This window comes from Ruditapes philippinarum, unplaced genomic scaffold (genome assembly GCF_026571515.1).
Source record: "Ruditapes philippinarum isolate M1 unplaced genomic scaffold, ASM2657151v2 ctg6215_1_1_1_1, whole genome shotgun sequence".
NCBI classification, from domain to species: Eukaryota; Metazoa; Mollusca; class Bivalvia; order Venerida; family Veneridae; genus Ruditapes; species Ruditapes philippinarum.
In genome coordinates, this window is record NW_026861951.1 from 1 (window position 1) to 56,450 (window position 56,450).

At 33.9% G+C, this 56,450-nt stretch overlaps 1 protein-coding gene across 2 annotated transcripts; it reads right to left on the reverse strand.

The window, feature by feature from the left end:
• Positions 1–19,916: 19,916 nt before the first annotated feature.
• LOC132717447 (alpha-N-acetylgalactosaminidase-like) lies at positions 19,917–54,979 on the reverse strand. Of its 2 annotated transcripts, none has more exons than XM_060700917.1 (9): positions 54,761–54,979; positions 51,418–51,566; positions 47,286–47,460; positions 46,569–46,743; positions 44,157–44,239; positions 42,624–42,785; positions 40,819–41,016; positions 37,938–38,039; positions 19,917–20,715 (listed from the first exon to the last, which is right to left on the reverse strand). In XM_060700917.1, the coding sequence occupies exons 1-9, from the start codon at positions 54,779–54,781 to the stop codon at positions 20,551–20,553; spliced, it is 1,230 nt and encodes a 409-aa protein (XP_060556900.1). In that variant the 5' UTR covers positions 54,782–54,979; the 3' UTR covers positions 19,917–20,550. The 2 variants fall into 2 exon arrangements, with proteins under 2 accessions (XP_060556900.1, XP_060556899.1); XM_060700916.1 differs by lacking the exon at positions 19,917–20,715 and adding an exon at positions 32,139–32,590 and having other exon boundaries at positions 54,761–54,975.
• Positions 54,980–56,450: the final 1,471 nt, after the last annotated feature.

Sequence of the window (56,450 nt, forward strand, 5' to 3'; positions counted from 1 at the left end):
AAAAAAACTCTGGTTGCCATGGCAACCAAAAGAAAAATCTTTAAATATCTTCTTTTAAACAACCCTAAGAGCTAGAGCTTAGATATTTGGCATGAAACATCTTCTAGTGAGTGTCTACCAAGTTTGTTCAAATAAAAGCCCTGGGGTCAAAATTGGCCCCGCCCCAGGGGGTCATTGATTTTCCCTATATGCATATAGTAAAAACTTAAAAAATCTTCTTTTAAAGTACCCAAAGAGCTAGAGCTAAGATATTTGGCATGAAACATCTTCTAGTGAGTGTCTACCAAGTTTGTTCAAATAAAAGCCTTGGGGTCAAAATTGGCCCCACCCCGGGGGTCATTGATTTTCCCTATATGCATATAGTAAAAACTTAAAAAATCTTCTTTTAAAGAAGCGTAAGAGCTAGAGCTTAGATATTTGGCATGAAACATCTTCTAGTGAATGTTTACCAAGTTTGTTCAAATAAAAGCCCTGGGGTCAAAATTGGCCCTGCCCCAGGGGGTCATTGATTTTCCCTATATGCATATAGTAAAAACTTAAAAAATCTTTTTTTAAAGAACCCAAAGAGCTAGAGCTAAGATATTAAGCATGAAACATCTTCTAGTGAGTTTCTACCAAGTTTGTTCAAATTAAAGCCCTTGGGTCAAAATTGGCCCCGCCCCGGGGGGTCATTGATTTTCCCTATATGCATATAGTAAAAACTTAAAAAATCTTCTTTTAAAGAACCATAACAGCTAGAGCTTAGATATTTGGCATGAAACGTCTTCTAGTGAATGTCTACCAAGTTTGTTCAAATAAAAGCCCTAGGGTCAAAATTGACCCCGCCCCAGGGGGTCATAGATTTTCTCTATATGCATATAGTAAAAACTTAAAAAATCTTCTTTTAAAGAACCCAAAGAGCTAGAGCTAAGATATTTAGCTTGAAACATCTTCTAATGAGTGTCTACCAAGTTCAAATAAAAGCCCTGGGGTCAAAATTGGCCCCGCCCCAAAAACTTAAAAAATCTTCTTTTAAAGAACTCAAAGAGCTAGAGCTAAGATATTTAGCATGAAACATGTTCTAATGGATGTCTACCAAGTATGTTCAAATATAAGCCCTGGGGTCAAAACTGGCCCCGCCCGGGGGGGGTCATTGATTTTCCTTATATGTGTATAGCAAAAACTTAAAAATCTTCTTTGAAAAAACCCAAATAGCTAGAGTTTAGATATTAAGCATGAAACATCTTTAAGTAAATATCTACAAAGTTTGTTCAAATAAAAGCCCGGGGGTCAAAACTGGCCCTGCCCCAGGGGTGTCATTGTTTTTAACTATATGTGTGAAACATCTTATGGGTGTCTACCAAGTCTGTTCAAATAAACAAATAAAAGCCCTTGGGTAAAAATTGGCCTGGGGGTGGGGGGGGCCTATATACAGGTGAGCGACCTCAGGGCCATCATGGCCCTCTTGTTTATATTACATATAATTTTACTTTTATGCAAGTTTTGACAATAAAAGTTTATTTTAAATCATTGTTCTTTGTTTTGCTATGACTTTAACAGCATGTACATCAATTTCATACTAAAACACAAGTAGTTATGTTTGAACTTACAAATGTAAGCACATGATGAGCTTTTCTTGTCCTTGAGTTTAAAATAAAAAGTCTCTTCATTAACTATGATTAAATAATGCTTATGGCATGGTCTTGAATTCCTATGAAGTAGTCAATAAAGTCATGGCCGATTTAGGTCAAACTGAGTGGTTCTTTGTGTGCATAATGCAGTAGTATTATCTATAAATTCACTTATTACTATATGTAGTAACAGAATTGCTATGATTTCAACTGATTATGAGTGTCACAACTTATGGGTTTGGGCCCTGGGCCAAGAACTAGTTATCAGCCCACTGAACATGAGTAGTGCAAAAACGGAAACAATGACGTCACATTTTACGTCATCAAATCAGCTAGCTGTAGATTGAAGCTTGCACATATTCCTTTGTTTTTAATTCACACGCATTAGGTATTTCTATGAAAATTTCCTTCCAACAGTACTTTCAGTGCTTTGATTTGTTACAAGTGTCCAACAAATTACTACACCTTCAAACTTTTAATGTAGCGTTGGCTTATAGAGTTGTCAATAAATGCACACTCACAAATTACGGGGATGAATATGATTTTAATCAATGAAAATGCTATTTTTAGCGATATCGATTACCGAATACTACACAAATAAATCTGACTGCCGAGTAGTTGAATATATAGTTTCTACATGTTGGACTGTTTGGGCGAGAAGATTTTTGCTAAATTATTTACTTCAATTTTAAACAACAGGTTTACCCTGAACAAAATACCTCGAAATTACCCTAACTCGAAATGCAATAGAAATTCTAAATTTAAAATGACTTGATTTTATTCAGCTTTTGATTTTAAAACTTCTCCGTGGTGCAGGGGTAACGCGCTTGTTTGGTGTGTCAGAGGTCCGGAGTTCATATCCCAGTCGAGTCAACATTTTTTTAATTCTTTTTTTTAGTGTCTTTGTTAAGCAAATAGCCACGATATGCAAGGATTAAAGTGTGGCTATCATAAAAATGAACATAAATTAGTTTTTTTTGATGCAACTCTAGTTATGCAAAATTCCGTATGTATCAAACTCTGGTGCCCTGCAAGATGACTTATAGTACATAAAATAAACTTATACAGGAAAACACATACAGATATACAGTAACGTTATTTTCTAAATAATTTTGATTATAGTATAGCGAACGGAGGATAATTATTTGTAGAATATGATATAATATCATTCTAATACCAAAACCAGTTGTAACATCAAAGGATTATGTAAAAGGAAAACCATTGGGATACCAGTTAGGTTTTTGAATAACATCTCTTTCATGTGCATTTAAATACTTTTTAAGTACAAATGAATGGGAATGACGGTTGAAAATATATTTTTGAAAAGGATTCTACAACAGAATAACTTCCAGCCGTTTAAAACGACCAGTTTAAACGATATTTGCTCATTTTCTGCACAGACGCTTGGGGTTTGGAGCTCAAAACGCCTTTAAAATCCAAATAAAATGCATATTTGTCAATCCCATGACATGTACTGATCATATATATCAAAAAATCTTAATATATGCCGTTTTGAAAAAAAATCATATTTCAACATCTATAATAATACATATTATGTATTATTATAGATGTTGAAATATGATTTTTTTTCAAAACGGCTTATATTAAGTTTTTTTGATATATATGATCAGTACATGTGCTGGGATTGACAAATATGCATTTTATTTGGATTTTAAAGGCGTTTTGAGCTCCAAACCCCAAGTGTCTGTGATTTTCTGTAACATTTCAACGCCGGGTGTACGCGCACTATCCAGATTCAACGCGAAATACTGACAAAACAGGAAAGAGGTACTTCAAGACTTTTTGTATATAAAAACTAGAAGTTGGGACATCTTCTTTGCAAAACAAAGTAAATCCATACCTTTTCTGATTTCTTCACACCACTCGTTTTTCTTCGAAATACCGGTCGATGAAGTGTTCGCGGTATCAGAACTTTAAGGATGCGCGCGCATGGATTAACCCCCTTGCTTTAGCAACCGAAGACAATATTTTGTTTTTGTATGTATCAATCTCTGGTGCCCTGCAAGATGACTTATAGTACATAAAATAAACTTATACAGGAAAACACATACAGATATACAGTACGATTTAGATTGCAGGGATCAGAAAATACCACAGAGCTTGCAGCCCTTTGATTTTAATCTGTCATTGGTGCATCATAAACTTATGGGTTCTCCAACACTATTTTGGTGAGCTTTTAAGTATTTTCTTTCGGAATCGATAAAGTATTTAATTTCGTTCGAGGCATTTTGTTGTGGTGACTGTCCGCGTCCGTTAAAAATCGCTTATGCAGAGGGCGACAATGCGATAGTGCAATGACGGCAATGCGACAGTGCGATGACGGCAATGCGACAGTGCAATGACGGCAATGCGACAGTGCAATGACGGCAATGCGACAGTGCAATGACGGCAATGCGACAGTGCGATGACGGCAATGCGACAGTGCGATGACGGCAATGCGACAGTGCAATGACGGCAATGCGACAGTGCGATGACGGCAATGCGACAGTGCGATGACGGCAATGCGACAGTGCGATGACGGCAATGCGACAGTGCAATGACGGCAATGCGACAGTGCGATGACGGCAATGCGACAGTGCGATGACGGCAATGCGACAGTGCGATGACGGCAATGCGACAGTGCAATGACGGCAATGCGACAGTGCGATGACGGCAATGCGACAGTGCAATGACGGCAATGCGACAGTGCAATGACGGCAATGCGACAGTGCGATGACGGCAATGCGACAGTGCGATGACGCAATGCGACAGTGCAATGACGGCAATGCGACAGTGCGATGACGGCAATGCGACAGTGCAATGACGGCAATGCGACAGTGCGATGACGGCAATGCGACAGTGCGATGACGGCAATGCGACAGTGCGATGACGGCAATGCGACAGTGCAATGACGGCAATGCGACAGTGCGATGACGGCAATGCGACAGTGCAATGACGGGCAATGCGACAGTGCAATGACGGCAATGCGACAGTGCGATGACGGCAATGCGACAGTGCGATGACGGCAATGCGACAGTGCGATGACGGCAATGCGACAGTGCAATGACGGCAATGCGACAGTGCGATGGCGACAATGCACTATCGCACTGTCGCATTGTCGCCCTCTGCATTACATAGTGTTTTACATGATTGAATATGGAGAAATAATTTTACTTTTGTCAATAGATTTCTTTCTTTCTTCTTTTTTGTTTTGTTCTGTTTGTTTGTTTGTTTGTTTGTATTTCTTTTTTATACTGTAAAAACGTCTAAATAAAATTATGAATTAATAAAAATTTCAGATGAAAATGACGGTATGTTAAAATTTAAAAGAAGCAAAAAGGTAAAAATATTTGTTTATTACTTATATTAAAAGACAACAATTTATATATATATATACTGTCTGTTGATTTGGTATTATTCCACATACAACCTTTGTATTACCAAGTACTCGATCAAAGTTAATGTTTTCAGCATAGGCAGACGTATCACTTTTGGATACTTAAAACCTAAGCAAAAACATTTGCTCACTACAAACGAGAAACCATCAAGCAGATGCAGAATCTTGATAGTGAACACCCAGTTGGTGAACTTTTCCAGTTCTTAAAACAAGAACACCCAATTTGTGCATTTCCCGGCCTTGAAGACGAGCACGCGACAACCTAATGCCAGCAGGTCCTTTTGGAATAATGTCTGTTTTACTATAACAGCGAGATGTTCTTTGTTTTTTTTTTATTTGTTTTTGTTTTTTTGTTTTGTTTTTTTTAATTTCTAAAACATACTATGTAAATTATTCACGGAGCTAGACTATTTTTAAACACAGATATAATATACATGTAGTATTTAATACTTACTAATTTTTATATGCTGTATACAGCCACTAAGTGTTACATAACTCATTTTATAGACAATTTATGTGTTTTTTTATTACGTCGACATTGTATTTCCTCACCGACATGTACATGTAATATTCCATTTTTTACAGATATGACATCTCTCTAGCAGAGGACACGTAAAATTGGAAACAATATGGCATTTTTCATAACTTATTGTAATAGTTCTTTTTAAATGACATTTGAAGATTCTAAAAATATTATTTAAATAGATAATGAGAAAACCTAAGCTATAAATTGTGTCTTGTTTTACATTTTCCTTGGCCTTCAGGCTGCAACCACGTGACCAGTATACACACCAGTATGTCTGCGACAAAAAACTAGTCTACGACGTGTCGTAGAGCGTTGATAAAACGGAATCAAATGAAAATTCATAGCAATGCGACAGTGCAATGACGGCAATGCGACAGTGCGATGGCGACAATGCACTATCGCACTGTCGCATTGTCGCCCTCTGCATTACATAGTGTTTTACATGATTGAATATGGAGAAATAATTTTACTTTTGTCAATAGATTTCTTTGTTTCTTCTTTTTTGTTTTGTTCTGTTTGTTTGTTTGTTTGTTTGTATTTCTTTTTTTATACTGAAAACGTCTAAATAAAATTATGAATTAATAAAAATTTCAGATGAAAATGACGGTATGTTAAAATTTAAAAGAAGCAAAAAGGTAAAAATATTTGTTTATTACTTATATTAAAAGACAACAATTTATATATATATACTGTCTGTTGATTTGGTATTATTCCACATACAACCTTTGTATACCAAGTACTCGATCAAGTTAATGTTTTCAGCATAGGCAGACGTATCACTTTTGGATACTTAAAACCTAAGCAAAAACATTTGCTCACTACAAACGAGAAACCATCAAGCAGATGCAGAATCTTGATAGTGAACACCCAGTTGGTGAACTTTTCCAGTTCTTAAAACAAGAACACCCAATTTGTGCATTTCCCGGCCTTGAAGACGAGCACGCGACAACCTAATGCCAGCAGGTCCTTTTGGAATAATGTCTGTTTACTATAACAGCGAGATGTTCTTTGTTTGTTTTTTATTTGTTTGTTTTTTTGTTTTGTTTTTTTTAATTTCTAAAACATACTATGTAAATTATTCACGGAGCTAGACTATTTTTAAACACAGATATAATATACATGTAGTATTTAATACTTACTAATTTTTATATGCTGTATACAGCCACTAAGTGTTACATAACTCATTTTATAGACAATTTATGTGTTTTTTTATTACGTCGACATTGTATTTCCTCACCGACATGTACATGTAATATTCCATTTTTTACAGATATGACATCTCTCTAGCAGAGGACACGTAAAATTGGAAACAATATGGCATTTTTCATAACTTATTGTAATAGTTCTTTTTAAATGACATTTGAAGATTCTAAAAATATTATTTAAATAGATAATGAGAAAACCTAAGCTATAAATTGTGTCTTGTTTTACATTTTCCTTGGCCTTCAGGCTGCAACCACGTGACCAGTATACACACCAGTATGTCTGCGACAAAAAACTAGTCTACGACGTGTCGTAGAGCGTTGATAAAACGGAATCAAATGAAAATTCATAGAAATGTTCACCACTATAATCAAAGCACTGAATGTACTGATGGGGAGGCTATGAGAGAATGTTTCAGACTTATAGTTTCTTTTCTTTTTGCTTAAAATATGCTACCAAAATAAAAAGATATGCACATTGCGCTATTTATCCTTACTGTTGTGTTCAACCATTCATATATATGGTTAATGAGGTTGACTATTCATTTTGTTAATATTCCAGAACATTTAATTAAGGTCTACATTCGGACTGTTAATCATGCAAATTTTGAAAAATCTAAACTGTCAATAATAAATGACATACCAGCAAGTATGACGACTGTTCATTATCAGATAACAATAACATTTTACAACTGACGGTTCCTTATCAAAATATTCTAGGACTGTTCATCATTAATATTTTATGTCATTTTAATATTATTGAATGATAATAACAACTGCAGTGATGCAACATTTTTATTGAACATAAAAATTATACACGTTTAGATGTACCATAATTGAGATCAATAAGATACTGTCTTGTGATGAGTATTAACATTCATGCTCTACGGACAGAAGGTTGTCTTCCTCAGAAGCAAATCTCGAATAAAATCACGTTTCAGAAAATTAATCCCATTTCATTACTGACGGCGTCGGATAATATTAAAGCTAAATATTTCTTGAAAAAATACATCTCTGCAAAGCTTATTCAAAACTGAATCAACCTAAGTGAAAATTGATCAGGAAGTTATATCTTCTTTTTTTACCGCCAACACTCAACACTCAACCAACTTATGGTAGTTAATCGATAGATTCTACGTGTATTTTTAAACCTCACTAGCTTGAAATATATACTGCGGAAAATCTGTTGTTAACAGGGTGTGCGGTTATTACGTAGGGTTTTTCCCTGTCGACCATTTCCCGCAAATAGATGAGAACATCGAAGCCGTCAGTGCTATGAATGGTGTTATAAATGGCGTGTTTTGGAAGTTTTTGTTGAAACTTCTCCAAATACTCCAAATACCTCCAGAGGCGTGCACGTCGCGGAGAAGGCACACGGAAGGTCATAGTCAAGTCATCATAAGTACCAGAGGTGATTGGTTGACCTGTCGTGACTTACTCTGGAGGTTTGGCGCTAATAGATGCCGTTTTTGTTGTCGTCAGTCAGAAAGTTGATGCCTTGACGGTATTGTCGTCTCCTTTACCACCAAAGAACGAAGAATGGGCTTCCAGGAAGAATCTGCTTGAAAAAGACGTCCCAGATGCTATAATCTCGGACATATGGTTATTCCGGCGCCGAGTATAAATAAACTTAAAACACACACACTTTTGTTGAAAACAAAACAACATCACATTTTCTGTAGTAATTTTTCAAGTGTTGTAAAATGAATAAGAAATTCCTCTTATGCCGCCCATTATTTTTAGAACACAACCATAAAAGTTCTTTTTTTTATTTTTCAAATAAACATTTATCACTTCAGCGCGAGCAAATATCGGTTTCAAATTAAAGTTTCGTAAGATATGTTAATGACTTCCCGATGCTCGACTGTAAGTAATTTGTATATGTATGCGGTTTTTTTTTTGTTTTTTTTTTTGTTTTTGTTTTTTTAATTAAAGCTTCTTATTCTTTAATATTTTTTTATGTATCTCATAATCTGTATTGAAAATTTGAATTTTATTACAAATGGACTATCAAATTATGATGTATGCCCTAGAATTGAATAAACTTTCTAATTACACAATACGGGGTCATACTGATCTTTGCGTCTTTCTCTGAAATACTTATTTCCTTGTTAAAACATATTTGACCACATATTTCTGTCAATTAACTGTTCACTTTACTTCCGATTTTGTTGTACGGAAACACATGTTTCTATTTGTGTTTTCTAATCAATTCGAATCTATAATCAGTTTAATGGGATCACCACCGGGTAAACGACTACTAGGTACTTTGGTCATGTTTTTTTACCACAAATATTTGAATGTTTCTATTGGGATTAAAATGAGCATAGTTAACTAAACAACTGTTTGTATAAATTCCTGACCTGTCTAATTCTAATTATGAGATTAGTGAATATATAAGACTTTCACTACAAAATATTCCTAAACAAAAGAGCACATGTTTAAATTTATTCCTATACAAATAAAAGATCAGAGTAGGGATCTGTCAATTACCAAAGATACTTTTATGTTAAAAGTTTGATTAATGAATTATGTAAGATGAAAATATAAGTATTGCTTTTTTTATTTTGCTAATGTAAAATGTAATATTGTGCTGGGATTTTGTCGGAGGTCCTTAGGGGTTTTGTAGTTAAATAGTTTTTTTTCGGCGATAATGGTTAAAGAATAAAATGTTTTTTTAAACTATATGTTCATCACCATCAGTGAATTTTTAGTTAAATGTATGCAAAATATTTACTAAACAGCTATATGATTTAGCGGTTTATGAGCGTTTTCCGCGTACAGCCTCCTGGGGTGTACAAATAAGTTAGTTTTCCTTAGTTATCACGCAAGCATGATCCATGTCTCTGATGTAAGCGACAGTTTACAATTATTTGTCTTTAAAAAATATTAAGGACTTTTAATAGTTTATAACAACAAAAGCACATGCATGATATTGAGAATACGTAGTTGCAACGTTCTAGTTAATGACCCGTCATAAACAGTTGGTCGCTGCGTAGTAATTGGAAAATTGTTATCAAAAATAATAAAGAATATTTGCCACTGAATTAAAGCATTTACTTATAAATTTTCATTTATGCTTTTTGTTAAAAAAATATGGATAAAGTTATTATTTTGAAGGGTTTTCATACCAGAACTATTTAATACAGACGTACGTATGCCTAAACCTGATTACCGCGGCAGTATGACGTCACGGAGTAGTGATTTAAACAAAAATCAAGAATTTTTCAGAGAATTATTATCTTTACAAATTGCAGATATGAAATTAAAGAATGAAAATATTTTCATATTGTAAATGTCTGTGATGAGTGATGAGTCAGCTTAGAAAAAATCAAAGTACTATTTTTTGACCTGATTACCGTGGCAGTATGTCGTCACGGAGTAGTGATTTAAACAAAAATCAAGAATTTTTCAGAGAATTATTATCTTTACAAATTGCAGATATGAAATTAAAGAATGAAAATATTTTCATATTGTAAATGTCTGTGATGAGTGATGAGTCAGCTTAGAAAAAATCAAGGTACTATTTTTTGACCTGATTACCGCGGCAGTAAGATTTGACAGACAGTTATTAACATTGGGTCGGCATAGCCTCCCCAAAAAGCACTGTCATGCATATAAACCAGGGGGCCGTTTTATCAACGCTCTCCAACATATGAAGAAACCCATATGGTATAAAATAAAGGACACAGGAAAGTTACCGTGGTAAAAAAACAATTTTAAAAAGAGAAAAAAAAAGTCAATAGAATATAAAAAAGATCAACAAGACAAGGCGACATTAACTAAAAGTTACCGTGGATGAAAAGCACTAATATTTAAATTATCAAATTTTATGGTAAACTGCAATATACAGTGTACATATAATAATTCAGTCTGCACAGTCTGCACAATTTGCATGGTGTATTAATTATGCATTTTAAATTTTTAAAAAAATCTAGAATCCGAACTGTAACTACGTAAATTGCAATTCCGGGTGGGGAGTTATTTAGTATACTACAACTACATGAGATATACGTATATATATGTATAAGTAGCCTGTGATTCATGCGTTGATATATTTTTTGCTTATTCATAACTTACGCGCTATTTAATACTCGATCGTCAACACAACATCTTTGGTTTTGATAGTATCAATATATGAGCCGCGTCATGACAAAACCAACATAATGGGTTTTGCAACCAGCATGGATCCAAACCAGCCTGCGCATCCGCGTAGTCTGATCAGGATCCATGCTGTTCGCTCTCAGTTTCTCTACTTGTTATATGGTTTGTAAGCGAACAGCATGGATTCTGATCAGACTGCGCGGAGGTGCAGGCTGGTCAGGAGCAATGCTGGTCGCAAACCCACTATGTTGGTTTTGTCATGACGCGGCTCAATTATGTCAATTTGCCGACAAGAAGCAAGTAAAAAATCGACAGATTTGAACCCAGGTTAATCTATGAGAAAAATTAATCCGCTTTCCGTAAAAAAACGCAACAACAACTAAAACAACAACAAAAAAAGCTACATTTTAAAGTGAATTATTTCATATAAATTACAACAAAAACAGCGTGGGGCGTTTCAATTTAAAAGCAGTGCGCTTAATATAACTTTACGAAAATATGTCAAAACATCAATTCATTATTTCAATACTTTAGCAATAGTAAATCTATAAGATTAATTATATATATTTAATTCAAACAACGAGAAGGAACAAAACTATATCTATAGTTTGAAATTTTGTGTGTACTGAATTCCTTGGAAAATGGGTAAAAATGTGCGCCACACTTCATACTACATTGGGTGCCATTTAAGTAAATCATATGTACAAATCATTGGTTTTATCATGATAGCTAGTACTTTAAACACAATTTTGGCGTTTCTAAAAAAAGCAGCTACAATTGTTTCTAACGCGCAAAAATCCTTTCATAAAGGCCCATAAAGCCCTAGAAATGCTTTTATTTTGTAAAGCTATTTATTTACGAGTATATCTTTTTATTTTTTATTTTTTTATTATTTTTATTTCCATTATCATTGTTTGCTTCTGTTAATTTTTGCCAATCAATAACGGTGTTAATGATTTAGTAATTTGTATGAAAGTCAAAATTTTGCTACAGTAACAATTTTAATACTTTCACATTCACAACTACTTTCTTTAAAAATACAGGCAAAACAAAAATGTAAGTCTGCACAAACTGCATGATATATTAACAAGTTTGCTTCTTTAAAAAGAAGCATGCGAGAGGTCTTTTTTGCTGCTGTGAGAGATTTGTGTAATTCGAAAATATTTGGGGATATTTTTTGCATAAAAGACACAATGAATGGTTATTAATTACAATTATTTAACAAAATAGAATTTATTATTATATAGTATCATAATGAAAGTTTGTTTTACACTTCATTTTTTAAAAAAATGTTTTGAAAGATTATATGCCGGAGATACTTAAAGCGATACTTTTTCTACAAAGGAAATAATTTGTGTTATTCCATCAAACTAAATTTGAAATAAATGATAAACACATGTATATATTTATATTAAAAGTAGTATCAAAAATAAAAGTGTCTTGTAAAATTCAATAAGCACATTTTTGGTTAATGTTTTGGTAAGTATACGGAAACATTTCCTCTACATTTTCTAAAACGGGCATAAAGTATGTTAATCAATTTTAAGTCCCATAATTTACATAAAAATGTTTACGCTATAAAATAGATTCATTCTCTACAATCAGATACGCAAAAATGGATGCCGCCAGCAATCGGTCTGAACACTGTGAAGAGGTCTGATGACCTCTCAAGTTATGTATTTCAATTCTTTTTAAGACTTGAAAAAATATAATACCCGAACTGTATTTACAATGCCGGGAGTAGGGGATTATTCAGAATACTACATGAAATATATATATAAATACCTTTAAACAATTAATATAATTCTGGAAAAACACTAACAAATAAATATACATGACACTTAAATAGAAATATTTCATTAAGATTACAAATTGGAACAGAATACAAAACAGCGTGTTTCGTTTCAATTAAAAACGAAATAAACAAAAAAAATCAAAACAGCAATTTATTATTTCGATGCATTGGCAATGGTATATCTATACTAAACATGTATATTATATTTTGTTTTTGTTTCAAACAACTAGAAAAACAAGGGACTAGTTATTCGCTTGTTCATATATTCGAGTCCGTACCGTATTTCTCGGAAAATACTATGAAAAATGGCTATACTCGAATGCTTTCAGGTAATAATTTTTTAGGTTTTATATACTGTGGGTAGCTTATATAGTCACGGGTACTCTGCACCTTATCTCGTTAAAATCAGTTGAATAACAGCAAAGTTTGAAAAAAGTGCGTATTCCTTACGTGGTGTAACTACTTTCAATCCGTATTAACTCCGATGTTATTATAGATAATAGCCGTGACATTCCGATTGACTGCCACACGATATACTTGAAAAGCCCGGTGCTATTTAAATTTTAATTTACTATTTAAGTGCTATTAACATAATTTTTGGCGTTTCTTAAAAATGCTTTTGATTTTTAGTTTTCTGTTTTAATTTCCAAAAGTGGCTGATCGGTCGTTTCCATCTTTTGCGTCTGTTAATTTTTGGCAATTTAGTTGTGATAGTTATTTAGTATTTTGTATAAAAGTTACATTCACCGCTTCAAGTCATAAGCGGCTGCATGCTTTGAAATAGTTTTAAAGGTTATAAAACCCGTGTTCAGAAACTTGATTAGACTGAGACATAATGTGCCTTTAGCATTCAGTACAGACCCGGCATTAATGGTGGAACCGTAGCGTGATTTAGTATTTAAAGGGTTGAATCGAGTGCAGAAAATATATGCTGTATTTATCACTAAATTTGTTCTTTTAATGACATTAAAAAATATTTATCCATTTTCTAATAATCATGTAAATTTATCCGTTTGATAATAGTCATGTAAATTCCATCAGTACTTTAAGTACTTTGATTTCATATGTGACGTCAAAACGCGCACTGGCTAGACTGTGTCTCGCAAGATTTATTGTCTACGACAAAGGCTGCGACGTCGCAGAAACACAAGATCTGCGACACGTTTCATAAAACGCTCGTACGACGTTGTCGCAGACGAACGACACCGACAAAAAATTGTCGTAGACTACGACACGTTGATAAAACGGCCCCCAGGTGCCGTCTGTTCGTGGTCTGCCTTTTTTCGCTATTAAAATGGATTGGTTTACAATGGATAAGTATTTTAAATATTGATGAAAAACACCATCATTTGGATTTTCTTTTAAAATATTTCTTGAGTGATTTAGTATGAACATTTATATGATGATTTTTTTTTTCTAGAGCAACATGTATCTCACGCTTGCCAACAACGTTCATATATAATGCTTTAGTGATTTATTGTTATGTACCATACTAAATACATTCATAGGGAGTGAACCACATATGGATCTCAAAATTGAGCATCAGTGAAAAAAAATATGTGCATTTCCGCTACTCTAAACGTACTAAAACAGAGTTTTTACGCAGTCTTACCACCGAACAATGCTAAACATTCAAACAAACCATTATTGAAACCTTTATTGAGATTTGGCTCAAAATAAAGGAATTGCTGGTCACAATCCAGTTGAGCTTCATATGTGCTAAAGATATCCATAGGTGATATAGAAAACCATCTAAAAAGAACTAGGATTACTTTCACTTAAACATTAAATAGCCAATCTAAAGGAACAATTTGGGTTTCGTAGCTTTAAAAGTGTTGGTAAATAAATATCACTACATCAATAGGCTAACTACCTGATGCTTGCTATAGAAATACTTAAATATCGAGTATATGAAAAATTGGACAAAGAGTAAATACTACTCGTATAATAAACAGTTTTCCTCCGATGAAACAGAGAACTTGGATAAGCCAATTTTCATTAAACAGGTGACAGATGAAAGTGACCAAACCTTTGTAAAGCTATCACATCATATAAATCCATAAATTATTTAAATTCATATTGATAAACATCACTACAAGATTCCAATAGATTTAATCGCTTTTTGCATTTTATTTTCCGCAACATTATTGCCACGTAAATTAAATATACACAGTTGTATACATGTATTTTAAATACATACTTTCAGCACTATATTTTATTACAACAGTAAAATTATTGTATAGGCTTTATATAGTTATACGTTTTTTGACAATTAAGTATTTTCTTTCGAAATATTTTGTGCTTATGTGATATATATCACAGACTTTGCCTCGAGTATGATTGAAATATTTAAGCAAAATTTTAGATAATTTGCTCACTCCATTTTTCCAGAATACTTTATAATTTAGTTATAATTGTTAAAAAGAGCCAAAATTGTCATGTTTTAGCCAAATTGGGCTAAGCACAAAAATACAATTTTCAATTTATTTCTAAATGTATTTCTTAAAGACCTTTGCGTATCTTTCTGCTTAAGTGCTCCAGCTCATTTATGTAAATAATTTAAATTGAATGTTTTTTAGGCTTTTAGACCTTGGTGGAGTCCTTAAAACACCCAGTTCTGTTGAAACAGTCACAAAATAAATATAGAATTATTACATTATCTTTGTCTACAAAATATCTTAAATGGACTTGTCCATCTATCAAAATGGACAAAACCATTTATCATATTTAAGAAAAAGTATGCGCCGACTAGTTAGCAGTGTTCTAGGTCTGCAATGGTCACATCGTAGGAATCTATTGCCATAAGCAGACATTGAATTAAAGATTTTGAATTTACTGGCCCGAATTCCAGTTTTGAATTTACAGTAGTATGACAAAATTGTATGACAAATCTTCCAATTCATGGAGTTTTATATGCTTCACAACACTTTATATTTAAACTAGATTATCACTTTAAAACAGTAGAATGACAATGTAATGCCTACAGTGAAGAATCTTTAACTCCATATCAGAACTCAAAATATAAAACAAAGAAAATGAACAACAAAAGATTGTGTACTTACATATATAATATTTTAATCATAATTATTCAATTTTATAAAAAAAACACACACAATATACATGTACAATATCATCTTTAAACAGATCCTCATAAAACTCATTTAAAATTAAACAAACAAAAAATCTCAAAAAAACTTATCTCATTACAAAAAATCTGTCACAAAAAACATACATATTGGAACAAGAGGGCCATGATGGCCCTGGATTGCTCCCCTGACCCATCAACCGCATCCAAGCAATGTCTTAGACAAGCATCCTGGCCAAGTTTGATGACATCTGAGTCAAACATGTGACCTCTAGTGTGTTAAAAAGGTTTTTCCATATTTGGGCAATGTGACCTAATTTTTGACCGGAGACGACCCATATTCGAACTTGACCTAGAAATCATCAAAACAACCTTCCTGACCAATTTTCAGGTAATTTGGATCAAAACTGCAGCCACTAGAGTGTTAAAAAGATTTTTATATTTTTAGCTCCTGTGACCTAGTTTTTTACCGGACATGACCCATCTTTGAACTTGACCTAGAAATCATCAAAACAACCTTCCTGACTAATTTCCAGAATATTTGGATGAAAACTGCAGCAACTAGAGTGTTAACAAGCTTTTTCTATGTTTTAGCTCCTGTGACCTAGTTTTTGACCGGAGATGACCCATCTTCGAACTTTACCTAGAAATCATCAAAACAACCTTCCTGACTAATTTCCAGAATATTTGGATGAAAACTGCAGCCACTAGAGTATTAACAAGCTTTTTCTATTTTAGCTCCTGTGACCTAGTTTTTGACCGGACATGACCCATCTTTGAATTGACCTAGAAATCATCAAAACAACCTTCCTGACAAATTTCCAGAATATTTGGATGAAAACTGCAGCCACTAGAGTGTTAACAAGCTTTTTCTATTTTTAGCTCCTGTGACCTAGTTTTTGATTGGAGATTACCCATCTTCGAAATTGACCTAGAAATCATCAAAACAACCTTCCTGACAAATATCCAGAATGTTTGGATCAAAACTGCAGTTACTAGAGTGTTAACAAGCTTTTTCTATTTTTAGCTCCTGTGACCTAATTTTTCATCGGAGGTCACCCATGATCAAACTCATCCGAGATATTATTGAGACAGATATTCTGACAAAGTTTCATGATGATTGAGGAATAAATTCAAGTGCTAGAGTGTTAACGAACTAAATGTGGACGGACGACCCTTTAAAAGCTCACCCAGAGCATGCTCAGGTGAGCTAAAAATCATTGATCCTGATTCCCATTATTACAGCTTTAATTCCCGATATTCGTCACTCGGTGAAATAATAAAAATTGATGTAAAAAAAATCAAAGACTAAATGTTAACATGGTTACAGCATAATACAGTATAATGGACAATGTAAAAGAACCAGCGTTGCCTCTGGAAAACTGCCACTGCTGTAACAATACTGTATAATCAGTCTTAAACTGCATATAACATGAAAAAAAATAACATAGATCTTGAATGTTTTTATCTTTCTTTAAATTTATTACATTTTACTCAATATAATACTTAATTTTCTTGAAATATTTTTGCTCATCTGGAGGCGTGCAGCTTTAAGTAATCAAAATTGTAAAGTAATAAAATAATCTTTAAATAAAAGAAGAGACCCATTCCTTACACTTGTCCAGAACATTTTTATTTTCAATTAACAATATAACAGTTAGTGACCCCCTGACAGAGAGATTTATGAAAAAATAAAAACAATAAAGATCAACGAGGCAAAGGCATTGTAATATTCACAAGACGCAGGCCCTGACACATCGGAATACCACAGCAGGGCACCTGTTAGGCACTAAAACAAAACATTTAGTGTATAATTATTTTATTTAACTTTTGTTGAGACATGTCAAGTAACTATGCTCTTGTCACAAGAAAACAGAGATACTAATATCCACCAAGGAAAGAAGAGGATGCCATTGTGATGGTAATTTACCCTCCAGATCACGGTAGTATTAACCACAGAGCAATAGAAGAAGAGGTAACAAGTACATCATTAAACTGACTGAAACAACAACAATGTTGGTTTCCTGTAACTCAACTTTTTTATGGTTTTTCATCATATATATACATGTATGTTCAATGAAGATTTATCAATATTGTAAGTTCAAAAAAGCATTATTTGTAAAGATATTACCGAATTTACATTTCAGGGAGGTACAATGTACATGTAATTAGAAATTTATTTTATTTATTTAAGTCTATATATGCCAAACTTTTCAATATAAAATGAATGCATAGATTTTCAAAATTATTTATAATGCGAATAAACAATCGCAATACATATTAAACATATGAATAATTATATACATATACAATGTATAATATTTCAATTAAGTTTTGTTATATCCTTAATTACATCATACAGGATTCTTAAATGATAAAAATTTAAAAAAAAAATACAGATAATATTCCAGAAATTAAAAAGGACAAAATATTACTAAAGTATTTAATTACTTTCTTCGTTTAATTACCTCCCATTACATCAATTCCCACACCAACATTCACTATATGTTCATGATTTGTACAAATAAATAATAGAAAGAGCATCGAAACACAAGCTAGGCTATCTGATTTGTATGAGGGGGCGTAGCCCCCCGAGTATGAATCAGTTTACTGAGTGTTTTGATGTTCCTTCTCTTTTGTATCATTATAAGTCAAACATAAAAACACGTTCCCTGTTGTCACAATATGAAACCCCGGAGAACCCCAGGGAAAAGTAACCAATGAACGAGCATCTAAATATGACATTTCTGTCGTTTTCCTTTCTTTGCCGTCCCCGGCAAGAATAAACCAATCAATGGGCATGCTCTGGAGTGCGGGTAACAATTACCTGCACTCCATTTAACGCACTGTGCATGTATATGTATAGGATTTAACTCTGACACATTTTCAACAGAAAGGTCCCCAAACTATGATACAAAGTGACAATTATACTTTATTAAGCCATCAAAGTGTTATTACATGCTTTTTCAGAATAATTCTTATCATCTGGAAGTGTATGGTTTTAATGTAACTCAGCATTAGTTTTGATGATTTCTAATTAAATTTTAGATACAAGACTAGTTAATGTCCTTTTTATCTTCACTTTTTATTTTTTTTTTTTAAATAGAGGTTCATGTATAGTTTCCTATTGTTCTTGTTGTCACCTAAGAACTCAAATGTATGCACACACACAGGCACTGATGTCATGCATTGACGCATATGTTGTGATGAATATAAGTAGAATAATAATCAGCTGAACAAGAAAATATATTTGGTCAATTAATCTGTTATTGTCATTATTTGACTTCAGTGCCTAGTACTGCAAACTGCAAGGAGAGCATTATTTATGTCAACATTGACGTAAATGCCAACGCTCCTGTGAGATTTAATTACACTTTGTACTATCCTTTTTAATTTGCATGCTTAGCACTTTTACCAAACACGTAGTCGTGTTCAAAGTGACCATGGCAACATGATGGACATAAATCATTCATTATTAGTATGTCGAAAGTTTATCCCACTTTTATTAACAACTTCAGATAATGTCCATTCGGAAATAAACAATTTTGCAATTTGTTTTTGATGAAAAGTCCTTGACCTTTAAATGAGTAAAATACTACATTCTTAAAAGCTTATGAAAAACTTTCTTTCCAAACACTATGATAAAATGATAGTCTCTTAGCAGCGATCACGTGTTGCCACATGTGTTGCCAATTGCTACTGTGTAGCAAGAGACACAAAAATCATTAACAGGCCAAAACTGAAAGATTTATTGAACCTGAAAATGCTGATGATATGCGCAACTAGACTTAACAATGATCATTGCTGTTAATTTCGGATGAAATTGCACCAGTAGTTTTTGAGGAATAGTCCTGACAAGTATTATGACGGACAGACATGTAACCGAATTGGGATAAAGGGCCATTTCTATTATTATTTTCTTTTGTTTAATAGAAGGCCAATGGCCCCTTCTAACAAGACAGGTAACGTGAGGCTACTCTATTGTTCTCTCTATTGTTCTTTTTAGTTAAATAAAGAAAAATAGCCACATAAAAAAGGCCTTATGAAATGAATGACATAGAAGAGTGAGTACAGTAAACTATTGTTCCTGTAGCTAAAGAAGTACCAGTATTCAAACTGACAGACAAGTGATCCCGATATGTTGCCGCTTCTTTGGAGCAGACGACACAAAAAGATGCTATATATATGAACACATAATGATAATTTTGACTGTTTATTTGAAAAATAGATAATACATGTATATTGCTGAAAAATCATTAAAAGGAAAAAAAGTTATAATAACTTTATCAAATACATTTAAGTGTTAAAGTCATTTTGAGATTTTGGTACAACGAGATTTAGAAAATTCATTTCCTCCAGTTTTAACCTCTGTAAACATGAGAATGAGATTATGACAATAGTCTTTGGTAAATGGCACATGATAAACTTTTACCCTTATCCAGATTATTTTTATATAAACGGATTTGTCCAGCTTCCAGTTTTGGATATGTACATGATCAGTTTTAAAAGAAATCATGATGAATTTTTTTTAGCCAACAGAGCTTGGTCAGTCTGCAAGAATGGCAAAGGCTACCTAATTATTTTCTGTTCCAACAAGACTGGGTAACTGATAGGGAAAAAGGAAACACAATACTGGTACTGGTTATGATTGATTGTTGTCCATACCGACATTTATACATCCATCCAGTAACCCAGATTAAGGTAAGGGTTAACCGAGAAGAATGCTGAACAAAGACTAGAGAAAAAAAAAACAATACTGTCTTTGTGTTACAAAAATAATTCTGGAATGTATAAAATAAGTTGCTGTTGTATGTCTATATCACAGTGGTATCTAACCAAGGAACTTGGCCTTGCCGAAGAACACTCCAGTTGGATCTACACTGACATTAAGGCTGTCTTGAGGCTTGAACATTCCAACAAAAGCACCTGAGAAAACTTCAGTAACATTGTATCCTGCAGGAGCTATGGCACCTAGCTTCTTCAAAGGGTAGCTAATCTGTAATCATAAACAAAACTAAAAATTTGCTTTCACATCCAACTAAACAAAAGGTCTAAGTAAGACAGCATCCTCGACTCTTCTCAGTGCTTGATAGTTAATCAAGAGCTTGGATAATGTAGAACTTTTCTAAGTTCAAAAAGGGCCATAACTCTGTCAAAATTTATGTCAGAGTTATGGGCCTTGGATAGTGAATAATTTCAAACGTACACTTATGGTAGCTTATATATTGTCAATAATGATTAAAAATGAGGTTTGAGGAAGTAAAAACACGCCCTAGTCACTTATAAAAATTATTTTAAATTATGATTGTTATTACAATTTTGCTATTAGTGGCTATATTTTTAGCCCTTCTGACCAAGATGTTCAATGGAGCAGAAACATTTGAAAATTTTTAGTAGAGCTTAATGCTAGGATATCATCTTAGAAAATTTTCATTAAATTCGACAAAGTGGTTTCAGGGAAGAATTTATTTGAAAAAAAGTTGATGATGGACACACAGACGCACTGACGGACGTACTGACATTTGGATACTTAGGTGGTTATTCTTGTTCTCCCTATTGTTATTTTAGTGACATAAGAGAAAACATAGCCACATATATAAGAGCTTACAGAAGAAGTCCAGTTACCTATAGTTCTTGTTGCCACCTAAGAACTCAAATATATGCACACACGAAGGCACTGACGTCATGCATTGATGCATATGTTGTGATGAATATGAGTAGAACGATCAGTTGAACAAGAAAATATATTTGGTTAATTTATCTGTTATTGATATGATTTGAATTTCTGAGTATTGCAAACAGCAAGGAGAGTCGTATTATTGTCAACATTGACGTTAATTTCAACACTCCTGTGAGATTTAATTAATTTAACTCTTCCTTTTCATTTGCATGCTTAGTACTTTTAGCAAACACGGAGTGGTGTTTAAAGTGACCATGGCAACATGACGGACACAAGTTATTCATTATTAGTATGTGTATGTAAAAAAATTCCCCCTCTTTGTTAATAGCTTCATATAATGTCCATCTGGGAATAATCAATTTTGCAATTTTTTCTGATGAAAATTCATAAATTTTGACATTTAAATGAGAAAGTAGTATACTACATTCTTAAAGGTTATGAAAAACTTTATTTTCAAACACTATGATAAAATGATTCTCTCTCAGCAGTGATCACACGTGTGCCTGGTGATAGCCAATTGCATGTTGCAGCTACTGTGTAGCAGGAGACACAAAAATCATTAACAGGGCAAAATGCATTTTTTATTCAAGGGCCATAACTTGCATAGAACTTGAGCTACTGATCAGTCCTGTAAAGTATCATTGAAACTGGCTAAAACTGCATTTTTTATTTTAGTTTTTTTTTATTTAAGGGCTATTTAACTCAGCCAAAAATTATTCAACTGGAAACCTGTTCAATATGGAAAAGTACTTGTGGTTTCGATCGACCCTGTAAAGTTTCATTCAAATTGCATATGTGGTATAAGAGAAGTAGTCTAAACAAAACTTTAAAAAATGAAAATCATTAAAGGGCCATAACAGGACCAAAAATCATTGAACTGTGAATGCAGCTGATATGCAAAGCTGCACTTGGTACTGATGACTTGTGTAAATTTTGGATGAAATTGTAGTCCTTTGAGGAGTAGTCTGGACAAATGATGGACAGACAGATTGACGGACGGACCATAAAAAAGTTATGGCTTCTTTGTAACAAGAATCAGCTTCTATGTAGCTGGCAACACAAAAATGAGCCGTGTCATGGCAAAACCAACATAATGGGTTTGCGACCAGCATGGATCCAGACCAGCCTGCGCATCCGCGCAGCCCGATCAGGATCCATGCTGTTCGCTTACAAACCCTATAACAAGTAGAGAAACCGATAGCGAACAGCATGGATCCTGATCAGACTGCGCAGGCTGGTCTGGATCCATGCTGGCCGCAAACCCATTATTTTGGTTTTGTTGTGGCACGGCTCAAATCATTAACAGACCAAAACACTTTTTTTATTCAAAGGGCATAACTCCCCAAAAATAATTCAACAATTCGAGGCATTATGTGCAAACTACTTAAGCTACCAATCAATCCTGTAAAGTGTCATTGAAATTGCATAAGTGGTATAAGAGAAGTAGTCTGGAAAACTTTAAAAATAGAAATCATTAAAGGGCCATAACTCTGACAAAAATTATTGAACCTGAAAATGCTGATGATATACACAACTAGACTTGGTTATGATCATTGCTGTTAATTTCAGATGAAATTGCACAAACATTTTTTGAGGAGTAGTCCATACTAGTATTGTGACGGACAGACATGCAACCAAATAAATATAAAGGGCCATTTCTATATAATTGTTATTTTCGTTTGTTTAATAGTAGACCAATGGCCCCTTCTAAGAAGACAGTAATTACGAGGCTACTCTATTGTTCTCTTTATTGTTCCTTTTAGTTAAATAAAGGAAAAAAGTCACATAAACAAGAGCTGTCCGTAAGACAGCGCGCTCGACTTTTTTATTGCTTGCCAATAAAAAAAGTTTTTGCAGTAAAAGGCAATACAAGAATCTCTGTATTTTTAAAGTGAACTAGTTGTTTGATACCCTTGAATATTACAGCAATGTTTATATGACATAATTTATGGTAAAGTGAACAAGTGGATAGGAATGAATTTTTTAGATTTTTTAAGTTTTTTAGTGCTTGCCTATAATACAAAACATTGACAGTTAAGGGCCATAATTCAAATAAAATCTTTGACAGAATTACCTTCTCTGGACATGTTTGGGAATCATGATTGTAAACAAGTATTCCAACTTTCAAATTAATATCTCAAACAGTTCAGTCAAAAAGTGGACTGGTACTAAAAACTTAACCAAGATTCTAAGTCGATAAAAGGCCTTAATTTTAAAACAAATCCTTGACAGAGTTACCTTCTCTTGCGTACAGATGGGGGTAATGATGTGAAATAGCATTAAAAGTTTCAAAGCAATATCTCAAAGGGTTAAGGCAATAAGTGGATTTTACCCATATTCAATGTATTTTCTAAGTCAAAAAGGGGCATAATTCTGTCAAAAACCTTGACAGAGTTATGTCCTCTTGTCTGTTGATGAAGGTCGTGATGGTAAACAAGTATGGTCAGTTTCAAAGCAATACCTCCAATGGTTTTGAAATAAAGTGAGGTGGTACAAAAAACTTAACCAAGCTCAATACACTTTCTAAGTCAAAAAAGGGCCATAATTCTGTCAAAAACCTTGACAGAGTTATGTACTCTTGTCTGTAGATGGAGGTTATGATGGTGAACAAGTATGGTAAGTTTCAAAGCCATACTTGTAATACTTCTGAAATAAAGTGGGGTGGTACGAAAAACTTAACCAAGGTGTGACGCCAACGCCGACGCCGACGCCGGGGCGAGTAGGATAGCTCCCCTTTTCATAGAAAAGTCGAGCTAAAAAGCCTTATGGAATGAATGACGTAGAAGAGAGAGTAACAGTAACCCATTGTTCCTGCATCCACAAAAGTACCGGCAGTATTCAAATGTAAGCTTGGACAGACATGCGACTAATTAGAGATAAAGAGCCATTTCTATTGTTATTTTCTTTTGTTTAATAGACAGCCATTGGCCCTTTCTTCTATTGTTATGGAATGAACTCTATTGTTCTGTTTACAGTTAGATAGCCCCCTATCCCTATTTGGTAGTGCGAAAGACAGATAACGGACAAGTGATCCCGATATGTTGCCGCTTCTTTGCAGCAGACGACACAAAAAGATGCTGTATGAACACAGATTGATAAGTTTAACTGTTTATTTGAAAAATAGATATATACATGTATAATCCTGCAAAACCACTTAAAGAAGAAAAGTTATAATAAATTTATCAAATACATTAAGTACATTGTATTAAAGTCATTTTGAGATTTTGGTACAATGAGATTTAGAAAATTCATTTCCTCCAGTTAAAACCTCTGTAAACATGAGAATAAGATTATGACAATAGTCTTTGGTAAATGGCACATGATAAACTTTTACCCTTATCCAGATGATTTGTATATAAACAGATTTGTCCAGCTTCCAGTTTTGGATATGTACATGATCAGTTTTAAAAGAAATCATGATGAATTTTTTTTAGCCAACAGAGCTTGGTCAGTCTGCAAGAATGGTCAAGGCTACCTTATAATTTACTGTTCCATCAAGATTGGGTTACTGATACGGGGAAAGGAAATACAATACTGGTAATGATGAGTGTTGTCCAAACCGACATGTATACATCCATCGAGTAACCCAGATTAAGGTAAGGGTTAACCGAGAAGAATACTAAACAAAGACTAGAGAAAAAACAAAACTATCTTTGTGTTACAAAAATAATTCTGGAATGTATAAAATAAGTTGCTGTTGTATGTCTATATCACAGTGGTATCTAACCAAGGAACTTGGCCATGCCGAAGAACACTCCAGTTGGATCTACACTGACATTAAGGCTGTCTTGAGGCTTGAAACATTCCAACAAAAGCACCTGAGAAAACTTCAGTAACATTGTATCCTGCAGGAGCTATGGCACCTAGCTTCTTCAAGGGTAGCTAATCTGTAATCATAAACAAAACTAAAAATTTGCTTTCACATCCAACTAAACAAAAGGTCTAAGTAAGACAGCATCCTCGACTCTTCTCAGTGCTTGATAGTTAATCAAGAGCTTGGATAATGTAAACTTTTCTAAGTTCAAAAAGGGCCATAACTCTGTCAAAAGTTATGTCAGAGTTATGGGCCTTGATAGTGAATAATTTCAAACGTACACTTATGGTAGCTTATATATTGTCAATAATGATTAAAAATGAGGTTTGAGGAAGTAAAAACACGCCCTAGTCACTTATCAAAATTATTTTGAATTATGATTGTTATTACAATTTTGCTATTAGTGGCCATATTTTTAGCCCTTCTGACCAAGATGTTCAATGGAGCAGAAACATTTGAAAATTTTTAGTAGAGCTTAATGCTAGGATATCATCTTAGAAAATTTTCATTAAATTCGACAAAGTGGTTTCAGGGAAGAATTTATTTGAAAAAAAGTTGATGATGGACACACAGACGCACTGACGGACGTACTGACATTTGGATACTTAGGTGGTTATTCTTGTTCTCCCTATTGTTCTTTTAGTGACATAAGAGAAAACATAGCCACATATATAAGAGCTTACAGAAAAAGTCCAGTTACCTATAGTTCTTGTTGCCACCTAAGAACTCAAATATATGCACACACGAAGGCACTGACGTCATGCATTGATGCATATGTTGTGATGAATATGAGTAGAACGATCAGTTGAACAAGAAAATATATTTGGTTAATTTATCTGTTATTGATATGATTTGAATTTCTGAGTGTCCAGTATTGCAAACAGCAAGGAGAGTCGTATTATTGTCAACATTGACGTTAATTTCAACACTCCTGTGAGATTTAATTAATTTAACTCTTCCTTTTCATTTGCATGCTTAGTACTTTTAGCAAACACGGAGTGGTGTTTAAAGTGACCATGGCAACATGACGGACACAAGTTATTCATTATTAGTATGTGTATGTAAAAAAATTCCCCCTCTTTGTTAATAGCTTCATATAATGTCCATCTGGGAATAATCAATTTTGCAATTTTTTCTGATGAAAATTCATAAATTTTGACATTTAAATGAGAAAGTAGTATACTACATTCTTAAAGGTTATGAAAAACTTTATTTTCAAACACTATGATAAAATGATTCTCTCTCAGCAGTGATCACACGTGTGCCTGGTGATAGCCAATTGCATGTTGCAGCTACTGTGTAGCAGGAGACACAAAAATCATTAACAGGGCAAAATGCATTTTTTATTCAAGGGCCATAACTTGCATAGAACTTGAGCTACTGATCAGTCCTGTAAAGTATCATTGAAACTGGCTAAAACTGCATTTTTTTTATTTTAGTTTTTTTTTATTTAAGGGCTATTTAACTCAGCCAAAAATTATTCAACTGGAAACCTGTTCAATATGGAAAAGTACTTGTGGTTTCGATCGACCCTGTAAAGTTTCATTCAAATTGCATATGTGGTATAAGAGAAGTAGTCTAAACAAAACTTTAAAAAATGAAAATCATTAAAGGGCCATAACAGGACCAAAAATCATTGAACTGTGAATGCAGCTGATATGCAAAGCTGCACTTGGTACTGATGACTTGTGTAAATTTTGGATGAAATTGTAGTCCTTTGAGGAGTAGTCTGGACAAATGATGGACAGACAGATTGACGAACGGACCACAAAAAAGTTATGGCTTCTTTGTAACAAGAATCAGCTTCTATGTAGCTGGCAACACAAAAATGAGCCGTGTCATGGCAAAACCAACATAATGGGTTTGCGACCAGCATGGATCCAGACCAGCCTGCGCATCCGCGCAGCCCGATCAGGATCCATGCTGTTCGCTTACAAACCCTATACAAGTAGAGAAACTGATAGCGAACAGCATGGATCCTGATCAGACTGCGCGGATGCGCAGGCTGGTCTGGATCCATGCTGGCCGCAACCCATTATTTTGGTTTTGTTGTGGCACGGCTCAAATCATTAACAGACCAAAACACTTTTTTTATTCAAAGGGCATAACTCCCCAAAAATATTCAACAATTCGAGGCATTATGTGCAAACTACTTAAGCTACCAATCAATCCTGTAAAGTGTCATTGAAATTGCATAAGTGGTATAAGAGAAGTAGTCTGGAAAACTTTAAAAATAGAAATCATTAAAGGGCCATAACTCTGACAAAAATTATTGAACCTGAAAATGCTGATGATATACACAACTAGACTTGGTTATGATCATTGCTGTTAATTTCAGATGAAATTGCACAAACATTTTTTGAGGAGTAGTCCATACTAGTATTGTGACGGACAGACATGCAACCAAATAAATATAAAGGCCATTTCTATATAATTGTTATTTTCGTTTGTTAAGTAGAATACCAATGGCCCCTTCTACCCTTCTAAGAAGACAGTACTTACGAGGCTACTCTATTGTTCTCTTTATTGTTCCTTTTAGTTAAATAAAGGAAAAAAGTCTCATAAAAGAGCCTTATGGAATGAATGACGTAGAAGAGAGGGTACAGTTACCTATTGTTCCTGCAGCCACAAAGCTGGTATTCAAATGTAAGCTTGGACAGACATGCGACCAATTAGAGATAAAGAGCCATTTCTATTGTTATTTTCTTTTGTTTAATAGACAGCCATTGGCCCTTTCTTCTATTGTTATGGAATGAACTTTATTGTTCTCTTTTGTTCTGTTTACAGTTAGAAAGCCCCCTATCCCTATTTGGTAGTGCGAAAGACAGATAACGGACAAGTGATCCCCATATGTTGCCGCTTCTTTGCAGCAGACGACACAAAAAGATGCTGTATGAACACAGAATGATAAGTTTAACTGTTTATTTGAAAAATAGATATATACATGTATAATCCTGCAAAACCATTTAAAGAAGAAAAGTTATAATAAATTTATCAAATACATTAAGTACATTGTATTAAAGTCATTTTGAGATTTTGGTACAATGAGATTTAGAAAATTCATTTCCTCCAGTTAAAACCTCTGTAAACATGAGAATAAGATTATGACAATAGTCTTTGGTAAATGGCACATGATAAACTTTTACCCTTATCCAGATGATTTGTATATAAACAGATTTGTCCAGCTTCCAGTTTTGGATATGTACATGATCAGTTTTAAAAGAAATCATGATGAATTTTTTTTAGCCAACAGAGCTTGGTCAGTCTGCAAGAATGGTCAAGGCTACCTTATAATTTACTGTTCCATCAAGATTGGGTTACTGATACGGGGAAAGGAAATACAATACTGGTAATGATGAGTGTTGTCCAAACCGACATGTATACATCCATCGAGTAACCCAGATTAAGGTAAGGGTTAACCGAGAAGAAAACTGAACACAGACTTGAGAAAAAAAAACAATACTGTCTTTGTGTTACAAGAATAATTCTGGAATGTATAAAATAAGTTGCTGTTGTATGTCTATATCACAGTGGTATCTAACCAAGGAACTTGGCCATGCCGAAGAACACTCCAGTTGGATCTACGCTGACATTAAGGCTGTCTTGAGGCTTGAACATTCCAACAAAAGCACCTGAGAAAACTTCAGTAACATTGTATCCTGCAGGAGCTATGGCACCTAGCTTCTTCAAAAGGTAGCTAATCTGTAATCATAAACAAAACTAAAATTTGCTTTCACATCCAACTAAACAAAAGGTCTAAGTAAGACAGCATCCTCGACTCTTCTCAGTGCTTGATAGTTAATCAAGAGCTTGGATAATGTAGAACTTTTCTAAGTTCAAAAAGGGCCATAACTCTGTCAAAAGTTATGTCAGAGTTATGGGCCTTGGATAGTGAATAATTTCAAACGTACACTTATGGTAGCTTATATATTGTCAATAATGATTAAAAATGAGGTTTGAGGAAGTAAAAACACGCCCTAGTCACTTATCAAAATTATTTTGAATTATGATTGTTATTACAATTTTGCTATTAGTGGCCATATTTTTAGCCCTTCTGACCAAGATGTTCAATGGAGCAGAAACATTTGAAAATTTTTAGTAGAGCTTAATGCTAGGATATCATCTTAGAAAATTTTCATTAAATTCGACAAAGTGGTTTCAGGGAAGAATTTATTTGAAAAAAAGTTGATGATGGACACACAGACGCACTGACGGACGTACTGACATTTGGATACTTAGGTGGTTATTCTTGTTCTCCCTATTGTTCTTTTAGTGACATAAGAGAAAACATAGCCACATATATAAGAGTTACAGAAAAAGTCCAGTTACCTATAGTTCTTGTTGCACCTAAGAACTCAAATATATGCACACACGAAGGCACTGACGTCATGCATTGATGCATATGTTGTTTGATGAATATGAGTAGAAACGATCAGTTGAACAAGAAAAATATTTTGGTTAATTTATCTGTTATTGATATGATTTGAATTTCTGATGTCCAGTATTGCAAACAGCAAGGAGAGTCGTTATTATTGTCAACATTGACGTTAATTTCAACACTCCTGTGAGATTTAATTAATTTAACTCTTTCCTTTTCATTTGCATGCTTTAGTACTTTTAGCAAAACACGGAGTGTGTGTTAAAGTGACCATGGCAACATGACGGACAAAAGTTATTCATTATTAGTATGTGTATGTAAAAAAATTCCCCTCTTTGTTAATAGCTTCATATAATGTCCATCTGGGGAATAATCAATTTTGCAATTTTTTCTGATGAAAATTCATAAATTTTGACATTTAAATGAGAAGTAGTATACTACATTCTTAAAGGTTATTGAAAAACTTTATTTTTCAAACACTATGATAAAAATGATTCTCTCTCAGCAGTGATCACACGTGTGCCTGGTGATAGCCAATTGCATGTTGCAGCTACTGTGTAGCAGGAGACACAAAAATCAATTAAAACAGGGCAAAATGCATTTTTTATTCAAGGGCATAACTTGGCATAGAACTTGAGCTTACTGATCAGTCCTGTAAAGTATCATTGAAACTGGCTAAAACTGCATTTTTTTTATTTTAGTTTTTTTTTATTTTAAGGGCTATTTAACTCAGCCAAAAATTATTCAACTTGGAAACCTGTTCAATATGGAAAAGTACTTGTGGTTTCGATCGACCCTGTAAAGTTTCATTCAAATTGCATATGTGGTATAAAGAGAAGTAGTCTAAACAAAACTTTAAAAAATGAAAATCATTAAAGGGCCATAACAGGACCAAAAATCATTGAACTGTGAATGCAGCTGATATGCAAAGCTGCACTTGGTACTGATGACTTGTGTAAATTTTGGGATTGAAATTGTAGTCCTTTGAGGAGTTTAGTCTGGACAAATGATGGACAGACAGATTTACGAACGGACCACAAAAAAGTTATGGCTTCTTGTAACAAGAATCCAGCTTCTATGTAGCTGGCAACACAAAAATGAGCCGTGTCATGGCAAAACCAACATAATGGTTTGCGACCAGCATGGATCCAGACCAGCCTGCGCATCCGCGCAGCCCGATCAGGATCCATGCTGTTCGCTTACAAACCCTATAACAAGTAGAGAAACCGATTAGCGAACAGCATGGTCCTGATCAGACTCGCAGGCTTGGTCTGGATCCATGTGGCCGCAAACCCATTTTTTTTTTGGTTTTGTTGTGGGACGGCTCAAAACATTTTAAAAGCCCCAAAAAATTTTTTTAAATTCCCAAAAGGGTTTAAATTCCCCCAAAAAAAATTCAAACCCAATTTTGGAAAGGGGGTTTATGTGCAAAATACTTTAAAACTTTCCAAACAAAACCGTTAAAAGTTTTCTTTAAAAATTTATAAGTGGATAAAAGAAATTTTTCTGGGGAAAATTTTAAAAATAAATCAAAATTAAAAGGGGCCCTTAAAAATCTGACAAAAATTTTTTGAACCCCGAAAAGTTTTTGATATTTCACAAATGAAAATTGGTTTTTTATCATTGCTTTAATTTTAATGAAATTGCACCCAAAAAATTTTTTTATTTAGTGCCATTTCTAGTATTGTGACGGACAGACATGCAACCAAATAAATATAAAGGGCCATTTCTATATAATTGTTATTTTCGTTTGTTTAATAGTAGACCAATGGCCCCTTCTAAGAAGACAGTAATTACGAGGCTACTCTATTGTTCTCTTTATTGTTCCTTTTAGTTAAATAAAGGAAAAAAGTCACATAAAAAAGCCTTATGGAATGAATGACGTAGAAGAGAGAGTAACAGTAACCCATTGTTCCTGCATCCACAAAAGTACCGGCAGTATTCAAATGTAAGCTTGGACAGACATGCGACTAATTAGAGATAAAGAGCCATTTCTATTTTATTTTCTTTTGTTTAATAGACAGCCATTGGCCCTTTCTTCTATTTGTTATGGAATGAACTCTATTGTTCTGTTTACAGTTAGATAGCCCCCTATCCCTATTTGGTAGTGCGAAAGACAGATAACGGACAAGTGATCCCGATATGTTGCCGCTTCTTTGCAGCAGACGACACAAAAAGATGCTGTATGAACACAGATTGATAAGTTTAACTGTTTATTTGAAAAATAGATATATACATGTATAATCCTGCAAAACCACTTTAAAGAAGAAAAGTTATAATAAATTTATCAAATACATTAAGTACATTGTATTAAAGTCATTTTGAGATTTTGGTACAATGAGATTTAGAAAATTCATTTCCTCCAGTTAAAACCTCTGTAAACATGAGAATAAGATTATGACAATAGTCTTTGGTAAATGGCACATGATAAACTTTTACCCTTATCCAGATGATTTGTATATAAACAGATTTGTCCAGCTTCCAGTTTTGGATATGTACATGATCAGTTTTAAAAAGAAATCATGAATGAATTTTTTTTAGCCAACAGAGCTTGGTCAGTCTGCAAGAATGGTCAAGGCTACCTTATAATTTACTGTTCCATCAAGATTGGGTTACTGATACGGGGAAAGGAAATACAATACTGGTAATGATGAGTGTTGTCCAAACCGACATGTATACATCCATCGAGTAACCCAGATTAAGGGTAAGGGTTAACCGAGAAGAAAACTGAACACAGACTTGAGAAAAAAAAAACAATACTGTCTTTGTGTTACAAGAATAATTCTGGAATGTATAAAATAAGTTGCTGTTGTATGTCTATATCACAGTGGTATCTAACCAAGGAACTTGGCCATGCCGAAGAACACTCCAGTTGGATCTACGCTGACATTAAGGCTGTCTTGAGGCTTGAACATTCCAACAAAAGCACCTGAGAAAACTTCAGTAACATTGTATCCTGCAGGAGCTATGGCACCTAGCTTCTTCAAAAGGTAGCTAATCTGTAATCATAAACAAAACTAAAAATTTGCTTTCACATCCAACTAAACAAAAGGTCTAAGTAAGACAGCATCCTCGACTCTTCTCAGTGCTTGATTAGTTAATCAGAGCTTGGATAATGTAGAACTTTTCTAAGTTCAAAAAGGGCCATAACTCTGTCAAAATTTATGTCAGAGTTATGGGCCTTGGATAGTGAATAATTTCAAACGTACACTTATGGTAGCTTATATATTGTCAATAATGATTAAAAATGAGGTTTGAAGAAGTAAAAACACGCCCTAGTCACTTATTAAAATTATTTTGAATTATGATTGTTATTACAATTTTGCTATTAGTGGCTATATTTTTAGCCCTTCTGACCCAGATTTTCAATGGAGCAGAAACATTTGAAAAATTTAAGTAGAGCTTAATGCTAGGATCATCTTAGGAAATTTTCATTAAATTAGACAAAGTGGTTTAAGAGGAGAATTTATTTGAAAACAAGAATGTGTTTGTTAAACACAAGTGCCCCCGGCTCAGATTCTTGTCAGTAGCAATATTTCAAAAAATGTTTACCCCTTCACTCAGTTATGGACAGGAAAATTGCCAAAAAATTGTAAACACAAGTTATATAGCTCGACAAAGTCATGGCATTTTGTAATTGTGAAGAATATAAGTTGCCAAGTCATTGCTCTTTCTTGTGAAGTTGAAAAATATTCAACTTCATGCAAGTTATCTTCCTACCAAATATGAAATACATCTGTCAATAAATAAAGGCTGTATGGGCAAAAGTGTAAAAATCTATTTTTAGCACTGGTGACCTTAACCAAACTGACCCCTAACTCTATCCAAAAGAAGAATACCATGTAAGCTGGCTCCCTACCAAATATGAAATACATCTGTCAATAAATAAAGTTGTATGGGCAAAAGTGTAAAAATCTATTTTTAGCAATGGTGACCTTGACCCAACTGACCCCTTACTCCATCCAAAGAAAGAATACCATGCAAGGTATCTTCCTACCAAATATGAAATACATCTGTCAATAAATAAAAACAGTATGGGCAAAAGTGTTAAAATTTATTTTTAGCACAAGTGACCTTGACCCACTGATCCCTACCCTAATCAAAAGGATGAATACCATGCAAGTTATCTTCCTACCAAATGTAAAATATATCTGTCAATAAATAAAGGCTGTATGAGCAAAAGTGTAAAAATCTATTTTTAGCACTGGTGACCTTGACCCAACTGACCACTAACTACTTTCTATCAATTATAAACATCTGTCTAAAGAATAAGGTCAATACACCTGTAAAAATGTAAAAATCTATTTTTAACATTGGTGACCTTGACATTGGTAACATTGACCTTGACCCAAATGACCCCTTACTACACCCAAAGAAGGAGGACCTCCCTTGGCATCTTTGTATTAAACTAAGACATCAACAAAATATAAAGGCTGTATGAGCAAAAATGTTTATATTTATTTTTTAAACCAGTGACCTTGACCTTGACCCTAGAGACCGCTTACTCCACAAAAAATTAGAAAACCATCAAAGGTATCCACCTACTAAATATGAAAGATATCATTAAAAAAATTAAGCAATTAGGAGAAATTTAAGATAAATCCAACTTGCCGAAATAGGTTAACCAGACAAAGCCCTATTTTCAAAGTGAAAAAAGGGAAATAACTTGGAAATATGGATGACACAGTTATATAACTTGGCAATATCATGTACTTTGTATTGATAAGCCATTAGTATAGATAGAACTTAAGATATTTCCAACTTGCCGTTTTAGGTTAACCATTAATCATTTTCTAAGTGCTGAAAAGGGCAATAACTTGGTAAATATGAAAGCCAGAGTTATGTAACTTGCCCAGATCATGTACTTTGTATTGATTAGTAAGTGTGTAAACTTAGAAGCCATTGGTACAGGTAGAACTTAAGAAAAATCCAACTTGCCGTTCTAGGTTAACCTCGTACGGACAGACGGACGGACATACCAAAATTTGATGTTTATGAGGCAAATCGGCTCATAAACACCACCTGGACCAACATTCATAAGCAAAATAAGCTCATAAAAACAAAAAAATAGCTCTTAATTTGAATTTTATGAGTTTATGTTCTTTATTTAACTACGGAATGAAGCTCATAATAATCAAATGTTTGCTCGGACGGACGGACGGTTCAATCACTATATGCCTGGGGGCATAAAAAGTTGATGATGGACACACAGACGCACTGACGGACGTACTGACATTTGGATACTTAGGTGGTTATTCTTGTTTTCCCTATTGTTCTTTTAGTGACATAAGAGAAAACATAGCCACATATATAAGAGCTTACAGAAAAAGTCCAGTTACCTATAGTTCTTGTTGCCATTTAAGAACTCAAATGTATGCACACACAAAAGCACTGACGTCATGCATTGATGCATATGTTGTGATGAATATGAGTAGAACGATCAGTTGAACAAGAAAATATATTTGGTTACTTTATCTGTTATTGATATGATTTGATTTTCTTAGTGTCCAGTATCGTAAACTGTGAGGAGAGCAGTATTATTGTCAACATTGACGTTAATTTCAACACTCCTGTGAAATTTAATTAATTCAACTCTTCCTTTTCATTTGCATGCTTAGTACTTTTAGCAAACACGGAGTGGTGTTTAAAATTACCATGGCAACATGACGTACACAATTTATCAATTATTAGTATGTGTATGTAAAAAAATCCCCCCTCTTTGTTAATATCTTCATATTATGTCCATTTGGAAATAATCAATTTTGCAATTTTTTTCTGATGAAAATTCATAAACTTTGACATTTAAATGAGGAAGCTATATACTACATTCTCAAAAGCTCATGAAAACACCATGATAAACTAATACTCTCTCAGCAGTAATCACAGGTGTCGCCTGGTGGTAGCCAATTGCAAGTTGCAGCTAGAGTATAGCAAGAGACACAAACAACAGGCCAAATACCATTTTTTATGTAAGGGCTAATTAACTGGATTATTCAACTGGAAAACCTGTTCAATATGGAAAAGTACTTGAGGTATCATTCAACCCTGTAAAGTTTCATTCAAATTGCATATGTGGAATAAGAGAAGTAGTCTAAACAAAACTTTAAAAAACAAGAGGGCCATGATGACCCTGAGTCGCTCACCAGAAACAACTGCTTTTCAGTGTTGGAATGTCAATATATTCTAATAAAAAATTTGAGCATAGAATATGTTTAAACAATAATTTGAAGAAATGCCATGACCTGGGACATTCAAGCTTTAGCTTAAATGGGGCTAATCAAATTAATATGAGCAAACTTGATAAAAGACTACCTAAGAATGCTACAAAGTTTGGTGATCAATTATTAATTATTTCAGTAGGAAATGATGATCCATGCTGTTTGCTTGCAAACCCTATTACAAGTAGAGAAACTGATAGCAAACAGCATGGATCCTGATCAGACTGATGCGGTCTGGATCCATGCTGGTCGCAACTCCACTATGTTGGTTTTGTCATGTATGTATATCTATAAATTTATTGCTTTACAAATACCAGGTACATAGGTATATGTCCAAGAACTGTTCATCAAATTACATGCATATTGATAAAAGTGAAACAATACAAAAGTTGTGATGAACAAGCAATTATCATAGTATTGCAAGCAATCCATAAGTCCCCTACCGGTAAGAGCCCAAGCAACATTCTGAAGGGCCATTGGCCATTCACTTAGGTTCCTATTTTAAGTAAATTTGTTGAAAAAGTTCTTTAAAAGTGATCACAGTAAACAGTTTTTATGTACAGACAAACGGACTGAAGGACACTCTAAAGTTATTTTTTAAACATCCCTGTTATCAAAATATAACATTTTTAAAATCCTATCATGATTGAAGAAGTTGGAGTAAAAATTACCAATTTCTCAAAAAAAAGTCTAAGTTCAAAAGGGGCATAATTCTGGAAATAGTCTTGCTAGAGTATTGAACACTCACAAATGTTGAGTGACAATAAGAAACATTTATATGAAGTTTGAAGTAGATACATTCAGAAAAAGAAGTTATTAAAAAAACAATGTTTTTTTCATGAAAATTTTAAGTTCAAGGGAAGTAATTCTGATAAATTTTGTGTTAGAGTTGAAAACCTTGTCACATATGATGTGGTTGATGACAAGCAACTTATATTTAAAGTTTGAAGAAAATATCTTAAGAAATAAAGAACTTATAGTGAAAAAACTTAAAAACTAGAATCAGAAATCTTGAAATTCAGTCTATTTGTTGCCATAGCAACCAGAATTTTCAACATAGGAAGATAAAAAAGGATGTGCATAATTTCCATACTGCCATCTACCCATATGTCAAGTTTCATAAACATATTTTCAGTACTTTTTTGTGTTATCACTGGATCCAGGTTATGTGTAAAATTTGCCATATTTTTCAGTCTATTTGTTGCCATAGCAACCAGATTTTCAACATAGGAAGAAAAGAAAAAGACGTGCATAATCTCCATACTGCAATCTATCCATATATCAAGTTTCATAAAAATATTTTCAGTACTTTTTGCGTTATCGCGGGATCCAGGTTATGTGTAAAATTGCCATATTTTCAGTCTATTTGTTGCCATAGCAACCAGAATTTTCAACATAGGAAGAAAAGAAAAAGACGTGCATAATCTCCATACTGCCATCTATCCATATATCAAGTTTCATTAAAATATTTTCAGTACTTTTTGCATTATCGCGGGATCCAGTTTTGTGGACGGACGGACTGACGGACGGACGGACGGACGGACAGACGGACGGACGGACGGACGGAGGGTAAACCTAAAGTCCCCTCCGGTAAACCGGTAGGGGACTAAAAAGATTTAGATCAAAAATCAATTTTCTAAGTTCAAATGAGGAACATTTCCTGAGACATAGGTTTCAGAGTAATGAACTTTACCATATCATATGTGGATGATGATAAGAAACAACTATGTTTGGAAGTCTGTTATGATTTCAAATGTACACTTATGGTAGCTTCTGTAATGTCAATTATGGTTAAAAACGAGGTTTGAGGACTCGCCCTTGCCACTTATTAAAATTATTTCAAATTATTATTATTATTAATATCAGCTGTTCAGGGTCGCGATCCACCGAAAGTCTTAAGTTAATCTTAAACTCTAGAACTTATTATCAACTTTAGGACAAATTTGTTCTCACACTGTTTCAATAAACATCACACAGTTTCAATAAACAGTACTATCTGAAGTCACAAATGTAAGACTTGGAACAAATTGGCTTAACTTAACAAAGTGACGAAATACAATGGCATGTGCCTAATCAGGCAATATATAATTGCTCGTCTTCAATGATCCTTTAGATAATATAAATTTACCTTTGTAGGACTACCACCCTCATCAGTGTTAAGAAATGTGAATGCAAAGGATTTCCCTTTAGGTGATATCTGCTTTGTCCAAACTTGAATGTTTTTTCCAATCTGTAAATATAAATACAATTTGCATTACATTTTACTGTCATGTAACAATACTTTATACATACTGTATTTATTTTGGGATATTTTTGTTGTTTGTTTGTTTGATTGGGTTTCACATCACACCAACCCACTATAGGTCATAATTTTATGGCGATGTTCCAGCTTTACTGGTGGAGTCTGGAAACAGACCTCAGGTGCCCTTCCGTGCCTTATTTCAGGCACTAACCAGCACCTGTGCAAAACCAAAGATGTTCTGTAAGCTAGCTCAACAGCTTCCTCACATGAAAGAATCCAAAGTCCCTGTCAGGATTCGAACCCACAGCGTATTCATCATTTTAAGTTACATTAAAAGTGTCTTGGTTAAATGAGGACTTTTCAGAAAATCCTTTAGATTGCCCTTCTATACATTACATCAGGAACAAACATGGGCCTTCCATTAGTTTGTTGGACTGCTTCTGAACACGGAAGAATTTAAAGTCCTTTGCAAGATCTGAAACCACTGAAAAGCACATGATTCAACCATTTCAGGGATGAAGTGGCAAAGTGGATTATAGCTAACTTGGCCACTTAGTTCCCAAAAATTATTAACAAAAGTTAAACATTTTAAAAGATACAAAAAAAAACATGCTGAAATAGTACTTTGTAAAGGAAAAACTCCGAAAACTGTCCATTATGTGTAAAAATGGACAGATCGAGGCACCGTGCACTGAAATTTGTTCATTCTCCCACATAATGGACAGTTTCTTTTATTTCTATTTTAAACATGTTCTCTATTGTCTTAATAATAAAACAGTTGTATCAATCTATGCATTCCATACAAAAATTGAAAATTATTTGCCTCCATTGTTAGTTTATTTGACACAGTAAATATATGTAACTTGGTTTTTAAGATGGAAAAAGGACATGCATGTGTGTAAAAGGCGTGATTACCATGCTTTACTGTCTTATTTTGTGTATATGTAAAGGAATATTAAAACATAAATATTGGTTATACATTTGAAATTTTAATACATATTGGAATAATAAAGTAAAAATATGTATGTTTTCAATATCAATTTTATTTTCCATTTTTCATTCATCTAGACAGTTTTTCTGTGTTCTTTAACTTAAATAAAGAATTGTTGTTTTGCTTAGTTTCAATCAAAAGAATTCAATGAAACCACAAATCAATGTCATCTGGCTACTGTACATTTAATCAAGGGCATTAATCTAATGAAAAGACAATTCACCATCAAAATATTATTGTTACACATGATCACATTGTTGTTGTTTTTTGTGTGTTCTTAGACTTTGTTAATAACATTGTGCCAGAAACAAAGTGTTAATTTCTGTATAACATGTACTTGTACTTGTATATATTAAGTTGAAATACATGATCTCATCCACTGGAATATTTAAAAAAAAAGTTTGATATTGTTTATATCTTAACTATCCTTGTATCAGGGGGCTGCCAGAAGGAGGATGTGCCCCCTTCTGTTTTGGGGGTTTGGAGGGGGGGGGGGGGCGGCAGTCCCCCTTGTTGCCAAGAAAATTTTGGACTTGTGAGAGGCTAAAAATGATCCCAGGTCGATCATAAGATAAGGTGTAACCAATGTTGAAAAGACTTTGACTCTATCTCAATCCATTGAGAAGTTCCAGCACTTTGAAATCAGTTTTGTTGGAAAAAAACAAAGGAGAATAGTGATTTTTGGCAATTTTGAGATGCCCCCTCGTTACCATGGTAACAGGACATTTAAGATTGAGCATGCTGTTACAGAGGCTATGGTCCAGTCAACATTTGTGCCAAGTTTCATTAGTATTGAAGCATTTATCATAGTTTTATAGCAGCCTGAACTTGTTACAGGAGGCTTTTCAATGAAAACGGCCACTTTTCACAATATGCTCATATGGGAAAAGGTTAAATAAATGATAAATGCATGCAATTATAAGAGAATTATACTGCTTTTGTAAAAGATGACTGACATTTGTAGGAAAGTTTATGTTTGTTTAAAAAAACTATAGAAATATATCGAATATGATTTAAACAATATCAAATACATACAAAATGTATATAAATTTTCAAAATTTCCATTTTAAATGTTTCTTGTAAAATCAAATTAGTATATGTACGTAAGAGAAATTAACACTTTTGTGACAGATGTTTTAATTTAATGTCTCAGAGCAGGATATAACTGAGACATTAAATTTACACATCTTCAAGTACAAAAAATAACTGTCATTTTGATAAATATTGGATGGAAAAGTATCTAATATTTAAATATTGGATACTTATGAAGTGAATATTAGTTTCCTCATTCTGTCAGTACAATAAACACATTAATGTACAGATTCAGTAGAACAAAAGATGATGTAACAAACAGGTTTAAAACCTAGTAAGTTAAGTTTAAACATATTTATTGAAGCATGACTGCCAAACAAGTTATTTCAACTTATATTAATTACTTTTGAATCCACTTCCTGGAACCAACCAGTACTAGCTAGTGTCCTATCATAAAGAAACATGGTCATGAACCAAGTAGGGCTCGAACCCATGATCCCTTGGTTGAGAGGCAGACACCTTAACCACTAGGCCACCACTCAAACTGTGTGTATGTCACATGGAACTGAACAGAACATTCAAGGTATGTCTCTGCATGTTTTAACCCACAATAAGGAAATTCTAGTGACAAATTATAAACAAAGGAACCAGTATTATCATAAATAAAGCTTTTGATTAAACAAAAGAGTAATACAATACACAAACATCATCTTTAACCCAAAATGTTTTACTGTGCACCCTTACCATATCTATTCTTGTTCCTTGTATCCCAAATGGGTCCTGATTTATGGCTATAGCTCTCTTGTTCTGCAGTAAAGCCTTTGACTTTCCGGGCATTTTTCTCAAATTGCTAGACATGAACAATGGTGCAGCCATCATTGACCACAGCGCCATCTGTGTTCTCTGTTGTTCATAACTTAACCCATAGTCTCCTATTATTAACTGATACAAAAAAAAGAACATTTATTTTTGTGAACAAAACTAACAACTCTACAAAAATTATGAGGCCCACAGGGTAGATTGCCTTTGTTGCAACTGTGTAGCCTCTTTAAATAAAGACTTTATTATTATTATTATAATTATTATTATTATAACTATCATTGATGTTTCTTCATTTCTGTTTCAGAAAATAATCTTACACGACAATTAAAAAAATTCAATGTATCTTATAAATTCTACAAGTTTATATATATACAAATATGTATGTAGTTAGTCAATATTCTTAAACCTCTGAATATAGTTTATTTTGTATACAATAAATTGTGGTTCAAACAATGAATCATTGCCGAATATTACTGAATGCAATTGCTTGTGTTTTCATTATCATGCATGCTCAACTATTCTCAATGCTTGACAGTAAGAAAAGGGGCATAACTTTGTAAAAATGTAACTCAAGAGTTATGGAACCTGTGCCCATCATATAAAATAATCACAGAGAACAAGTGCATAATGTTAAAACCTATTCCTTTCAGTAAAATTGGAGATACCAACATGCACGCAAAAGCGTAACCAAAATGTGACAGAGATGCAGACAGCCACACAGAAGACAAGGCGGGTACAATAGCTCTCCCTATTCTTCAAATAGTCAAGCTTAAAATGCAAGATATATATTTTCTACATATTGAACATTGCTATGTCCAGCACTACAAGCATAAATCTGAGTTAAATTAAATATTCAATGAAAATGCCTTATAAACATGTGCAATGTTTATGGCCATAAAGACCTGACCTATGGATTCAGCAGAAAGTAGAGCTGTCATCGATAGAGACAATATCAATGTACCGTGTATATTTTTCTGCCGGTCAATAATCGATACACATTTCAAAAAATCAATAATTTTGACTGATTAATTATATGTCAAGAAATAATGCAAAGTCACCCAAAACATATACAGAAGCAGTTATCTATGTCTAACATTATGCTGTTGTTATATAGTGGAAATATTTCACAGCAATGATGACAAAAAAATATGTTCTCGAAAAAAATCATGCAATGGGCTTTTATAAACAAGACACTGAACAGAACATATTTTTAACTAAAGTCATTTAAACAGGTATGAAAGTGAATGACAGACAAGTAATTATGGTCATTATCTATATATTGGTGTATCGTTGATATTTGTCATCCGATATCGATATAATGTTGATATGTTTTGCACTGAATCAAACAGCTCTAACATAAAAACAGGTCAGAACATGCCTGCATTCTAAATAAGCTATATTTATTTTATAGCATGTAATGCTTGATATTGACACTTAATAAATTAAAGTTATTCTATGAACAATTACTTTTTATACAAACCGCTCCATGACAATACCAACATAGTGCATTTGCGACCAGCATGGATCCAGACCAGCCTGCAAATCTGTGCAGTCTGATCAGGATCCATGCTGTTTGCTATCAGTTTCTTGTAATAGGGTTGGTAAGCGAACAGCATGGATCCTGATCAGACTGCACGGATGTGTAGGCTGGTCTGGATCCATGCTTGTCGCAAACGCACTATGTTGGTTTTGTCATGACGCGGCTCATATTATGATGTAAAACGTACCATATCAGGATCATTAAACTGACCAGGTCCAGCCACTTTACTGAAGTTCCCTTTATCCTTTCCATAAAAGTCTATAATACCTCGTACACTGTCCCACGAATCCCCTATATCAGCATAATTACGCCAAATATTGCAATATTTTGCTATCTTTACATAATCAGGCTGAAATAAAGAAACACATGTCAATAATTTTAATTAAAACAAAAAAAATTGAAGTATATGTATTTCAAAATTAGCAATCAATGTGAAATTCAAATATGAAATAACAATTTACATATAATAACATATAATAACAATTTCCATATTGATCACATGATCTGTAGGCCTACACTATTTTTGATTTGTAGGCCTACACTATATCTTTTATTAACTTTGATATTAAAAAACTAAGTTTAATGTATATACAATAATTAACCCAGTGCTTTTTAATTAACCTACAAAAAAGGTATTATCCTTAGATAATACATAGCTATAATTTTCCAAAAATAAAACATAGTTGGTTTTATCCCAAGATTAAACAAAGCTGGTATTATCCTAAGATTATTCTAAGATAAAACATAGTTGGTATTATCCTAAGATTAACCATAGTTGGTATTATTCTAAGATATAGTTGGTATTATCCTAATATAAAACATAGTTGGTATTATTCTAAGATAAAATATAGTTGGTATTATCCTTAGATCAAACATAGCTGGTATTATCCTACAATAAAACATAGTTGGCATTATTCCAAGATAAACAAAGTTGGTATTATCCTAAAATAAAACACTTCTGGTATTATCCTAAAATAAAACAAAGTTGGTATTGTCCTAAGATTAAACACTTTTGGTATTATCCTAAGATATAACAAAGTTGGTATTATCCTAAAATAAATCGTAGTTGGTATTATCCTAAGATAAAATATAGTTGGCATTATTCCAAGATAAACAAAGTTGGTATTATCCTAAGATGAAACATAGTTGGTATTATCCTAAAATAAAACACTTCTGGTATTATCCTAAAATAAAACAAAGTTGGTATTGTCCTAAGATTAAACACTTTTGGTATTATCCTAAGATATAACAAAGTTGGTATTATCCTAAGATAAATCGTAGTTGGTATTATCCTAAGATAAAATATAGTTGGCATTATTCCAAGATAAACAAAGTTGGTATTATCCTTAGATGAAACAAAGTTGGTATTATCCTAAAATAAAACAAAGTTGGTATTGTCCTAAGATTAAACACTTTTGGTATTATCCTAAGATATAACAAAGTTGGTATTATTCTAAGATAAAATATAGTTGGTATTATCCTAAAAAAGCATAGTTGGTATTATCCTAAGATAAAACATTGTTGGTATTAGCCTAAGATATAAAGATGTTTGTATTATCCTAAGATAAAACCTAGTTGGTATTATCCTAAGAATGTAGTTGGTAAAATCTACTGCCATATAGCACATTTGCACATTACCTTCTATAAGCATTAGTAGATAAAAGTTGTATCATTCTTGTAAACAGTGATGTTAGTTTGTCACCATCCTAAAACTACTTACATTAGATATATACGCAGGCCAACTGCAGGAAAACAACATTGGTCGTCCTGTTCTGTTCAAAAAGAACTCCATAATCGGGTAACCTAAAGAAATTAAGCATGAATCATATCTAGAAACCTAAATGTTGAATTTGGAAATGGCACACTGTTCTATATTATTATTAAATCAACTAATCTTACATTATCAACTAATCTTACATTATCTATGAAATATGAATTTAATACCAAAGAAAATTGCAACTGAAACTATTTCATTAAATTAATACTCTATTGTGGTACAATCACATAATAATCTGTTACTGGAAACAATAATGAGCAAATGTACAAAAGTCAATGTATTAAAGTAGTTTGTACTGAGTGGTGTATGTTTGTAAAGTCAAATATAAAAGAAAAAAATTTGTTTCCTGCAATTTATCAATGTAGCTTAAATGCAAGAATTATAATTCCTGTAGACAAGAGGGCCATGATGGCCCTAGATCGCTCACCTGATTTATCAAACTCATCCAAACAATTACCTAGACAAGCATTCTGACCAAGTCTCATGACAGGTGAGTCAAAAATGTGACCACTACAGTGTTAACAAGGATTATCCATATTTGAGCAGTGCGACCTAGTTTTTTACCCAGGTGACACATATTCAAACTTGACCTAGAAATCATCAAAACAAACTTTTAGACCAATTTCAAGGATACTTGGATCAAAACAGTAGCAACTAGAGTGTTAACAAGATTTTTCTATTTTTAGCTCCGGTGACCTAGTTCCACATGCGATTTCGAACTCATCCAAGCAATTACCTATACAAGCATCCTGACCAAGTTTGATGATAACTGAGTCGAAAATGTGACCACTAGAATGTTAACAAGGTTTTTCCATATTTGGGCGGTGTGACCTAGTTTTTTTCATCCAAGATGACCAATGTATGAACTTGACTTAGAAATCATCAAAACAAACTTTCAGACCAATTAACAGAATATTTGGATCACAACAGTAGCCACTAGAGTGTTAACAAGATTTTTCTATTTTTAGCTCCAGTGACCTACTTTTTCATCCGAGATGACCCATGTTCAATTTCTTCCCAGCAATGACCTAGACAAGTTTCCTGACCAAGTTTGATGACAATTGAGTCAAAATTGTGACCACTAGAGTGTTAACAAGGTTTTTCTATTTTTAGCTCCTGTGACCTAGTTTTTCATCCGAGATGACCCATGTTCGAACTCATCCGAGCTATCACCTAGACAAGCATCTTGATCAAGTTTGATGATGATTGATGCAAAAATGTGACCACTAGAGTGTTAACAAGGTTTTTCTATTTTTAGCTCCGGTGACCTACTTTTTCATCCGAGATGACCCATGTTCACACTCATCCGAGCTATCAACTAGATAAGCATCCTGACCAAGTTTGATGATGATTGATGCAAAAATGTGACCCCTAGAGTGTTAACAAGGTTTTTCTATTTTTAGCTCCGGTGACCTACTTTTTCATCCGAGATGACCCATGTTCGAACTCATCCGAGCTATCACCTAGACAAGCATCTTGACCAAGTTTGATGATGATTGATGCAAAAATGTGACCGCTAGAGTGTTAACAAGGTTTTTCTATTTTTAGCTCCGGTGACCTACTTTTTCATCCGAGATGACCCATGTTCAAACTCATCCGAGCTATCAACTAGATAAGCATCCTGACCAAGTTTGATGATGATTGATGCAAAAATGTGACCGCTAGAGTGTTAACAAGGTTTTTCTATTTTTAGCTCCGGTGACCTACTTTTTCATCCGAGATGACCCATGTTCGAACTCATCCCAGCTATCACCTAGACAAACATCCTGACCAAGTTTGATGATGATTGAGGCAAAAATGTGACCTCTAGAGTGTTAACAAGGTTTTTCTATTTTTAGCTCTTGTGACCTAGTTTCTCATCCGAGATGACCCATGTTCGAACTCATCCGAGCTATCAACTAGATAAGCATCCTGACCAAGTTTGATGATGATTGAGGCAAAAATGTGACCGCTAGAGTGTTAACAACTAAATGTGAACGGACGACGGACGGACGACGGACGACGGACGACGGACAATCATCGATCCTAAAAGCTCACCCTGAGCATGCTCAGGTGAGCTAAAAATTGTATTGATATTTTGTCTTAAAGATGTTAATGCTTTGATCTTTTTTTCCAAACATACATGTATATCTGTTTCATTACCTAGGTGCACAGTTCTTAACCCAAAATCTTCAAAAGTTCTTAATTTATTGTCACATATGTTGTAGCAGTCTGGCATATAATCAGATTATCCTATCATCACCTTAGTGCAGAAACGGGTTAACTCCAGTTAAATCATGTAAAGACTTAACCTATTACTGCACTAATGTGGTGGTATGTCAGTGTTAAAATTCAGAAAAGTATGTAACTTCATACCATATTCATAATCTGCTGCATTAGTGTAACAACCATCTAGTTTAAGCATGTCAACACCCCATGAGGCAAATGTTTCTGCATCTTCCTGCAGGTAAAACTTGCTACCTGGGTAACCACCACATGTCTTTGTTCCAAAGTCCTCATATATACCCATTTTCAGCCCTTTTGAATGTATCTGTAAAAAGGTGTTATCAAAATGACTGCAAATTAAAACTTTAAAAAAAACAACAACATAAAAGCTCTTCTAACATTTCTTGTGATTAAAGGACTTCTTTCTTTGCCAGGGGTCCAAATCTTGTAAGGGTAATAAATTTTGTTGTTTATCCATATGACCATAAAGTGAATTAATGGCATTTCTTACAATTATAAAACTGATAAATCAAGTTACCAGATAAAATGAGGAGTGCTGGCTGTACAGAAGTGATGACAAAAAGTCACGCTAATGTCATTCGTGTGTTTTGCCAAAGGTTAAATTTTTTTTGATTACCCAGTATTTAGAATATGTAAAATAATAGCGTGCTTCAAGTCAACAAACTGGTTGTTATGGATACCATATTATCTTTGTAAGTATTAAACCTGATAATGAAAGGGAAGATATTAAGTTAATAGGCTTCATATAAAAAAAAAAACAATTCTTGAGAAGAGAATTCCTAGAATTTATCAGTCAGTCCTTGTATTTTATTTTCAAACAAAGCTGCTGAGAGAAAAAGGTCTTACATAATCAGCTAGATGTTTAATGCCATGTGGGAATCTCTCTGGGTCTGCTACGAGGGACCCTCTTCCATCCCTTTCTTTAGACATCCAACAATCATCAATATTAATGTACTGGTATCCTACATCCTTGTAACCTTCAGATACTAGCAAGTCGGCCATTTCCATGTATAGCTTTTCACTGCAATATGTGACATAAAGTGAACAAAAAACTGCTTTGGTTTCTGAGTTTTGGTTTCTGACTTTTTTGGTTTCTGACATTATTAACTTTATAAGAATCAATTTGTACTAAATGACAAAGATATCTTTGTCATTAATTGGTATGTCATTAATTGGTATGTCATGTCATTAATTGCTATGTCATTAATGACAATGTCATTAATTGCTATGTCACGTCATTGATTGCTATGCCATGTCATTAATTGCAATGTCATTAATTGCTATTTCATTAATCACAATATCATAAATCTCTTTGTCATTAATTGCTATGTCATGTCATTAATTGCAATGTCATTTATTGCTATGTCATGACATTTATCACAATGTCATTTATTTCAGTGTCATGTCATTTTATGCTATCTCATTAATTGCTATCTCATTAATTGCTATGTCATGTCAATAATTGCATGTTATTAATTGCTTTGTCATGTCATTAATTGCAATGCCATTAATTACTATGTCATGTCATTAATTGCAATGTCATTTATTGCTTTCTCATTAATTGCTATGTCATGAAGTGCTATGTCATGTCAATAATTGCATGTCATTAATTGCTTTGTCATGTCATTAATTGCAATGTCATTCAATACTATGTCATATCATTAATGTCATTAATTGCTATCTCTTGCTATGTCATTGATTGCAATTTCATGTAATTAAGGTCGTTGACTTCAAACCACTTGCCCCTCACCACTGTGGGTTCGAATCCCTACAGGGACTTTGGATTCTTACATTTGAGGAAGCTATCCAGCTAGCTTACGGAACGTTGGTGGTGGTTCAACTCAGGTGCCCGTTCGTGCCTGAAATAATGCACGGAAGGGCACCTGAGGTATTCCTCAACCAGTAAAGCTGAAACGTCGTGATATGACCTATACTGTGTCGATGTGACGTAAAACCCAAAACAAACAAAAACAATCATAACATAATTGTTATGTCATTAAATGCTATGTCATGTCATTTATTGCAATGTCATTAATCACTATGTCATATCATTAATTGTTATGTCATTAATTGCAATGTCATTAATTGTTATGTCATTACACAACAGTCTTGATCTTTTGATCTGAAAACTGGTGTTACATGTTGAATTAATAAGATATACTGAAAAAGGGAACTGAACAAACAAGAGGGCCATGATGCCCTAAAATCGCTCACCTGTATATAGGCCCCCAAGGCGGGGCCAATTTTAACCCAGGGTCTTTTATTTGAACAAACTTGGTAGACACCAATTTGAAGATGTTTCATGATAAATATCTAAGCTCTAGCTGTAAGAAGATTTTTTAAGTTTTAACTAAACACATATAGGGAAAAACAATGACCCCCCACCCTCTCTCCCTGGGCGGGGCCAATTTTGTCCAAAGAACTTTTATTTCAACAAACTTGGTAGAAAAGAAGATTTTTCAAGTTTTTACTATATACATGTACATATAAGTAAAATCAAGGATCCCCGGGGCGGGGCCAATTATGACCCCAGGGCTTTTATTTGAACAAACTTGGTAGACACCCATTAGAAGATGTTTCATGCTTAATATCTTAGCTCATGCTCTTAGGTTTTTTTAAAAGAAGATTTTTTAAGTTTTTACTATATACATATAAGGAAAGTTAATGATCCCTGGGGTGGGGCCAATTTTGACCCCAGGGCTTTCATTTGAACAAACTTGGTAGACACCCACAAGAAGATGTTTTATGCTTAATATCTAAGCTCTAGCTATTTGGGCTTTTTAAAAGAAGTTTTTACTATAATTATATATACGAGGGTTGTTTGGGAAGTTCTGAGAATTGTTTTATAGCACACGTTGTAGTCGGGTTAGCGTAAATATAAATATATACGCATTTATTTCAATATATACTGTACAGTATCTGAAAATATCATCATCATGCACACAGAAACTAAAACATAATTAAATTGTAGATACCCATAAAAAAAAACACCCGGAGCACGCCAACGTCATTTGCAACGTTATGCGACGTTAAAGTCCACCGATCGTCGCACCTTTTCAACGTAGTCACCTGCAATTTTGATGCATTTCCTGTGTCGGCTGATCCACTTATTGTATGTTTCCACGTACCAGCTATCTGTAAAGGACGAGACTATAGCTTGCGTATGCTTAACAAGATCGTCAGCTGAGTCAAAGCTTTTTCCACGCAGCTGTGATTTGAGCTAGGGGAACACATGGAAGTCCATCGGAGCGAGGTCCGGGCTGTATGGAGGGTTTCTTCCTTCTTTAAAATGAGCATGCCATCTATACACTGTAGCCGGACTGCATTTCTTGTATTTTCCTGTAGAATTGATCATTTTCATTGTTTCTGTGGAAGACTTTTCCAGCGCAACACAAAATTTCACGATGCTTCGCAATTCAACGTCACCTATCGTGTCATGTTGTTTACTCAGTGGCTCTGGGCACAACTTTAAAACAATGTTGATCCGTTGAGAATTTAAATAACGTTATTATATTTTCAGGAAATGACGTCATGACGTTCCGCTGCTGACCAGCGTTTTCGCGCATTTTTTACGTTATCAAAATTACGAAATATTATTAGTGTAGAGTCGGACTGCTCCGGTGCGGCGTTATAGTGTTGCTATGGTTACTGCTATTTCCGACTATTGTTGTCTGATTCTATTCAATTTTTAGGAAAAGTTCTGTGATATGCTAATCTTAGTATGTGCAAAATATTACGTCTTAGAAACAAAAAATATAGGAGATATGACAAAATTCCCAGAACTTCCCGAACAACCCTCGTATAAGGAAAATCAATGATTCCTGGGGCAGGGCCAATTTTAACCCTGGGCCCTTATTTCAACAAACTTGGTTGACACCCATTAGAAGATGTTTCATGCTAAATATCTTAGCTCATGCTCTTAGGTTTTTTTAAAAGAAGATTTTTTAATTTTTTACTATATACATAAAGGGAAAAACAATGACCCCCTGGGGCGAGGCCAATTTTGACCCCAGGGCTTTTATTTAAACAAACTTGGTAGACACCCACAAGAAAATGTTTCATACTTAATATCTAAGCTCTAGCTATTTGGGCTTTTTAAAAGAAGATTCTATATATATATAAAAAAATCAATGATCCCAGGGACACGACCAATTTTAACCCCAGGGCCTTTATTTGAACAAAAATGGTAAACGCCTATTAGAAGATGTTTCATGCTAAATATCTTAGCTCTAGCTCTTAGGGTTTTTTAAAAGAAGATTTTTTAAGTTTTTACTATATACATAAAGGTAAAAACATGACCCCCTGGGGCGGGGCCAATTTTGACCATAGGGCTTTCATTTGAACAAACTTGGTAGACACCCACTAGAAGATGTTTCATGCTTAATATCTAAGCTCTAGCTATTTGGGCTTTTTAAAAGAAGTTTTTTCAAGTTTTTACTATATACAAATAAGGAGAATCAATGACCCCCCCTCCCTAATTTTGACCCCAGGGTATTTATTTGAACAAACTTGGTAGACACTGACTAGATGATGTTTCATGCCAAATATTAAAGCTCTAGCTCTTTCGGTTTTCTAAAAGAAGATATTTTAAGTTTTTTCTTTTGGTTGCATGGCAACCGGAATTCTGCTTGGATTTAACTTCTTTGAACAATTTTTAAAGTTGACTACCAAAGGAACATTCCTATGAAGTTTGGATGAAATTTGCTAAGCTGATTTTGAGATGATGTCGTGTAAAGTAAAAGTTTACGGCCGGACGCCAGACCAAAAGCGATCACAAAAGCTCACCATGTCACTTTGCGACAGGTGAGCTAAAAAGATTTAAACAATGCCAAAGAGTCTGGGGCGTGACAATGGTTCTGTCTTTTTCTTTAAAAATGTTGTAGTTTTCAAAAAAATGACCACACACAAAAAACACACAACTTCTATTCTAATAAAAATTTAAAGTAGATAAATGTTGTCACCTATCGACAAATTTTACCTTATACAATCATCTGGATATGTTTCACAATCAGTGATACATCTGTACCGTTCCCATGACAACCAGCCCATTGGTGGGGTCAGTGCTAACCCATTATTAAGACAAGTCACATGGTAAACTGAAGTTATACACAAGACAAGAGCCAACCACTGAAAGAAAAAAAGCATTGTAATAATAACATCTACATGAAAAACAAATTTCAAAATTTAATTAGTTTTTCTTATTTACTTACTGAGCGGCATGCCTCCAGATTAGCCCAAATATTTCAAGAAAATCAAACTTGAGAGAAATGTACACATGTACTAAGGTGTTAAAGAAAGTAAATAGACTCAAAGGTCAAGTGAAGTACGATAAACAACTGATTTTACAGTATCTATAATTCCTGGGTGGATTATGGAAGTTGAAAGAGAAACAAACCCATTGTGGGACTTCAACCAACTAACTATAACCAGTCTGACTTGGCATTTTACAAATGTATTAAACACTAGGAAAGTAGAGAAAACTCAGCAAAGAGTCTTTAACATTAATTTATGATGATTTAAGCAGTAGTTATGAACAAGTACTTGAGAAGTCTGGACGTATTTCATTGAAAGTTAGGCGGTTAAGAACAATTGCTTAAGAAACATGCAAAATTTTAAATGATGTGTCTCCAGAATATTTAAATGATTTACTACATCTGAAACATTCTAACCAAGAACAGACAGATATGGCTAGAGGCAAGAAATCTTTCCGGTATATTGCTGACAAACTTTTGAATCAACTTCAAGAAAATTTCAGGGAAACTTTATCATTTAACCTATTTAGATCATTAATAAAAACTTGGCAAGTGGAGAATTTCTCCTGTTCATCATGTAATGTCACATAATACATCCTTTAAAAACCAAAATGTTTTGGCAGCGAGATGCTGGATTTTTCAAGTTTTTAGTTATCTTTTCTGATGTAGTTTTTACTATGTTTGCTTTTAATACTTTGTATCGGGCTCACACTTAGTATGCTTAATGTTGCCATTATTCTCTTAGATCCCTACTTTATATGCTTTTATTGTGCTAGATTTGTTTAAATTAATTATTTATTTATTATTAATTATTTATTTTGCTACAGTGTTGTATGTATCATTTTTTTATATATAACAGTTGATGGTTGTGTGTATGTAAATGTCAGGCTTACTGCTTGTTATGCATATTTTAACCTTCTGTGCCATTTTATTGCTAAGTCTTAACAATGCTTTATATGAATAATTTGCTAATGTTTTAGAGCTCTGTCTGGATCTGGATGATAAGTTGCAGGGCCTTTCAGCATATAAGCAGCGAGAGAGAGGAGTTGGTACAAATGGAATACGGCTGATTTGAAGCCGTCTACTGTCTTATATATAGCTTGCGCAACACTATCACTCAATTTATTCCAATCGACAATTGTTCGTGGAAAAAATGATTGATTATAACTTAAAGTTTTACACTGCACAGTTTTAAAACATTTAGAGTGATTTATTATCTGGTTTTCAATAATGTTTTCTGTGGCACAATTCTCAAAAGTCTTAGCTTTCACTCTGGGTTTATTTACATGGGCAGGCATTAAGTAGTCTTGGCGAGGCAGGGCTGGCACCAGCCCCCCCCCCCCCCCCAACCACCTATAAAACATTGTCAGTCTGTTTGCTTTCCTTTGTTCCTGGAGTGAAGGTATTTTCAGGTCTCGAAGCAATTGTGTGACACACCCCGGGGGACCTAGTGGTGTAGTCTTCTGTGATAAACCTAGCTGACTGTCTCTGGACCTTCTTAAAGCTGCATGCCTCCAGATGAGTAAAAATATTTCAATAAAATCAAACTTGAAAAATAAGTACTTCAATTTTAGGAAACATAAAATGATTCAAGATTCAAGTAATATTTTACATGTCATGTGCGGCAAATGACTGAATTTTTAGTATTTACAACTATATTTCTACTGCGTTACTAACACAGTAAGGGCTATTAATGCATATTTTGACCACTTTTTGGTAATTAACATGGCTTGGAAGTGCCATTGATAATGTCTTTAAATGACTTCCTTTTGGTTATATCACAATTTTATACATTCACATACATTTTCAAAATTTTCATGAAAATTAGCATTAATCTGGAGGCATGCTGCTTTAAGCTTGTCAATCTCTTTCTGGAGGTTTGGATCCCAGACGATAGAACTGTATCCAGGGTAGAGCGTTCGATAGTGACTAGTCAGTCTTCAGCAAATAAACGTATTGTTGACTTAATTCAGTCTGATAGCATTAATATGACAAAAGTAGATGAGTGGGTCGAGGATTGTACCTTAAATTGTGGAACACCTGAATAAACTGTGGCTGGTTCGGATTCCTCTCTTTCTACCACTACCTTCATGGTCACAGTGTTGATGGTAGAGCTGTCATTGATTCAGTGCAAAGCATATCAACGATATATCGATAATCAACGATACACCGATATATCGATAATATCCTATACTCACTTGTCTTTCATTCACTTTCATACCTGTTTCAATGATTTCAGTCAAAAACATGTTCTGTACAGTGTCTTGTCCACTGCATGATTTTTTCCAGACAATATTTTTTGTCACCATTGCTATGAAATAATTCCACTATATAACAAAAGCATAACATTAGATATAAATACATGTAACAGTTTCTGCATATATTTTGGGTGAATTGTATAATTTCTAGACATTTAATTTATAAGTCAAAAGTATCGATTTTTTAAAATGTGTATCGATTATTGATCTACAAAAAAATATCATCGATATTGTCGATATCGATGACAGCTCTAGTTGATGGAGTTGCTGAAATCAAGTATGACCATGTTAATCTATTACAGATCCCACATCATACATCATGCCTGGAGACAAGGTCATGGACTGTTGTCAGTCTGTGTGTCTATGCATTTTACTATATGTATGTATGCTTGATGTTTTTCCTTACATGATGTGTATTTTATTTGGTCTGCAACATGTATTTTAATGGATCTTAATATGTATTACTTCTTACTTTTGCATGAATGATACTAATGTTAGTGTAATGCTTTTCGTCTTCTCTGAAGATTTTCTTGAATAGTATTTGTAACCATGTTTTTCATATATCTTACCTTTACCCAATGTGATATATTATTACATTTATCGGTGTCACTATTTATTAGTCAAAGCTTAGGGGGAAGTTCTCTAGATGTTAAAATATTTCAAATTTAATTTCACTTCAAATTCTTTGACTTTACGGTAAAACATGATAACCTCATAATATAAATCTTTGGTAACTACACTGGAATAACCTTGGACATAATACAAGAGACGTATATCCAAAATAACTATGTAATTTTGAAAACTTGTTTACCTGTCCTTCCGCCATTTTCATGTCATGTGACCATCAAAGGGTCCGCATATTTTTGAATCCGTTTGTCATACAAAGTTGTTTACATACGGGTAACTTTGGACCGTTACCCCAGTAACAAAATGGCGGCATAAATAAGTTCAAATTTTATTTATTTTTATTTAAAAAAAACACCTTTGAAACTGTATTAAAAAGCCAACCGAAATAATGTCAGGAACGAGGCAAGTATTGGTTTCTTTGGAAAAGTATTGTTTTAAAGTGTATGAATTTTGTCCAACGAAACAATGAAAAGTTGATCAGGAAATAAAATTTGTCTGTTCACAGGCACGAGTATCGGACCTGGGAAGAAAAAATATGACCAGATTGATAATAAAACCTGTGTTCATCTTAAAAGTGTCAAAAAACAAAAACAAAATGTAAATAATGACCCCCTTAAGAAATATACTATAAGTTAAGAGAAGGCCGGAAACTCCAGATTCGAGCCTACTAGCAAGGGATTCATTTCCCGAGCCGTTGTGAAAACAATTGGCCAGACAATTAAAAAAACCTTTTATCACTATTTCATGTTTGTATTAAGCTTCCAAATAAGACCGACCCCAAGTCTCTAGCCCTTCCCGTTCATGAAATATCTATCAGGAAACGAGCGAATTTGTGCTAAAAATCCTTGGTAGACAGAATTGCGGCACGATTCGGTACGTAAACATAGACTAATACATGTTTGTCAGCTGAGTACGGGTCAAAATCACTTGAATTTACTAAATAATATTACTAAATACATTAAGTTGGATCACTCACAACCGTCAGTAGCATCTGATACACACGAGATTCGAGTTTCAAACATTTACACGGTCTTTCAATCGCTTTCTACGCCATTAGGCATCCTTGTGTGAAACGTTGCGGCTTCGTTGCTATTGGCCAATCAGAAGACTCGTTACAAAATATCGAACAGCTGATTGACAATGGCGTAGAAAGGAATCTAAAGACAGTGGAAACGTTTGAAATTCGAAATTTATGTGTATCAGATGCTACTGACGGTTTTGAGTGGTCCAACTTTATGTATTTAGTAATATTATTTAGTAAATTCAAGTGATTTTGACCCATACTCAGGTGACAAACATGTATTAGTCTGTGTTTACGTACCAAATCCTTGTGCCGCAATTCTGTCTACCAAGGATTTTTAGCACGAATTCGCTCGTTTCCTGATAGATTTTTTATGAACGGGAAGGGCTAGAGTCTTGGGGTCGGTCTCATTTGGAAGCTTAATACAAACATGAAATAGTGATAAAAGGTTTTTATAATTATCTGGCCAATTGTTTTCACAACGGCTCTGGAAATGAATCCCTTGCTCGAAGGCTCGAATCTGGAGTTTCCGGCCTTCTCTTAACTTATAGTATTGTTACCGTTGTCACTGTTGAAATGATTTTGTCAGGATCACTTTTAAGGCTACTGAAGTTAAATGGTACGGTAATTTACCATAAAACTTAATCAATGAAAAAGAATATAAACACTTGAAAATACCAAAACGCTCAAGTACAGTTAATCTTATTTATTAAGATCTTCTGTTAAATAAATGCATAAAACAGGATAATTAAATACTGTAAAAACATGTAAAATTATTGCCCTCGGTATAGTTATTGTAATCTAATGAGTTCGTCAATGTAAAGTTGTAAAAGAAGGGTTATATGAAGTATTT

Excerpts from the sequence above, each read along its gene's own strand:
- LOC132717447 (XM_060700917.1), bottom strand. The coding sequence starts at position 54,781 with ATGAAAATGGCGGAAGGACAG. Across the intron at positions 42,786-44,156 it reads GGCCTGCGTATATATCTAAT|CCTGATTATGTAAAGATAGC; the intron begins GTAAGTAGTTTT and ends TCTTTATTTCAG. Across the intron at positions 20,716-37,937 it reads AGGGTGGTAGTCCTACAAAG|ATTAGCTACCCTTTGAAGAA; the intron begins GTAAATTTATAT and ends TTATGATTACAG.